Below are 72,089 nucleotides of genomic sequence, written 5' to 3' on the forward strand. Positions count from 1 at the left end.
ACGCCCGCAAATTTTCATTAAAAGGATCTATGTGTTGTAGAGTTTGTATTTTTACTGAGACTCGATCTGGCCTTCCTCGGAGACTTCTTTGTCTTTCTAGTAAGCCTATTTAGTTAACATTTAATCCAAGACATCATAATTTATAAGTGGAAGGGCCTAGATGTAAAATTTTTATAACATAAACCCTAACTTGCTTCCATCTTCCAAATTTCCGATCGGCAGCCATGGGAGGCTCTCCTCCTCGATTTCCGTGCAGGTTTCAGCCATTCTCCGGCCTCCCTAGTCTAATTCAAGGTTGGTTCTATCATCATACAACTCTTTTTCACCATTAAAACCTTTGTTGAACATGTTAGGGTTGAGTTTTGATTAAAACAGTTTCTGACAGATTCGTACTTGTTTATTGTTCGGTCTGTAACTCAATGAAAATTTATATTTGTTTGTCGATTCTTGTTTCTATGATCTTCTACATTGAGTCTGGTTTCCAGAAAGGTATAATATGTAATTTTTGGACGAGATTTGAATGGTTTTTATGATTTTATACAAACGGGTGCCAAAGCTGATGTGGGGTGATGGATTCTGGTCTGTCTTCCCGAAATCATAAATATTTTTTGACAAGTCCAAATAGGTTGGTTTCACTTCTGTAAGTTAATACTTTGAGTTAGGAACCAAACCTAATTGGAATTGTTTAATTTGGTTGGATAATGATTTTTATAAAAATAAAACCATTTTGTTGCGCACTGAAATAGCTGCACATACCTTTCTGTGTTGGAGGAATTTTTATGGTTTTTGTGTTAACTAAAAAAATATAATAAAAATATTTTTATAAACCTAAGACATTTATTAAAGTCTGGTAAAAATTTAATAATTTATTTCAAAGGTTATCCTATGTAATTAAATGCATCTTCGCATGCTAAAATCTGCACGTTTTACTTGTTATTGATCGATAAGTTCGTTTTAGGCCTAACCGGTGGATGTTCAATGGTGTTCTTGTCGGGGCTGTTTGAAGTGAGTTTTTGCTCCGTCATCTTCCTAGGTATGTCATATGTGTTATACTTTAGTATCGTGAGCTATGAAGCCGCCTTGATTGATCAATTGTCGATAAATTGAAAACTAGGATTTCGGTTGTCTAGTTTGTTGATTGTGGTGTCTAGCGCGTTGTTTGAGGGAATCAACAACTAATTCGGATTTTGTAGCCTCGGTATGAATTAAGGGCTGTGAAAAAATATTTTCGTAAGTTAATGGGGCTGAATTGGTTGTCGGTTGCTCAAACGGGTTGGTACAACGCAAATTCGCGTTTAATTGGTAGTTTATGCGTTGTACAAGCGATTTGCCGACCCATCCAACTCGTGTAGCGTCATGTGGACTTGTTGGATGTGATTTTACTAAATTTGGTCCACACGGGGCTGAGTTGATAGCTAAGCGCATAAACAACCCGTTAACGCCTGTATTCGATAAAACCAACAACTTTCGGGTGTTGTTTGGAAATCCTTTGTCTCTGGAATTAACTAAGGGTGATTTTAATAAATACATGGCCTCGGGGACTGATGTAATTGAATTTGGTAACATCAACACTCTAGGTCAATCAAATCAAGTCAGAACGTCTCATAGGATAAACGAGTCGGTACGTTTAGTTAGTAATCTTTGTGTGCAATCCGACAGGCTTGTAAACTGTGGATTGGCTTTGAAGTTCTCAAACTCTTTGGTGTTTGTGTGGCTCGTTTCAGGTGAGTTCATGATACCCTTTTTACTCTTTTTACGTTTTGGGCTAGCATATACACCGAAATGCAAATTTTATACAATTTTACTCGTTACAACGATTTGAATGGTATTACATGGTCTTACTCATGATTGTGCATTTTGAAAGCTATATTGGAATTATTTGCTACGTTTTAGGATATTTTAGACTCATTATGATCATATATTCCTTAAGGTTATATACCTGATTATGGTCTAGACTCGATGATGTTAATAGGCTTGGTAGTAATTGAATACGAGTAGACCTACTTACTTACTTCACGTTGGGATGATATATATATATATATGTATGTATGTATGTATGTATGTATGGAGGTATGTATGTATGAGTATGTGATACCTTATAGCCTACGGTTGTGTGATGATATTTAGTTCCTCGTGACTAAGAATGATGTGAGTAGGCTTATTGATGTGTGTGTGCATGGTGATTCACGGCCGGGTCAAATATATTACTCGGGTTTTCAAATCCCGTGGTGGAGAGGCCCGTGTGGCGTGATCATCATTTTGGCGGGTCAAATATATTACTCGGGTTGTACCCGTGGTGGACAGGCCCGTATCACGTGCTTGGATGTGTAAGCTGTGACCGAGTCAAATATATTACTCGGGTTTGACCCGTGGTGGAGAGGCTCGTGTCACATGCTTAGGTCTTACCGCGTCCGGGTCAAATATATTACTCGAGTCTTGACTCGTGGTGGAGAGGCCCGTGTACGTGTGTTCGACGATGAATGTATTATTTGGTGAACTATATTAATTATTTTATTATTATCCTCTCTATTGTTTAGAATTATAAGTTTTGAAATAAAGTATGAAATATTGTTTATGAAAACCTGAACTCACTCAGCTCTAGCTGACTTTGTATGTATGTTAGTTTGACTTTCAAGTTAAGGATTGGAGGTTACCGCTTCGACGTGCTGGAGGCTACTCGGAAGGTTGAAGGCATTTCTGGTCAAGGATTTCAAATAAAACGGATATTTTAATTACATTCGATTTTGGACACTTGTACCCGTGTTTGGGACTTTTAATACTTAAACTTTTTCCGCTATTATTTACTCTGAACTGGTTTTAAATACAAAGAATTGTTTGGTTTTAAATTTTTGTGAAATTGTGGATGTGATTATCAACTGTAGGATTCCCGAGATTCGAGGCCTTACATTGTCTATATCGGTTTTGTTTATGTCGGTTTGGCTTGGTTCGTTGTTCGTTGGTTATAGGAATTAAAATAGAATCGGAATGAGAAATAAAGATGAACCTTTAATGTTGAACATACCTTGAAGATTTGAATAACTAGATCTTGAATGGATAAATGGAATGTGTGCACAGGAGGTTTGTGTGTGTATGGATGTGTGTATGATGATTGGGAAATGATGGTGAGATGATGAGGGAATGATAAGGATAAGGATTAAACTAGGGTTTAGGGGTTTAAATAGGCTAGGCCCAAAGGCTTTTGGCCCAAATCACTCTTAAGTCCAATAACCTTCTATTGATGTTATCCATACTCTACATAATATTTTATAAATTGAACGACATCTCACAACACGCTGATTAAAATTAACTCGTAACACTTTTATTTATTATTTATTAGAACTAGGGCGTTACAAGTCTTTCCCCATAAAAAGGTTTCATCCCCAAAACCTATCTATTACATAAACAAATGTGGGTAGAACTTACGCATTTCTTCCTCCGTTTCCCATGTTGCATCAGATCCTTTGCGATGTTTCCAAATCACCTTTACTAATGGAATAACCTTGCGACGAAGTTGCGTGTCCTTTCGATCGAAGATTTTCAACGGTTTACTCGATGTAATTCAATCGCTCATCTACCTCTATGTCCATTAATGGCACGTGAGACGTGTTGTGAGCAAGGCACTTCCTTAAGTGAGAAGCGTGAAAGGTAGAGTGAATTCCTTCCAGTTCGACAGGTAGATCAAGCTTATACGCCACTTCTCCTACAAAAGCTATGATCTTAAACGGTCCAATATACCTTGGACTCAACTTTTCTATCTTCCAAAAACGAATTATACCTTTCTATGGCGAGACCTTAAGCATCACGTTGTTGCCAACATTAAACTCGATCGGTCGTCGTCGCTTATCGCCGTAAGACTTTTGGCGGTCTTAAGAAACTTTAATCCTTGCTTTGATTTGATCAAGCTTCGAGGAGGTTTCTTGCACAACTTCCATACTACAAATCTCTTTCTAACCAATCCCTTCCCAACAGACGGGAGTTCTACAACGTCTACCATACAACATCTCGAATGGAAGCATACCAATACTCGAATGATAGCTGTTGTTGTAAGAGAATTCCGCTAAGTGAAGATAATCATCCCAACTTCCTCCAAAATCTAACACACATTCACGTAGCGTATCCTCAAGGGTTTGGATAGTCGGCTCAGACTATCCATCTATTTGAGGATGATACGCCGTGCTGATCTTCAATCTTGTTCCCATTGCTTCATGAAACCTCTTCCAGAATCGGGAAGTAAAGCGGCTGTCTCTGTCGGATACAATCAACAATGGAACTCCATGCTTCATTACAACTTCTTTAATGAACGCATTTGCTAGCGTTTCTGACGAGATGGCCTCTTGTATAGGCAGAAAGTGAGCACTCGTAGTTAAACGGTCCACAATCACCCAGATTGTGGCATGATTCTTAGCTGTACGCGGTAGCTTCGTTATGAAATCCATAGTGATGTGTTCCTATTTCCAATCCTGTATTTCTAGCGGCTGTAGCTTCTCATATTGTTTCTGGTGTTCGGCTTTAACTTGTAAACAGGTCAAGCACTTACCGACATAATCAACCACTTCGTTCTTCATACCAGGCAACCAGTAGTCTTTCTTCAAATCGTGATACATCTTATAGATCCTGGATGAATCGAATATCGAGATTTATGAGCCTCGTCTAGGATTCGATTTCTGAGATTCCCATGGCGCGGAATCCACATTCGATCGAATCTAATCTTTACGCCTTGCGTATTATCATTCAGCTCAGTCTGTTACTCATAAATCCTCTCTTTATTCATTAACCCTTCGTCTGCCAGCACTTCTGTCTTAACCTTGTTGATTCCTGCAAAGAGATCTGTGTTGACAATCAGCTTTGTAACATCCTAAAATTTTTATAATGTTAAATAAAAGAAAGTTATGTTTAGTGATTTCACGTTTTAGTTATTTAATGTCGAGTAAGGAACGGGTCATGGGCTTAGATTACGTAAGATGGGTTAAATGAGAATGGGCCTTGGGTCCGTGGGCTTGAGAGATATAAATACCCATCCCAAGCCCAAGATATCATTTTATTTCCATCTTTCTCTTTTACACACTCAAAAACACACACATAACCGACCGAGATCCGAAGTCGAGACCCGAGATTTTGCTGGTAGATCTGAGTTGGAAAGGTAAGAACTAATCCCGCAAAGCTAATATTACTGAAAATGGTTAGGATTTGACGGGTTAATCGGACCCGAAACACAACTGCCCAAATCGGACCCCTAAAACATCGATTTTAGGCCGATTTGATGGTTGGGATTTGTAGGCGCCGATCATACGATTCCGTGGGTACCAAAATCGAGTTATTTGGCTAAGAAACGAAGGAGTTATGGGCAAACAGATCTGCAGCGCGACAACTTCGCCTTCATCTGGGCAACTTCGCCTTCAAGCGATGAACTTCGCCTGCAAGCTAAGTTCGCCTGATGAACTTCGCCTGCAAGCCAAGTTCGCCTGATGATAAGTTCGCCTGAAGCCAAGTTCGCCTGATGGCAACTTCGCTGAAATGGTAACTTCGCCTAAGATTTAACTTCGCCTAAAAGCCAAGTTCGCCTGAGGTTTAACTTCGCCTAAAAGCCAAGTTCGCCTGAGGTTTAACTTCGCCTAAAAGCCAAGTTCGCCTAAGGTTTAACTTCGCCTAAAAGCCAAGTTCGCCTGAGTTTTAACTTCGCCTAAAAGCCAAGTTCGCCTAAGGTTTAACTTCGCCTGAAGCCAAGTTCGCCTAAGGTTTAACTTCGCCTGAAGCCAAGTTCGCCTAAGGTTTAACTTCGCCTAAAGTGAAGTTCGCTTAGAAAATAAATTAAAAACCTAATGGAAAATGTGTTAAGGCAGTTATCGAAAATAAAATTTTTCCAAGCTGACCTGGCAGCTTAACCCCAGCCAGGGGCTCTGCCCCTTGGACCCCGCTAGGGGCTGCCGCCCCTAGAACCCCGCTGCCAGGGGCGCTGCCCCCGGACCCCCGTTCGTTGTGGGTCATATATAGATAGAAATACAAAACGAGAAGTAGTAGTTAATTGATATGTGTAAATATTATACAGTTAGCCGAGCCCAGTTAAAGAAAGGAATTACGATCAACGGCGAGCGTAACAGGATCCAGGTGAGTTTCTAGCCCCATTCCTTGTTATGTTTTCGGGGCTGTGTGCATACTTGATGTGTTGTTAATACATTTATCCTAAGTGATAAGTGTATGCCATATGTGATATATGTGATATGTATGAATGATTGCTTGATGGTACGTGAACGATCTTCGGATATTGCACGTACTGTCAGGTTGTAACGTTATAAATATGGTAAGTATGATATGTATGAATGATTGCTTGATGGTACGTGAACGATCTTCGGATATTGCACGTACTGTCAGGTTGTAACGTTATAAATATGGTAAGTATGATATGTATGAATGATTGCTTGATGGTACGTGAACGATCTTCGGATATTGCACGTACTGTCAGGTTGTAACGTTATAAATATGGTAAGTATGATATGTATGAACGATTGCTTGATGGTACGTGAACGATCTTCGGATATTGCACGTACTGTCAGGTTGTAACGTTATAAATATGGCAAGTATGATATGTATGTTTATGTGTATGAACGTAATAAAGTTAATAAAAGAAGGAAATGACGGTTGTATGGTTGTATGGTTACGAAAAGGGTACCGAGCCCAAATAATACTCGAGGTATGATGTATGGTTGTATGGTAATGAAGAGGGAATCGAACCCTACTAATATTCGAAAACAAGGGACCAGACCCTAATAATATCTGTGATGTTAAGGACCAGACCCTAATAATATCTGTGATGTTAGGGACCAGACCCTAATAATATCTGTGATGTTAGGGACCAGACCCTAATAATATCTATGATGTTAGGGACCAGACCCTCATAATATCTGTGATGTTAGGGACCAGACCCTTATAATATCTGTGATGTTAGGGACCAGACCCTTATAATATCTGTGAGGTTATAGGGCGAAAGGCTCTTTAAAACGTATGATTATGAATGTAAAGAAAGTATGTAAGTAAGAAAGAAAGCATGTAAGTAAGAATGAAGGCATGAGTACTTATGTGTGTATGAAAGAAAGTTATGAGGTTAAGTACGTATGTATGTAATAAGGTATTGTATGGTATTGTATGATTAACTAGAACTCACTCAGCGTAGCTGACTTTTAGTATGCACGCAGGTGAGTAGGTTGAGACAGCTGGCTTGAGTGGAGGACACATGGCAGAAGACTAAAGCCTGGCATCTGAAGATCTGATATGTTTTATAAGTTATGTTTTGATTTTGAAAGACAAGTGGAACGTTTTAAGACATGATTATGAATTGATATGTAATGTTTTATGAAAGTTTTATATTCCGCGTAAAGTTTTAATTAACTCTGATATTTAGAACTGTGTTTATGAGTAAATCCAACACGAAAGTAGGGTTACCGGTGACGGGGCCTTACAAGTTGGTATCAGAGCAAAGTTCGAGAGATTTAAGCATCCTACATGCTTAGACTCGAACAGAGAATGGGATTTAAGTAAGAAAAGAAAGAAGATGCCAGTTCAAGAATGCCATGTGTCGCTCAAGCAAGATCAGTAAAGGTGAAAGGTATGATTAAATGATATACGTTAATGAGAAAGAAAAGATATGAGAATGGTACGGATAGGAATAATTGATTGTTTGAATTGACTAACTACTTAAGTAGAACCAGCACAAATAGACTCATAAAAGGAAGTGTATAGGACACGGAAAGTAACGTGATCAGCTAATCACAACTGGCCATTACCTGTTAGCCTTACTATCCTTGTACTAGATAGTTCCTTGAGTGATGATGTTTGTGTTTTCCCCTTTAGAATACTAATGGCTGGAGCTGGAGACTTTGTTGAAACTGGGGGTCGCACTGGACGTCGTGGCAGGCCTCGTCTTGTCCGGCAACCTTCGGTAGAAGAAGCTTCCCACACCGAAGATGAAGGAAGCGCAGCTGGAGGAGACCAGAACAACAACGAAGAAGTTCAACTTAGCCCCGCAGTTCAAGCAGCCATCGTTCAGGCTGTAGTTGCTGCTGTGAAGAACCTGAATCCCGAAGGATCTGCTGGAAGCCGTGAGCGAACTGCTGAAGGGGCGGGTGGTGATGGTAGAAAGGATGGGGAAGGTGAAAGAGGGGCCTCGAGTGGGGATAAGTCTGTGAAAGTCGATGATAGGAGAGGAGGACAAGGTGGGTGCAGCTATAAGTCCTTCAAAGGTTGTGACCCGCCTAAGCTGACTGGTTTAGGAGACGCAATCGCTACTCTCCAGTGGATAACCGCTATGGACAAGGTTATCCGCATTAGCGAATGCCGTCCCGACCAAGCTGTGGGTTATGCTACTCAGTCATTCGTAGATGAGGCTATGTATTGGTGGGAGAGTGTGGAGCAGAGGAAGACCCGTGAAGAGATCAAAGAGATGAAGTGGGAAGATTTGAAAGAGTTGGTAATGAAGAAGTTCTGTGCAGATGCCGAGGTTGAAAGAACGGAGATGAAGTTCCAGAATTTAAAAGCCGGTATGATGACGCATCGTGAGTATACCACGGAGTTCAACCGACTATCTAGGTTGGTGCCTGACATGGTTGACACTGAGGTCAAGAGAATCAAATGTTATGTGAGGGGGTTGCCACAAAAGGTCCGCATGTTAGTCAGGGCGATTCAACCTGCTACTTTTGATTCGGCTGTTGGACTCGCGGAAATGGTCTATGCTGACGTGGCCGCGGATGATAGGGTGGAAAGGGACGAAGAGAAAGAGAAGAAAGGGGTCACTCCTGCTAAACGACCCGGTACTCAGTTATGGAACTCCAAGGATAAGAAACAGAAAGTGTGGGAGAAGAGATCGTGTAAGACCTGCGGGAAGAGGCATGGTGGTGAGTGCAAGTGGGGTAAAAGTTCTAATGTTTGTCTCAAATGTGGAAAGGCTCATGGTGGAGAATGCAGAATGGGGTCGAATGCCTGTTATAAGTGCGGGAAGGTAGGGCATTATGCCAATGAGTGCAGTGCGAAGCCAGCATGTTACAAATGTGGCAAGACAGGCCATATGTCAGGGAGTGCACTGAAGGTGTAGCTGGAGGTACTGGAAAGAAGGATGCCGATCAAGCTAGGCCCAGAACTAGAGCCTACATGCTGACCCAGGAACAAGCCAGGCAGATTCCGGATGTCGTCACAGGTACGTTTCTAGTGAACGATGTTTCCGCTTCTGTATTATTTGATTCTGGTGCGAATAGAAGTTTTGTAGCTACGACGTTTAGTAAACTAGCTAAAATGAAAGGCTGCCGAGTGTCTGAAACTTTTGTAGTAGAAACCGCAAGTGACACTTCGGTGAAAATAACAAAAATGGTTAAGAATTGTAAGATAGTGTTAGAGGGACATGAGTTCCCTGTTACTTTGTATGTTATGGCCTTAGGAGGGTTCGATGTAGTCTTGGGTATGGATTGGTTGTCTGAGTTTGAGGCTCAGATAGTATGTAAAAGTAAGATGATAAGGTTAAAGTCATTGGATGGTAGTGCGGTGACGGTTTATGGTGATAAGGAGAGTTATGGGCTTAATGTCATTTCGATGATAAAAGCCGAGGGTTTGTTAAGGCGAGGGTGCGGTGCCTACCTGGCGTATGTTGTCAACGCTACGGCCGAGACGAAAGAAATGAAAGATGTTCCTATTGTGCGCGACTACCCAGAAGTGTTCCCTGAGGATCTTCCGGGGTTGCCGCCGGAGCGAGAAATAGAATTTCAGATAGATTTAATACCAGGAGCCCAGCCCGTCGCGAAAGCGCCTTACCGTCTAGCACCGTCCGAGATGAAGGAATTAATGTCCCAACTGCAAGAACTCCTCGACAAGGGTTTTATCAGACCGAGTGTTTCTCCGTGGGGCGCACCGGTTTTGTTTGTGAAGAAAAAGGATGGAAGTATGAGAATGTGCATAGACTATCGTGAGTTGAATAAGCTTACGGTAAAGAATAGATACCCCTTGCCTAGGATTGACGATCTGTTTGACCAACTGCAAGGTTCGAGTTGGTTCTCACGAATAGATCTCAGATCAGGCTACCATCAGCTGAAGGTGAAAGAGGTAGACATCCCTAAAACAGCGTTCCGAACGCGGTATGGACACTACGAGTTCCTTGTAATGTCATTCGGTCTAACAAATGCTCCTGCAGCATTTATGGACATGATGAATAGGGTGTGTCGACCGATGTTGGATAAGTCGGTTATCGCCTTCATCGATGATATATTGATTTATTCAAAGAGTGAGTCTGACCATGCCGAGCATCTGAGAGAGGTATTGGAAGTTCTGAAGAAAGAAAGGTTGTACGCCAAGTTTTCGAAGTGCGCATTCTGGTTAAGAGAAGTGCAATTTTTAGGTCATGTGGTTAATCCGGAGGGGATTACCGTGGACCCAGCTAAGATTGAAGCGATAACGAATTGGAAGACTCCGCAGAATCCGACTGATATACGAAGCTTCCTAGGGTTAGCTGGCTACTATAGGAGATTCATCGAAGGTTTCTCCAAGATAGCCGCACCGCTGACCGGTATGACCCGAAAGACGATAGTATTCAATTGGGGAAAGTTTCAGGAGGAAGCCTTTGAAGAATTGAAGAAGAGACTCACGCAAGCTCCAATCCTTACTTTACCCGATGGTGATGAGGATTTTGTTGTTTGTGCTGATGCCTCGCATCAAGGGTTAGGTTGCGTGTTGATGCAACGAGGGAAGGTGATAGCCTACGCGTCTAGACAGTTGAAGGTCCATGAGAGTACTTATCCGACGCATGATTTGGAGTTAGCAGCTGTAGTGCATGCTCTTAAGATATGGAGGCATTATCTGTACGGCACTAAGTGTACTATCTATACCGATCATAAGAGTTTAAAGTACTTCTTCGAGCAGAAAGAACTGAACATGAGACAGAGAAGATGGTTAGAATTGATAAAGGATTACGACTGTGAGATTAAGTATTACCCCGGTAAGGCTAACGTGGTCGCTGATGCGTTAAGTCGTAAGAATGAGGAAGTCCTTGTAACCGTGAAGTCATATAAGTTGATCATGAACTCAAGTCTTTTTGAAGAAATCATCAAAGTGCAGTCAGAAGTGTTAGTAGACGAAGGGTTAATAAAGAAAGAAAGGATTTATGGCCAGCAAGATGAGTTGATGGAAAACACTCATGGAGTTAAAACTAGATTTGACCGTATGTGGATTCCACGCCATGGTGATCTTAGAAGTCGAATCTTAGATGAAGCTCATAAGTCAAGGTACTCAATCCATCCTGGAGCTACAAAGATGTACCAAGACTTGAAAAGAGATTACTGGTGGCCAGGAATGAAGAATGATGTAGTGGATTATGTTAGTAAGTGCTTAACTTGCTTACAAGTCAAGGCCGAGCACCAAAAGCCTTATGGGAAGATGCAACCGCTAGAGATACCTGAGTGGAAATGGGAACACATCACCATGGATTTCATAACTAAGCTACCTCGTACAGCTAAGCATCATGATACCATCTGGGTGATTGTGGACCGTTTGACCAAGAGTGCTCACTTTCTGCCCATACGAGAGGCCATCTCGTCAGAAACGTTAGCAAGCTTGTTCATCAAGGAAGTGGTAACCAAGCATGGAGTACCGTTATCGATCGTGTCTGATAGGGATACACGGTTTACTTCGAGGTTCTGGAAGAAATTTCATGAAGCTATGGGGACGAGGTTGAACATCAGTACGGCGTATCATCCTCAAACCGATGGACAGTCTGAAAGGACGATCCAAACCCTTGAGGATATGCTACGTGCTTGCGTTTTAGATTTTGGTGGAAGTTGGGATGATCATCTGCATCTGGCAGAGTTCTCCTATAACAACAGTTACCATTCGAGTATTGGTATGCCACCGTTTGAGATGCTGTACGGTAGGCGATGTAGAACCCCGGTGTGTTGGGGTGAGATTGGTCAGAAGGAAATGGGAAGTATAGAAGTGGTTCAAGAAACGTCTTCAAAGTTCGATCAGATCAAAGCAAGAATGAAAGCCGCTCAAGACAGACAAAAGTCTTATGCGGATAAGCGGCGACGACCAATTGAGTTTAACGATGGCGACTATGTGATGCTTAAGGTCTCGCCTTGGAAAGGAATTATCCGTTTTAGAAAGAGAGGGAAGCTAAGTCCGAGGTACATTGGACCATTTAAAATTTTGTATCGTGTGGGGGAAGTAGCTTATAAGCTGGATTTACCCGATGAGTTAGAAGGAATTCATTCAACCTTCCATGTTTCTCATCTGAGGAAGTGTCTAGCTGATGACACGTCTCACGTGCCATTAATGGACATCGAGGTTGATGAACAATTGAACTACATCGAGCAACCGATAAAGATCGTTGATCGCAAGGAGAAGCAGCTTCGTCACAAGATTATACCCTTGGTAAAAGTGATATGGAAACACCGCAAGGGATCAGATGCTACTTGGGAAGTCGAGGATGAGATGCGCAAGTTTTACCCTAGTTTGTTTATGTAATAGTTAGGTTTCGGGGACAAAACCTCTTTAAGGGGGGAAGACTTGTAACATCCTAAAATTTTTATAATGTTAAATAAAAGAAAGTTATGTTTAGTGATTTCACGTTTTAGTTATTTAATGTCGAGTAAGGAACGGGTCATGGGCTTAGATTACGTAAGATGGGTTAAATGAGAATGGGCCTTGGGTCCGTGGGCTTGAGAGATATAAATACCCATCCCAAGCCCAAGATATCATTTTATTTCCATCTTTCTCTTTTACACACTCAAAAACACACACATAACCGACCGAGATCCGAAGTCGAGACCCGAGATTTTGCTGGTAGATCTGAGTTGGAAAGGTAAGAACTAATCCCGCAAAGCTAATATTACTGAAAATGGTTAGGATTTGACGGGTTAATCGGACCCGAAACACAACTGCCCAAATCGGACCCCTAAAACATCGATTTTAGGCCGATTTGATGGTTGGGATTTGTAGGCGCCGATCATACGATTCCGTGGGTACCAAAATCGAGTTATTTGGCTAAGAAACGAAGGAGTTATGGGCAAACAGATCTGCAGCGCGACAACTTCGCCTTCATCTGGGCAACTTCGCCTTCAAGCGATGAACTTCGCCTGCAAGCTAAGTTCGCCTGATGAACTTCGCCTGCAAGCCAAGTTCGCCTGATGATAAGTTCGCCTGAAGCCAAGTTCGCCTGATGGCAACTTCGCTGAAATGGTAACTTCGCCTAAGATTTAACTTCGCCTAAAAGCCAAGTTCGCCTGAGGTTTAACTTCGCCTAAAAGCCAAGTTCGCCTGAGGTTTAACTTCGCCTAAAAGCCAAGTTCGCCTAAGGTTTACCTTCGCCTAAAAGCCAAGTTCGCCTGAGGTTTAACTTCGCCTAAAAGCCAAGTTCGCCTAAGGTTTAACTTCGCCTGAAGCCAAGTTCGCCTAAGGTTTAACTTCGCCTGAAGCCAAGTTCGCCTAAGGTTTAACTTCGCCTAAAGTAAAGCTCGCTTAGAAAATAAATTAAAAACCTAATGGAAAATGTGTTAAGGCAGTTATCGAAAATAAAATTTTTCCAAGCTGACCTGGCAGCTTAACCCCAGCCAGGGGCTCTGCCCCTTGGACCCCGCTAGGGGCTGCCGCCCCTAGAACCCCGCTGCCAGGGGCGCTGCCCCCGGACCCCCGTTCGTTGTGGGTCATATATAGATAGAAATACAAAACGAGAAGTAGTAGTTAATTGATATGTGTAAATATTATACAGTTAGCCGAGCCCAGTTAAAGAAAGGAATTACGATCAACGGCGAGCGTAACAGGATCCAGGTGAGTTTCTAGCCCCATTCCTTGTTATGTTTTCGGGGCTGTGTGCATACTTGATGTGTTGTTAATACATTTATCCTAAGTGATAAGTGTATGCCATATGTGATATATGTGATATGTATGAATGATTGCTTGATGGTACGTGAACGATCTTCGGATATTGCACGTACTGTCAGGTTGTAACGTTATAAATATGGTAAGTATGATATGTATGAATGATTGCTTGATGGTACGTGAACGATCTTCGGATATTGCACGTACTGTCAGGTTGTAACGTTATAAATATGGTAAGTATGATATGTATGAATGATTGCTTGATGGTACGTGAACGATCTTCGGATATTGCACGTACTGTCAGGTTGTAACGTTATAAATATGGTAAGTATGATATGTATGAACGATTGCTTGATGGTACGTGAACGATCTTCGGATATTGCACGTACTGTCAGGTTGTAACGTTATAAATATGGCAAGTATGATATGTATGTTTATGTGTATGAACGTAATAAAGTTAATAAAAGAAGGAAATGACGGTTGTATGGTTGTATGGTTACGAAAAGGGTACCGAGCCCAAATAATACTCGAGGTATGATGTATGGTTGTATGGTAACGAAGAGGGAATCGAACCCTACTAATATTCGAAAACAAGGGACCAGACCCTAATAATATCTGTGATGTTAAGGACCAGACCCTAATAATATCTGTGATGTTAGGGACCAGACCCTAATAATATCTGTGATGTTAGGGACCAGACCCTAATAATATCTGTGATGTTAGGGACCAGACCCTCATAATATCTGTGATGTTAGGGACCAGACCCTTATAATATCTGTGATGTTAGGGACCAGACCCTTATAATATCTGTGAGGTTATAGGGCGAAAGGCTCTTTAAAACGTATGATTATGAATGTAAAGAAAGTATGTAAGTAAGAAAGAAAGCATGTAAGTAAGAATGAAGGCATGAGTACTTATGTGTGTATGAAAGAAAGTTATGAGGTTAAGTACGTATGTATGTAATAAGGTATTGTATGGTATTGTATGATTAACTAGAACTCACTCAGCGTAGCTGACTTTTAGTATGCACGCAGGTGAGTAGGTTGAGACAGCTGGCTTGAGTGGAGGACACATGGCAGAAGACTAAAGCCTGGCATCTGAAGATCTGATATGTTTTATAAGTTATGTTTTGATTTTGAAAGACAAGTGGAACGTTTTAAGACATGATTATGAATTGATATGTAATGTTTTATGAAAGTTTTATATTCCGCGTAAAGTTTTAATTAACTCTGATATTTAGAACTGTGTTTATGAGTAAATCCAACACGAAAGTAGGGTTACCGGTGACGGGGCCTTACAAGCTTGTAAGACTTTACGTTCGCCTTTCCCGGGTGATACTAAATTTCACAGTTGTAATCCTAAATCAACTCTAGCCACCTTCTTTGCCTCATATTGAACTCTTTCTGCTTGAAGAAGTACCTCAAACTCTTGTGATCCGTATAGATGGTACGCTTAGTTCCGTAAAAGTAGTGTCTCCAGATCTTAAGAGCATGCACTACAGCAACTAACTCCAGATCATGCTTCGGGTACGTTTCGTGAACTTTCAACTGTCTTAGCTTCCTAGCTTACCGGATTATCCTTCTTACTCTCGATATTGCAATCACTGAGTGGTGTTCGTGTCTGTTAGCTGCTCAAGGTAGCTTGACCATGAAGCCCCCGATGATATGCTCTTGTCATGTCTTAACAAATCTCATCTCATATTGGGAGACGTTGACACATACTATTATAAAGCTACTGTTTATTTTTAACCTATCAAGTCATGCCTTACATGATTGTCATCCACGCAAGCATTCATAACGTAATTCAATCCATAACACCATATTCAACCATTAGTCTAAATTTAAATTTAAACAATATGCATAAAATCCTTAATAGTCATACATGACTTAAAACTTAAACAAAATAACTCGTTCTTCTTGAATGCTCATTCTTATAACTTTTTCGATAGAGAGGTAACTTTATGTCTGCACATTCTTGCCTGCTTCTCCCACTCCAGCTTTAGGCTTCTTTCATTCGTAGGCCTTGTGACCAACAACTCCGCAATTGAAAATTTTATGGTCGTTCTTGCATTCCCAAGAGAAGTGCCCCATCTTCTCACATCTGTAACACACTTTTGATCCCAACTTACACTCACCACCATGAGCCTTACCACAAGTCTTGCATAATCTCCTCTCCTCCGTCTTCTGCTTCTTATCCTCGGGATTCCACATTTGTGTACCCGGTCGTTTAGAAGGAGCAACCCACTACTATTTATTATTATTTGATTCGGTTTAGTCTCGTCTATATCGGTTTTGTTTATGTCGGTTTGGCTTGGTTCGTTGTTCGTTGGTTATAGGATTTAAAATAGAAACGGAATGAGAAATAAAGATGAACCTTTAATGTTGAACATACCTTGAAGATTTGAATAACTAGATCTTGAAAGGATAAATGGAATGTGTGCACAAGAGGTTTGTGTGTGTATGGATGTGTGTTTGAAGATTGGGAAATGATGGTGAGATGATGAGGGAATGATAAGAATGAGGATTAAATTAGGGTTTTTGGGGTTTAAATAGGCTAGGCCCATAGGCTTTTGACCCAAATCTCTCTTAAGTTCAATAACCTTCTATTGATGTTATCCATACTCTACATAATATTTAATAAATTGAACGACATCTCACGACACGCTAATTAAAATAAACTCGTAACAGTTTTATTTATTATTTATTGGAACTAGAGTGTTACAACTTTAATTTACTTAAAATATTTTCAGATAGAAAATATTCTCCTCCAGGAGACTTCAATATTCATGACATATCCTTGCTTTGCTCGCATAAGTCCCACGAACAAGCATGCTCTTCTTAATCTCTTCAATCCTGCCTTGTGACTTATTGTGGACAACCTTCTGCATACTCGGGTGTGAAGCTTGCTCGGGACTGAACCATGCTCGAAGTCTATACTTAGAACATTTGAGATCTTTCTTTATTGTATCCATGCTCGACCCACCAATGTGCTTGGCACACATGGTTTAAGCTGGATAGTTGAGTTGTTTGCTCGATTGGCAATCCATACTCGATGAAGAACATTCTTGCTTGATGAAGTGTAGCTTGCTCAAAGCCTTCAACACTTAGAAGAAATTCCAGAAGATAGTCTTATAGCTAAAACATCATGCTCAAGGTAGTGAAACCATGTTCGAACGTCCAAGCTTTCTCATAGTCCATACTTAGCCATTTCCTTGAGGAGGTTGAGAAGATTCCAATATTCCTTGTAACATTCCGACTCAACATATGATATAGATAGTATGCGTAGCATAAGTAGTGTATGTAGATTAAGCACTTTTCAGATATACCAGGTAGCTAACCCATTTACAAGATACTAGACGTTTGAACCGAAGCTGACTGTCTATATGCCTTCTTACCAGGTCTATCACAAAACACTGGCGATGTGTGTTTGGAAAATTTACACCTGTCCGACCTCCAGTCGAGTTATAGCAGGTGTCACACCCCAAAAATCTTAATTAAACAGCGAAAGACTTTGACTAAGTCGTTTCAGGTGATGACAGATGCTATTTCAGCCAATCACAGTCAAATTTACATATAATACATAAGTTGGACTTTATTCAACCATCAGAATTTTTACACGTATCATAATACCCGATTTTATTCTAATACAAGTCCAAAGTTTGAAAAGTCAACACTTTCCATTCAAACACACACGTCATCTTTTCCCGCGCCCTGCACGAAGCTTCCACGTTTTCATTTACCTGAAAGACACATTTAAAATATTTTGTCAACGCAAGGTTGGTGAGTTCTCAGTTTTTAAAACCATGTATTTTGAAACAAACCTTTTCTTTGTTTAATTATTTCCATGAATACCACTTCGTCCATACGGCCAAAAGTCAACTTTCGTTGAAATAGCGAAAATCACGTTAACGATTTACAGTCGTATCAATATATATATATAATCCTCTTCGAATGCTTACGAACGTAATCCATAATTCAAAATTTGTCCAACATTTTATTATTATAACAAGTGTATTAGTCATAAGTTTGTAAGAAATATGACACATGCAAGGAATTTAAACCTATAGCCCGACACATACCAAACTCAAAATATTTGCCCCCAACATTTAACCAGAGCGACTGGTCGGCAGGAAGGGCGTCATCCGATATATCTATCAATATTTCTATGTCCCAATACAAGGTTAACGGTTATAACGACCGGGTAGTTGTTTCAGTACCTTCGCGTTCATACTATATTTAGGCAGTTGTTTCTTTACCTAAGTATTTCACGCCAGTCTAATTTAACCCATTTCATTTAATACAATTGTAAAATAAAATGCTTACGAAATGTGTCTTTCCCACAAAAACATTTATAAAACATTTAATTATTAAACGAGGGGATTTGTGAGACACTCACCTTCCGTGGGTACAATGTCAGATATGTCCAAACACCTCGTGTCCTATTAATATGGTACACGTTTTTAATAATATATACATTTTAAGTTGTTCATTCAACTTAAAATATTTCACACAAATGTTTTAGTTTTCTTAAAACGTTTCTTTTTATCTTTTTATTAGTTCAAGTTCGATTGACCCGTTGACGCCTTTTAATTTGTTTAAGTCCACGTTACATTTTCACACAGGCATGCAAGATCCAAACATATATATATATATATTAAATAATTACTAGTATCAATATATGCATTTATACAAGTAATTAATAAACTAACACAATGCTATTATTATAACAATAACTTATTATTATTTAAATTTATAACTTTTTATAAATTTATAAATTAGTTGCTAGAATATTTATTACTTTATAGCTTCGTAAAAAAATATTTATAAAGTTGTTTTCACTGGTTTCGTCGGTTTGTCGGTTTCGCGATGAACGGTGAATCGGTTAACTTCTTCATGTGAAACTCTATGTTTTAAATTTTTGAAAACACTTTTGTATGAAAATATATAAGTTTTATAAGTTCTTTTATAAAAATACTTTATTTATAATTTTAGTTATTATTTTCACAAAATTAGCAACTTTAACATTTTTGTGTTGGTTCTCGCGACACGAACCGTCTAGGATCAAGTTTTACTAACTTATCCTTAATGTATACATTAGTTTGAGTAATGTATAACATTATATAGGTTTGAGGGGCTGTTCTAAAATAGTTTCTAGAAACATGTCGGTTCGCGTTAAAATGTCGAACTTTTCGACTGTTTAAGCTTCGACAAGCAAATTATGTCAAACGAAATATACCAAACACTTTAAGCATCAAATATGTTCATTTTTAACTTATAAATAACTAATATTTTCAGCTTTAACATATATCACAAAATACAAGTTTTAAAAACTTTTCAAGTTAACATGCCTAATAAGCCTTAACCAACTAGAAGTAATAGCATGCGAAATAGTTAATTTTCATGAGACAAATGTATTTCCTATACTTAAATATCCAGATTTTATCTCTAAATTATCATGTCCTAATCATTCTCACTTAATCCAAATTTTCGTCTTTTCCAAATACAAGGTATAGAACTAACATGTACCTTATGCAATATGACTTGTACATTTTCTATGTGTAACTTTCACCTAGTTGTTTAACTTTACTAATCTATGTATTATTATTACTAGCCAATTCAAGAGTTTAATAATCATCAAACAATTTTAACAATCAAGTTTTATATTCTAGCATGAACCTAGACATGATCATCATCATTCAAGTAGGCATGTAAGTTAACCAATTTGAACACCCATAATCTTATTTTCAAACTAACAATCTTACTAGTTAAATTTCATATCCTACCATTTTATCCCAACCGAAACACCATAGGCACGTATTTTGAAACAAAACTAACATCAAAAGCAACTTACAAGTATTCTATATAACCCATTTTCAACCAACCATTTTCAACCAAGACACTCATATCTTCCATTTTCTCTTTCCAAAATCTAAACCCACTTTACCATTTTTACAACTTAAGAACACCAAAAATCAACAAATAATTCAAGTATTCAATCTAACATATTTGTTTATTCTCAAGAATCAAACATCAAACAATCTATGACCAAAATGGGTTTTAAATCCATGTATGTATATATGCATATGGGTGTTCGGCTCCCAAATACATACACACACACATTCATGGCACACACATGAATCTTCCAATCTTGGTGCATTTCTTGTTTCTTTTGTCTGAAATTTCTCAAGTAGAAAAAATCAAAAATCAAGACTTAAGCATTAAGTTTTACCTTAGATTTTTAGGTGAAAACGACAAAGAAAATATATTGAATCTCTAAATGGGTGCCTAGAATCTTGTTTCCCTAAACCTCCTTACAATCTCCCAATTCTTTAGTTCATCCTAGACCACCTTTAAACCTCCATTTCGTGCTTAATTTGGGGTGAGAAAGTGGGGTTGTAGGTGGGTGATGGTTACCAACGGGTTGGGTAAGGAAGAAAGAGAGTGAGAAAGGGTGTTGATTTAAGATTATGATGTAAGATCTTGATTTTTCTTGTATCTTGATGTCAATCTAATGGAGTGAAAATGATGATGATGATGAAGGGAAGTGGTGGTGGCCGATGATGTAATAAAGAGGAAGAGAGAATAGATTGTTGAGTTGGTTTTGTAGGTTGTGAAGGTGGAAGCAAATGGTGTGAGTAGTGTGACATAGTGGTGTGTGCATCTTCCAACAATGAAGTCTAGTTCTAGGTAATGATGGTAAAAGTAAAAATAAATGGTTTCATGTATACAAGGGGCTAAAGAAGCAGGTTTTGGTGAGGTAAGGAAAAAGTATTGTGAAAAAGTGTATTAATTAAACAAAGTCTTAAGATTTCTAATTAACGTTTATCAAACATTAACTAATCAATCGATTTCCGATCCTAATAATTTCTATCAGACTTTATCCGATATTGAATTCCTGACAATATGGACTAAAGAAATCAAATTTTGTTTGTGGTTGGTTTCGGGTTCATACAGTGTCCGACATCGGCTCTTGAACCGCTAACTTTTTAAATATTTCGAACCGAACCTTCTAAAAATAAGTTTATAACTTATTACTAATGTTTTTATTATAATAATAATTTTTCGAGTTATTCCAGATACTTTGGACATTTAACTTTTATTTTTAAGTTGTCGCCGGTGTTCGTTTCGTGTAGTGTCCGCTACGCGACAAAATTGAACTTTTCGAACGTAAATAAATATATAATACATATTTAGTGTTTTCGGACTAAAATAATGTCAATTTATTTATTATATTATTTTATTTACATAAGCAAGGTTACATTAGTCACGGGATTAGGCTAATTTTTAGCCAGGTTTCACATTCTCCCCTCCTTTAAGAATTTTCGTCCCGAAAATTTAGGAGTCGGTACTGGTTTCGGATTAAAAAGGGAATAGGTGATGGTATATCTGTTTCATCTTGTCTTGACATTCCTAGGTGAACTCGGATCCAAACCTTGAATTCTAACAAACCTTGACTAACTTGATTTGGTTTCGCCTAAGTTTCTTAATGTTCTAATCCTTAACTGATAATTCTTTTACGAATTGAAGCTTGATGTCCATACGAACTTTGTTAATAGGAATGTTTAGTGATTCATCGGATAGACATTTCTTTATATTAGATGCGTGGAACGTGCTAAATATTCTACTAAATATTGAAGGTAATTCGAGTCTGCATACTACTAGACCAATCCGATTTGCGATTTCGAAAGGTCCAATATAATGAAGACTCAACTTTCCCCTTTTGTCAAATATGATTAACTATTTTCAAAGTGAGACTTTCTAGCAAATTCTGATCTCTAACTTGGAACTGTAACGGTTTTATTCGGTTATCAACATAACTTTTCTGTTGAACAAACAGTTGCTTTCAACCTTTACTTGATCCGGGCACCCTTGTCGGTGGTTTCCTGAACAATTTAGATTCTAACAACTACTTTTCTCCAACTTCAACTCAAAAAAGTGGCAATCGATATTTCTTTCTGTATAAAGTCTCGAACTAAGCGACCTTAATAATGGAGTGACAATTGCTATTATTGGAAAACTTAGCCAGTAGTAGGCGGATACTCCAAAGATTCATGAAGATATTGCCAAAAACTTTAATTTGAAAAATCATATAAAAGTTCAAATGCACCTGTAAATTCACAATTACGTTCTAGAACCGCAGTTGTCAATTTACCTTACAAGATTACTCTAACATTCTTTCCATCATGAATTAGTCAATTCCTCCATCTTGTCTCTTTCCTAAGTGGATAGGGAATGAGTGGATCGATTCAAAATTATCAAGATATGCGTTTTTTGTAATTTGGTCGTATAGTTTATAGTAGTAGGCTCTCATTTCTACTGAGAAAATTTCAGGTTAATGCAGAGTTCAAATGGCTTCTGATGTGCCGCAATAACCTTGGATCAAGTTAGATACTTGTTGACATAGGTTACAATACCTCCCTTTGTATTGGACTATCAATAACAGTCTTGGAGATCTTTGTATGACTTAGTAAAACCTGGATGGATTGAGTATCTAGACTTATGCGTTCGTCTAGTACCAATCTACACAAGTTCCCTAAACTTAGGCACCTAGGATCTAATAAATACAGTCTTATTAGTTTTAAGAATCCATTTGCATTCTAAATCGCTTAGGTTTTCAGCCTTTAGGTTGTTCTCTTTTCAAAACCTCACATTATGCATTTCACCTTCGAGTTGTAAGACTCGCTTGAATTATTAATCCCAATGCATATATACGTAGTCATTTTCGTTTTCTTTTCTACTCATGTATTAGCTACAATATTAACTTTACCTGCGTGGTAATGAATATCGTAGTCATAATCATTAAGTAGCTCTACTAAACGTGGTTGTCACTTGTTGAGAATAAGTTAAAGATTACTATGATTGGTGTAGTCTTTACGCTTCATACCATAAAGGTAATGTCTTCGTATTTTAAGAGGAAATATACTAGCTCCTAGCTCCAAATCATGAGTTGTGTAATTTTTTTATACACTTTGGGTTGTTGTCATGCATCGACTATAACCTTTGTCATTTTGTATGAGCATGAACCTAAGGCTTAAGCGTGAAGCATCATATTAACTACAATCCATCAGTTCCTTCTTTGATTTTTCTTAGAGGAACAAGATATATGCACTATACAACGTTTGTTTAGCAATTGAGAAGTCTTTATTTTTTTTGTTTTTTTTTCCTAATATTTCTTATCTTTATGAGCTAACTGAGTCGAGGGAAAATTTTCAATGCACCGTTCATAGCATCTAGTTAATCCCAAAAACTGTCGCACTTTAGAAGGTGACCTAGTGTCTCCCAGTTCTTAATTGCTTCAATTTTTTTATTTTATTTTTGAGAGCTCAACATGGTTGCCCTTCTTATGACCAGGAAAATGGACCTCTCTGATCTATAATTTAACTTAAAGAATTTTTCATACATTTCTCCCTTAACAACTTCAAGTATCATCTTCGAGTAGAAATTAGGGCCTCATAATTGCTTAAACAGATCATCAATTCTCGGTAATGGTACCAATTTTAATGATCAGTTTATCTAGTTCTCAGAATTTATTGGATAATTTCTGCTTTTTCGTTGCGCATATTTGTACGGAGATTTAGCTCTCGGTGCCAGATATTGTGCATTCTCAAGTCTAAACTCAATCTATCTTAACTGGATTTACCTAGGCAAGTTTTTAAGGAAACTTCCAAATAATCATGAATTATAGAATATCTCTATAATATTGATCAAGATGCAGGGCATCCTTTACGCAATAGCTTGTGTGTCCTAGTAGCGAGTCCTAACTTGGTATTACACCGATCACTATGCATTGCTAGTGTTTCACCAATTGCGAGTGGTAAACATACTAGATTTTCTGAACCTACAAATTCAACGTGATTTTTGGAAAACTAATCTATACATATGCCAATATCAAGATTGTCCTAATTCGACGGGTACATAGATCACTACAACAATTATGGTTTTCAAGGCAAGTAAGAGTTCAAATTGTTTAAAGACGAAACTTAAATCAATTTAAGTACCAAAAAGAATATGGGCATAGTGGTCATTTATCAAGAGCGTACCCGTGACAATCGAGGAATCCTTCCGGGCCTTCCTTGCATTTATTTCAAAAGCTCTACCCCTTGCATACCAATTCTTGAATTTCAGACAATCTTTCTTGTAATGCCCTACAATTCCACATTCATAACATCCAGCGTTTCGGTTATTGGCAATCGTTGGTAGTGTCTCCATGTAGCATTCTTGGGTCAAATGCCCATAACGATTGCACATGGTGCATCTCCTGTAGGTACCAGTATGGCTTTTTCCACAAAACTCACATTTAGGAACCTGGTTACCCTTTACAACAAATATTCGTCCTAAGCCTTGACTAGAGTTTCTCTTAGGTTGTACTTCATAATTCCCAACCAATTTCCTCTTTTGATCTGCAATCTTCGGATTTGCCCCGGTATCCTTCTTCTTAGAACTGGATTCCATAGTTTTCTTCCCGACCGACTTAAGGATTCCCTTACGAACACAATCATCGGTTAAAGACTTAGCTAGTGATCTAGCAGACTGTATCGTGTCTGGTTAAGAGGAGGTGACCATGCCTCGGATCTCTGGTGCCAATTCCCAGATGTACCTCTTGATTCTGACATATTCGGGAGTGACTAGTCATGGTACTGGTCTTGCTAATGCGTTGAATCGAGAAATGTAGGTTCTGATGTCCGCACCTTCCATTGAAAAATGCCAAAACTCAAACTCAATCTTTTGTAGTTCATTCCTGGGGCAATACTCTTTAAGCAACAAATCTTTCAACTCATCCCAGGAGAGACCGTAAGTGTCACACCCCAACCTAAGGCGGAAATGCTGAGGCGTGATCCGATTACTCATAGCTCGAAGATACTCTCATAAATATAAATGACAATATCTAATTAATTATTTAGTTCAAATAATACACACAATAATCAAATACAACCAAACAATTCAAATAAATAAATACAACAAGTCTAAATCCATGTATGTCTTCATTATAATCCTAAGGTATTTCTAAGTATCCATCCTTCAACTCAGGCAACCTGTATATGCGTAGAAAATAGAGTTTTGTCAACAAACATGTTGAGTGAGTTTATCACCAAGTTTTGACACCAAAAATAATGTTAATATAATAAATAAGCAAAACGTAATAAATGCGGTAATGAAATCAAACCATAAGCAAATAGATTGTCGACTAAACCATTGCCAAGCGACTCGGGCGCCGGTAAATCAACCATGAGAAAATAATGAGAATAAGACCGTTGCCAAGCGAATCGGGCGGTGGTCAATAGAATGAGAACCCTCTCCAAGGGGATATGTCAAGCGATTGCATACAAAGACAAATAAGCACATAACAAGTAGATTTTATTAATCACAATTAATTACATGTTTGCTATTTTTGATATGTATGTGTATATATATATATATATATGTATGTATAGTATGATATACACATATGTCCCCAAAAAGTTTGTGAAAATTGAGTAAAATAGGGGAATGATTAAACTCCCCTTAGATTAAAGGCAAGTGATTAATAAATACGATAAACGAGTTAACGAATAAGTGAATCGTCCGCTACGCGTCAAACGAGATTAATGATCATAACCTGAAATTTGAGATACGAAACTATAAATAAAAATGAACTTAATGCCACTGGAATCAATCCAAACGGATGAGTAAAACTCTAGTTATGTTGAATTAAACGTTTAAGCGAGCCGGTACAGACCAGAATCCAAACGGCGAGTCGAAAGTCGGGTTTTGGTCAGTAAATTTAAAATCACGTTACGAGAATAAAAGTCTTCTGGACCGAACGTTGAATCCGATAAGAAATGTGAGAAAGCGATAAGTCAAAGGTGTTGAGTGTTTTGCTCTTTAACGGGTTTTAAAGCAATTGACCAGTTAACAACCTTCAACCACCGAAATTGATTGAAGGTTATTGAATAGGGAATATGTATGAACGATTTTACAGTTTACAATTTACCCGGAAAGTGAAAGGATTGATGAGAAACGGAAGTCAAAGGTCCTAAAGCAAGCAAAGTCAACGATCAAGTCTTGTATCTTTAACGAATATGAAAAAACCGAAGGGTTTACAAGATGGAAGAGACTAGTGATGGATGGAGGAGGTGTATTAGGGTTCTATTAAAGTTTACAGCAGGGAATTATGATGGGTTTATATAGGAAAACATAAACCGAACTAATTATGGCTTTTTGGCCCGTTGAAGCAAGTAAATATTGTTTAAGGGAAAGAATCAATGAAATATACTAAAAGATATGATCTTGATCAGGGGAAAATGAATTAGGAGTTGTATTTTAGTTATATTATGTTTACTTGGACCTTACCTCTCTCAAACATGCCGAAAATACATGATTTTATACCTTAAACGAGTTATAAAACGAAATCGAGTCATGATTCTGGTGCAGGTCATCCCAGGCGCCGCGCGGCGGGGACATGGAGGCTGCCCACGCGGCGCTCCGGTGGTGAGGAGGGTGATGTTTCAGTTATTGTCATGTTTGGTCCTTGTACTTTGGTTTTTGGTTATTATACGAACTTGTTATGATATAAATAAGAAATAAAGGATATATAAATTGAAGGGTTTAAAGTGAACTTATGAAAACTTAATTACATATAGCTACTTGGTTTTGATTAATATTAATGATCCAAAATATTTCCGGGTCAGTTTATACGCAACGAATACGGTTTCGAAAAATCTAAGATGTTACAATCTCCCCTACTTTAGAGAATTTCGTCCCGAAATTAAGGAAAACCAAAACATCATCATTTTTAAAACAATTTAAACTTTTAAGAAAAATATCATAACATAGAACTTTTAACAACCGAAGCAACGCTCCAAATGACAATCAGATAAGGGCACTTATATATAGGATGTACCAGCGGCGTATCCACCATGTCCTTATCATCTCATCATTCGTACCGTTACCCAAGCTACCTTAGGTTCTAAATCATGATAAACAATTTTACGTATTATGATTTCCATGCGAGGACTTTGGTAATTACGTGTCGACCCATAATTACTTAGATCGTCGGATGGTCCGCATAATCCATTCCATCATGTGGGTTATATAACGTTTTATATAAAATTTTTAAGAGAAAACAATTATTTTGATAATTCTAAATATAATTTCAAATTAATAAATGTTCGAGTTGAATTAATAAAACCGTGAGATTTCGAAAACCTCTTTTGCTTTTAAAAGTAAAATTTTGAAAATTGAAGAAAATAGATTTGGTGAAATATATGTTATTGTGATAATTGAGATTAAGGAAATTAGATGGAGATACAAAATCCTAATAGATTATCTTTGATAAAGGAATTTTATTCAGGGGATGAATTATGCAAAGGTTTAATTTATAACAAATAGTTAATGGCATACGGGGTCCTTAAATATCGTATTCTTTAGGAATGAAGTTCTTAAGATCAAGAATATAAGTTTAAACATCGTTAACGAAAATTTTGGTGAGTCGAGCTTAGTTAATTTAAGTACTTATGAGTTTAAAGAGAAGTTAATATAAGGTCATAGCTTTTCAAGTTGATGATTTTGAGATTTAGATTAATTCGGTTAAAATATTCTAAAATATTATAATAGTTAATAATTTAAATATTAGTGATAATGCGAAAAATATACGTATTGAATTAAATTGTTAATAGATTAAACTGTGAAACGGATATTCCTGAACCACCGAGATAGTCATATTGCAATTAAATCTTTAAAATTAGATAAAAATATAAAATAGGTAATTAAATTAGATTAAATTGGGAATTCGTGGATTTTTCCTTTTTCATAAAATCGTTATAAATATTAGGAAGTAAGTAATTTGAATTATCAATAATGGAAATTTGAGTAAATAAGAATTCTAAATTAAAGTGGAGCATATAATAAACTGAGATAAATGCGAGGCTAGAAATGCATAAACCACCATGACTATTCTAACAACTACGAATTTAACATTTAAAACGTTCAAAATTTTCAAAAATCAAAGTAGGGAGTTAAAATATTTACGATGAAGGTTCAATCAAAAAGTCAATTTAATAATAAAAGTTAAATTAATTAATGGATTTTTTTTAAATGGAAATTAAATTTAGAGAATACATAATTTAGTTTAATAATAATAAAATTTTCAATAATTGAATTTTAATAATAAAGATTTATGAAGTAGAAAATAAGTTGCGAAAACCATCATGATATTGAGGAAAACAAAAGATAATAAAATATTTATAGTTTAAAATTGAGGGTAATTATTGAAATATACTTGATAATTTATAGTTTGAGAATATGAAAATAAATAAGAAAAGATTATTTAAATAATATTTTAACGGATATGAGTTAGTGTAATATTTCTTGTTCGGTGTATTTTAGTTTTGTCGAGGTTGACGGTCGTTTGGTCGGTTAATGGCTTACAGTAGCAACTCCTTGTTGATTCTAGTAGTCAAACGGCGATCGTGAGAAGCAAATGAACGACGTTGATTATGACGATGGATTCTTAGGGAAAGACATTCTATGAGGATCAAAGATGAAACCCTATAAGATGATGGGTAAGTTATGGAAATGAGTTGATATGAAATAATGGGGATGCGTATATATATGAATTAGTACTAGTGAAGACTCGAGTACGATTCGGGATTTAAAATAATATGTATGAGTTTGAACCATTTAAGTAGATAATGTTTTATTAAATTTTCCAAAAATAAAATAACCAAGTATATCAAACGAGTTGACCTTCCATGAGCTTTCCATGGCAATTTGAACGGCCCGAATAAATAAACAACATAAAGTTTGTGAATTGGCCTCCCATGAGCGTTCCATGGCAATTTGTTGGCCCAATTCAAATATCGAGTAATAAACAATTGAGTTGTTCAGCCCATGAGCGTGTACATGGCATTTAACTAACCCAACTAATTAACGAATTATCGAATCAATGGAGTTGTTCGGACCATGAGCGTTACATGGCATTTAACCGACCCAACTAATATCGAATCAAATATAAGTAGTTGGTGTATCTCGGGAACCACCCTGGACGACACGTTTCAACCAAAAATCAAATCGAAAATGGTTTAAGAAATGAATAGTTGGAGTGCCCATGGAATTCCATGGATTTTTCACCCAACTAAGCATTTAAAATAATTTAAAAAACACAATTTGGAAGTATAATCATTTAGCCGGTTATGTTTACCACGTAACCGTTTAGCCGATTACGGGTACCACTTGAAGTTATGGTTGTACGACATTGGTCATACCACCATGCTTCAAGGTGAAGAAACAAAACAAAACACGGGAATTCTTAAGGAATTTCCCACAATAAAAGATATTCTACCAAAATAAAAGATTTAGAAAAAAAAAATATTTTGAATGTGAGGCATAGCTTCGGAATTTGTGTGTGTGTGCAATAAATAAATAAGATAAATAAAATAATTAATCTAAGCAAGTTGTAAACAATTTTTTTAATAGCACATAAGGCAGTTCAGATAAGCACGTATAGGATTCCTAACATATGTCTAGGACCATTTCTAACGACCTATCTTATAACCTTTGGCTCTTATACCAATCTGTCACACCCTAACCTAAGGCGTAAATCTCGGCGCGATCCGATTGCTCACAGCTCGAAGATACTATCTTAAATATAAATGACAATATCTAATTAATTATTTTGTTCAAATAATACACACAATAATCAAATATGTAAGACCCCGAATCCCGGGAATCCTACAGCTGGTGATCATACCATAGACTTACAAAATTCTTAAACTCAAGACAGTTCATTTCATTTCATAAATCAATTCAGAGTATAAGTTCAGCGTAAAAAATCATAAGTATTAAAAAAAGTTCGCAAAACCAAGTTTAAAAATATGTTTAGTAAAAGTAAAAATAAACAATCTTCATTATTAACTTTCCCGACTAGCTATGCCTTCAACCGACCGAGTAGTCTCGAGCACGTCCACGCGGTAAGCATCCTCCTCCTAACCTGAAACTCACACTAACATACACACAAAGTCAGCTTGAGCTGAGTGAGTTCAAGTTTTAATAAATGACATTTATATAAATCATTTGTTGGGTCGGATTTATGATAAGGAAGATTGGAATCTTCTCAACCTCCTCAGAAAACGGCTAAGTATGGAATTCGAGCAAGCCTAGACGATCGAGCATGGTTTTAATACTTCGAGAAAGGTCTTCAGAACCTTAAATGGTTAATTCTTCTAAGTGTTAAGGCTTCGAGCAAGCTACACTTCAACGAGCAAGAGTATTCTTCTATCGAGCATGGATTGCCAATCAAGCAAACAGCTTGATCATACAAGTTTTAACCAAGTGTTACGAGCACAGGATGATCGAGCACATGGGGACAAGCATGGATGCAATAAGAAGATGTCATGTGATCAAAGCAAGGACTTTGAGCACAGTTCAGTTCCCGAGCAAGATTTACATCCGAGCATGGTAAAGATTGCTGAATAAGAAAAGCTAAAGACATCAAGAAGAATGAGCTTGCTCGATGGATTGTTTCGAGCAAAGCATGGACTAGTCAAGAAGAATGAAGTCTACTAGAAGGGAATAACTTCAATGAAGATATTCTAAGTAAAGTATGCTCGAGGACAGTCAACGAGCATACCTAGCATAGTGAGCTTGCTCGAGCAAGATTGTTATCTTGCTCGAGCAAGATTGTTATCTTGCTCGAGCAAGATTGTTATCTTGCTCAAGGACTCAACACTTGTATTATTTTGTATTTTATTATGTAATGATTAGGAACTTCTAGAAAGAATGTCAGGGTCTATAAATAGGGGTCCTAGAATACCTTTTAGGACACGGATTTCCAGACGGAATACAGGCTGGCACACACTGAATACGGAAAACAATCTAAAGAATATTCTCTTTGTTTTCTCGTACAATCGCTGCCGCCGTCACACAAAACCCTAGACATTCCTTTCACTGTTCCATTAATTATGTATTTATACAGTGAATCTTTGTCTATTGAATGAGCTTTTATTGACCATTTATTACTGTTTTGTGTTCATTATTCACACCCCTTCATTCCCACTCGTTTGTAAGGCCCCGAACCCGGTAGCCTTACTTTAGCGTCGGATTTACTCATAAACACAGTTCTTGCAATCAGAGTTAATTAAAACTTTCGCGGAAACGTTTACTTGAAGCATTCGTTACAAAACATTCAATCTCTTCTCTGATACTATAAAACAAATCATTATATTTAAAACATCTTTTCTTCCATCTTAAGATGTCAGCCGTTTAATCCATGCCATGTGCCATCCTCATGCTAGTTCTTTGGTCTGATCACCTGCGTGCATACTAAAAGTCAGCTACGCTGAGTGAGTTCTAGTTAATCAAGCAACTTATCATACAACCACTACATGCATCATATACGTATCCGCAGACACGTAGTCCACTATCTAACCTGCTCACATTACCACTTAGCCTCTTATTTACGCCTACCACTTTGCCACCTTGCCGCTTTAATAACGTAAAACGTTATGCCACTTTGCCACTTTAATAACGTATAACGTTATGCCACTTTGCCACTTTAATAACGTAAAACGTTATGCCACTTTGCCACTTTAATAACGTATAACGTTATGCCACTTTACCACTTTAATAACGTATAACGTTATGCCACTTTGCCACTTTAATAACGTAAAACGTTATGCCACTTTGCCACTTTAATAACGAAGGCACGTATAGGCTTACCCTACCACGTACTATCGTTATGCCACTAACACTCTTACTAGACTCTTGCCACTTCTAACATGCTCTACCTCTACTTGTCTACAACACGCTTCATATCATTTACATAATAAGCAAGTCACATCAACAATCATACACACATAATAACGATGGCACGTACAGGCTTTCCCTATCACGCGCTCACGTTATACCACTAACACCCTTACTAGATTCTTGCCACTCCTAACACACTCTACCTCTACCTGCCTATATCACACTTCATATCAGTTCAGTATTTACGTAATAAACAAGTCACATCATAACATTCATACACACTATCAACCACTTGGAATTTACTATCCTTGGCGATACGTGCAATATCCGAAGATCGTTCACGTACCGACAAGCATTATAAAATATATACCTCGTATAACATCTATAGCATACACTTACCACTTAAGGTAAGTGTATTCACACTTCACATCGAGTATGCACACAGCCCCGAAAACATAACAAGGAAATGGGGCTAGAAACTCACCTGAACAAGGTTACGTTCACCGTTAATCGTAATCCCTTTCTTCAGTTGTGCACGGCTGACTATATAACAAGTATACATATCAATTAACTATCACTACTCATATCATCTTTCTAGTCTTAATTACTACCCACAACGAACGGGGGTCCGGGGGCAGCGCCCCTGGCAGCGGGGTCTAGGGGCGGCAGCCCCTAGCAGGGTCCAAGGGGCAGAGCCCCTGGCTCAGGCGAACTTAGCTTTAGGCGAAGTTGTCATCAGGCGAACTTAGCTTTAGGCGAAGTTGTCATCAGGCGAACTTAGCTTTAGGCGAAGTTAACCTTAGGCGAACTTAGCTTTAGGCGAAGTTGTCATCAGGCGAACTTAGCTTTAGGCGAAGTTGTCATCAGGCGAACTTAGCTTTGCAGGCGAAGTTCATCAGGCGAACTTAGCTTGCAGACGAAGTTGTCGGCTGCAGCTACTGTTCGTTCTTAAATCCTTCGTTTCTTAACCAAATAACTCGATTTAGGTATCCACGGAATCGTCTGACCAGCGCCTACAAACCCCAACCATCAAATCGACCTAACATCGATGTTTAAAGGGTGCGATTTAGGCGTATAGGTTACGGGTTCTTTTATCAATCGATTAACCCATCAAATCATAACCATTTTCAGTAAGTTTAGCTTTGTTGGATTCGTTTTTACCATACAAAGACAGATCTATCATTTCTATACTAATCCAAACCTAAACGAACAAGTTCTCGATATAAACGTACCGTAAATGAGTCGAACTACGAACACGAGCTGGTCTTGTTGCTTTGGTTCGTCACGACGATCTAGCACCAACAAGCTCGGGTCCTCGCCTTTGGATCTTGGTTCGGGTCGTGTGTGTTTTGGGCGTGTAGAGATTAGGATGGATAAATGGATGGAATGGAAATGATTGGGGTTTAAGGGGGTATTTATACTCCCTTAAGCCCATGGACCGAAGGCCCATATTTCCTTTTGGTCCCTATCTAATCCCATCTAACTATCCTACTAAGTCTTCATATTTTTCTATTATTATTATCGTTCCACTAACTCGTTTATTTCACCCGACAAAATAATATATTAAATATTACTTTAGAAATTTCGGGATGTTACATCGTTGGATATCCTGATTCTGCCGGGATATTCAACAGGCCTTTTGGGTAATCGAGTCGGTGTGTTCTTGTCAACCTTTCTAAGGTTTCACCCGACTCACGGTCCTAACATCATTCCAAGAGTATAAAAATAGAACAGGATATGAACAGTTAGGCCATCATAAACGACAAGTAGTCATACTTATAAATATATATATATATATATATATATATATATATATATATATATATAATCACATCCATATGAATAACATCCAAGTAATAACATCAGGGTCGAGCACACGTACAACCCAAACACGTAACATCACATCCAACTTATGCAAACACAAAGTAGGCATACGTAAACATCCTTAGTCGATAACGACTAAATAACATCGCCAATTATTGGTCATAAAATAATACATGTATAGTCATACGTATAAACATACATAAATATCATCCCAAGGCATATTCTATACAAATAAGCCCATGCAAAATAATTTAAACGGTTCATCAAGCAAAATCGTTTAGGTGTGTATGCTAGCCCAAAACTTGAAAGAGTGAAAGGGGGTATCATGAACTCACCTGACATGAAGCACCAAATCCCCAGGAGCTAGAGGGTCCCTAAGTAATTCCACAACTCAAGCACCTGTCGGATTGTATACAATAGTTACTAACGACACCGAAGGGACTCGTTTACCCTACGAGGCGTTCTAATAAGGTTCAAGTTACCTAAAGCCTCCACCTCACCAAGTTCGATTAAAATAGCCCCCGGGCCCTATGTTTACCAAAACGACCCATAGTTACTCCCGAGAACAAAGAATTCCCAAATTGCCCTCGGAAGCACTAGGTGAGACTAATACGCACATTTAAGAGTTGTTTAGGCAATTAACATCCAACTCAGCCCCATGTGGACCTAATATGATAAATTCGCAGCCAACAAGTCCACACGACGCTACACGAGTCGAATGGGTCGGTAACTCGCAAGCACAACGCACCAACTATTAAATAAACACGAATACGAGTTGTACCGACCCGTTTGAGTAACCGACAACCAATTCAGCCCCATGACCTTCAAAAATCAGTTTCTTACAGGCCACAACTCATACCGAGGCTACAACATTTGAATTAGTAAATAAGGCATTCTACAAAATATATGATGGTATAAAAAGAAACAAATCAAAAACTAGCAAAGTAAGATGTATTATAACAAATATTATGTCAAATCTGTAACAAATCCATAGCTAACAATCAATTACATTGTCGAAATTGGAGTTCCAACGATTGGCAGAGAGATGAAGGTCGAACAAGTACCACCAACAAGATGAAGGTCGAAATGTCGAACCGGTACCACCATTGACTACCAGCGAGATGAACTGATGAAGGTCAAACTGGTTACTAGCGATGTGGAAGAAACGGCCGAAGACGAAGGGTAGTCCCATAGTAGGATAGAGGCGTGAATGAATGGACTGACGATGTTACGGTTTTCTTATCTGGTTATACACCTATAAGTTTTATATCTAATAAGTAATTTTAAAAAGAAAATTTATGTTTTCCAATATCGGTTATCCGAAAATTTTCAAAATCACTATCTAAATCCAAAAATTTAGATATCCGAATTTTCGGATATTTTGAATTCAGAGTTTTTTTAAACACCCCTAACCACCATTCCACTAGACCATTAATTTATGTGTTATACTAGATTAGATAACCGTGTTACACACTGGTGGAAAATAAAAAAACGTAATATATATCTATAATATATATAAACGAAAACCCTAAAATCCTACGTGTCGCGATGTGGTCGCTCCCCTCTTTTATGGAAGCTACCAGATTGTTTTATTTTTAAATAGAGGCCTCTCATTGGTTTAACCCAAATTCATGGGTATGGGTCTTACCAAACCTAGATAGCTCTTAAACGGGTTATAACATCTCATTAAATTAAAAATTAACATTTCCAATTATTTGATATGAAAATCTTATAAAATAGGGATATACTAAAATTTAATATCCAATTTGAAAAGAAAAAGATATTATTTATAATTAATAAACAATTTTATAGTAAAAAGCATAAGCGGGTCATGGGTCACCAAATCCAGATAGCCTTTAAACGGGTTATAACATATCATTTATTTATGAAACCCTTTCATCATCAAACCCTAAGTATATTATTAACTTTCTTACAATAAAGAAAATTAAAATTCAAAAAATAAATATTAAAAAACGAAAAATGTAAAACAATCATTATTTCAAGCCATAAAATTGCTTTATTGGTAAATGAAGGTTTCTCACGCATTTGACATGAATTCACAAGTAAAGGTCTCACCAAACATAGATAGCTCTTAAACGGGTTATAACATCTCATTATATTAAAAATTAATCTCATAAAATATTTGATATGAATATCCTATAAAATAGGTATATACTAAAAATTAATATCCTAGTTTATTTAAGAAAAAAAGATATTATTTGTAATTAAGAAACAATTTTATAATAAAGAAAATAAACGGGTAATGGTGTCACCAAACCCATATAGCTTTTAAACCTGATTATAACATATCATTTATTTGTGAAACCATTTTATTATCAAACCTCAAGTATATTAATTATTAACTTTCTTACAATAAATAAAATTAAAATCCAAATATGCATATATAAATATTATAAACGAATAATGTAAAACAACCCTCGTAATACGGGGGATAAAATCTAGTATATATATATGTGTGTGTGTGTGTGTTATATATTTTAACGAATTGTAAACTACCATATTTATAAGAACGGATAATTTTACATAATTAAATTTAATTAAAATATAATAATTATTTGATTTTGGTAAATAAGAATAAGAAAAAAATATATTATACAATTTGTATATTATGAAACATGAAAAGATCAATAATTAAATATAACTGGTTTTATATAATAAAGAATAATTAAATATAACTGGTTTTATATATAAAGGAAGAAGACATATTTATATAAGTTAAGTAAAAGATTTAACAAAGTTGCCCAAGTATAGTCGGTAAGAATGAGGCCTTAGAAAATTGCGTCATGGTTCACTAAAGTTAGATTAGATGTTATGTGTTGTACTTAAGAAAATTGGAGTCTTGTTTCGATATTTATGACGTCATGTAAAGAAATAAACATAATCTCAATCTCAAATCTATAGTATACTTTTGCTGATGATACATACAGATTTGATTTTTTAATCAATTAAAAAATATAAGAAAATACTTGAGTTGAAGTAACGTTTGACTTGGAATCTTGGATGAACCTGGAAAAATACCATTTTCAGTTTTGCCGGAGATTCCAAATTAAGTCAGTGAGACTCTTGCTTGGAGTTCTAAAGGTATATATATATATATATATATATATATATATATATATATATATTTGTTTTCTTTTTGATGAATTTAAGTTAGGACAATTCCAGATCTGGGTGTTTTTGATCTTCATTTTGTGGGCACAAGTTGACTGCTAATATTATATTAATAATATTTAGGTTTGTGTGTTTATTGGGTTGCTGTATGTATGTATAATGGAGCAATCAAAATCCGACAACCATATTCAATACAATCCAGAATCCTTCCAAACTGCAAACAAACCACAGGTTCTGAATTATTCCGTAAGGACCGGTGAAGAGTTTGCCCTTGAGTTTATGCGGGACCGAGTAAACTCTAGGATATCAGGCGATCCCAGCCGTACACCTGGCTACCTGGAACTTAAGGCCATTTTAGGCATCAGCCATACCGGATCTGAAATCGGCTCAGATGTTGTGGAACGGCGTTCAACTCGTTCTGAAAACAACCATCGATGTGGTGGGGATGAACGTTCAACGAAGATTAAAATTTTGTGTAGTTTCGGTGGGAAAGTATTGCCTCGCCCGAGTGATGGGAAGTTGAGATATGTTGGAGGCTGTACGCGGATTATCCGGATAAGGAAAGATATATTTTGGCATGAGTTACGCCAAAAGGCGTTGGAAATTTATATTGAAACTTACGGGATTAAATATCAGCTTCCCGGTGAGGATCTTGATGCTTTGGTTTCCGTGTCGTGTGATGAAGATTTACAGAATATGTTGGAGGAGTGCAATGCGTTAGGCATAGGTGAAGGGTCACAAAAACTTAGATTGTTTCTTTTTTCTTTTAGTGATTTAGATGATAGTAGTTTTGGTCACGTTAATTCTGGTGGTGATAATGAGCTTCAATTTGTGGTTGCTGTAAATGGAATGGACTCTGGTATTCACGGTTTGATTGCATCATCAGCTAATAATACGAGTGATTTTGATGGCCAAATTGTTGAGAGGAGCAATGTTGCACCAAATGCTTATGTAGAGCCCGGTCCCGATGCTTCTGTTCTACAAAAGGAGGAGAAACCAATGGGCGATAGTTTTGTTAAACAAGAAGTTAAGCAAATGAACATTAAATCCCCAAGAGACGGCACGGTTGTTCTACTTGGTGAGGGAAAGCTTCCTCCAAAACCGAAAATAAATGAAGACAGGAATCAAGCCCAGATACATGCAAAAGTTGTTCCATCTAATGACAATGATTCTGGTGCAGGTATGGGTCCTGATAACTCGGGGTCTGATCTTATTGATTTGAGTTACCTTGAACCACCTTCCCGGGTTTATCACTCCGAGAGAATTCCACGTGGGCAGATGGAGAAAAATAGGTTGACCAAGTCAGACGATTCCCTCCGGTCTCATTTGCTTGCTACACATTTACAGTCGGATGCGGACGAAGATTTATCAGTCAACAAAGAAAAGTCAAGCAAGGTCAACGCGAGTTTGGTTTTGGACTCCGGAAACGTATCGGAAAGTAGCATGATTGAGAAGAAAGTTAAGTTTGATAAACCATCATCACAAGTGGTGGCTAGTGGCGGTGGCAGGAGGCAAGAACATGGATCTATTTTGATTGATATCAATGATCGATTTCCGAGTGATTTTTTGTCTGAAGTATTTGCAAGAGCGATATCCGAAGAGTCGCGTGGTCTACCACAGGATGGTGTGGCAGTGGGATTGAGTATGAACATTGCAAATCATGAACCTCAACACTGGTCGTTTTTTCAGAAGTTAGCACAAAATGAGTTTGAAGGTAAGGATGTTTCTCTTATTGACCAAGATCATCATGTGTTTTTATCTAAACCTCAAGAAGAAATCTCTGTGGGTACCGAATCCACATCTATGCAACCGCATTCACCAGTGAGATACAATGTGGGCATGCAATTTGATAATCTGGCAGAGAACTCGAGGATTCCAGACTCAGAGTATGAGACAAGGAACGTGGGGTTACCTTCTATTGATCTTTCTCTAGGTGATCTTGATATCGAGTCTTTACAGGTATAACCGAAAACCAAAGTGGCTAAATAATACGAGATTAGTAATATCAAGGCTAAGGCGTTTGTTTGTATGCGCAGATTATAAGAAATGAAGATCTTGAAGAATTAAGGGAACTAGGTGCTGGTACGTTTGGAACCATTTACCATGGAAAATGGAGGGGAACAGACGTTGCAATTAAACGCATTAAGAAAAGCTGCTTCGCCGGTCGCTCATCTGAACAAGAAAGATTAGTAAGCTTCATTTACATCTTATCTATTAATCTTTGAGGGTCAGGATCGCGTACGGGTGGGATTTAACGTGCAAAGTGAAGAGAAAAAAACACATCTCGTCATCGTACTCAGTTGACAAGTAGCATAGTAAGTTACGCCCCTACTTGAATTGTTTTGTAGAGCAATAATAACCACGCTACAGTTTACTAGTATAATTATCATTGCCCTACTCGTATTTTGTTGCAGTTTAATTACTCTATTTAGAGTAAGACGATTTTGCCACCGCGCGGAGTTTTTCTCACTTTGCACGTGAATTTTCAGTTGTATTTGATCCAAATACTAATCTTTGATAAAAAAAAAAAAGGTTATGCATCTGATCATTTATGTCCCTTTTTTTTCTCTAATTGAAGACATTTGAGTTCTGGCGAGAAGCTGTTATTCTGTCAAAGCTTCATCATCCAAATGTAATGGCATTTTATGGTGTAGTACAAGACGGGCCTGATGGGACATTAGCTACTGTGACAGAGTTCATGGTTGATGGCTCACTAAGGCATGTATTACTTCGAAAAGATAGGTAATATTACTTTCTCTTTTGCAATACAAATATTATGGTTGCATATGATCTAGCATATATTTTGTGTTTAGGCATCTTGATCACCGGAAGAGGCTTATAATTGCAATGGATGCAGCCTTTGGAATGGAGTATTTGCACTCCAAAAACATCGTGCATTTTGATTTGAAATGCGACAATCTTCTTATGAATATGAAGGATTCTTCACGCCCTATATGCAAGGTTATTAATTATCACCTCACATGAAACGTTTTATTGTTAAATGTTGTTTTAAGCTTATGGTGGGTATGCAGGTAGGTGATTTTGGACTGTCGAAAATCAAGAGAAACACTCTGGTTTCCGGTGGAGTTCGAGGAACCCTGCCATGGATGGCTCCCGAGCTACTGAATGGTGGCAGCAATAAAGTTTCTGAAAAGGCAAAATTGCATTTCATTTGTGTATTTTTATGACACTTGAACTATTTTGTTTGTTTTTTAAATGTTTTGTCTGTCTGTAACAGGTTGATGTTTTCTCGTTTGGGATTGTGTTATGGGAGATCATTACTCGTGAGGAGCCGTATGCCAACATGCACTATGGTGCAATTATAGGTAAGATTTGTGTGTCTTATCTTTTTATGGCATTGAAACAACCATAAGGCATAATTTTATTTGTTACTTATAACAGGAGGTATGGTGAATAACACACTTAGACCTACAATTCCTAGTGACTGTGTTCCGGATTGGAGAAGGCTGATGGAGCAGTGCTGGGCCCCGGACCCTGCGGTGAGGCCGTCTTTCACTGAAATAACAAATCAGTTGCGTGTGATGTCATCAGCCTACCAAAATAAACAACATGCTCACAGGACATCTTAGCTTGCTTGTTATTTATACACAAACCACCCAAATTGTTATTGTAACTTTTTTGATTGAAAATATGAGAGTATTTATTTTAAGAGGTTGGGAGAAATGTAAAATGGATATGCTCAGCTTGTTTGAATTTCTATACATACCATACCATACGATACATACATTTGCATTAATTTTGGATAACTGCCCTTTTAAGTAACTTTTAATCTTTATCACACGCATACCCTTTGTGATCATACTCCCTACATTGACGGTGTATAACCTCGATTCACACGTCAACCATAAATTATTCCCCGTGGTACCGATTCACATGTATAAACTAAAAATCTATTTAAGCGATTCACATGTATAAACTAAAAATCTATTTAATTTGATCTATGAAATGTAGAGAGCATTTAAAAATGACAAGACTACAATTCATACAACAAATGAGTCGAATGAACTCAAGACCTCCCGCTTACTAAGCAGGTGCTCTAACCAAATGAGCTACGAGAGCTGCTTGCATTAATGCTCATTTTCATTCTATGAATATATGTTAGGCTGAATCTCATTCAGTATCATGATTTGAATAGTTTGAAAACTGGATCATTGCAAAATTTGTTTTTTCCTGTATGGATTTCCCTTGCCATAGTTTGTTCTTGTGTGGATTAATTGTAAAAATAAAAATAAAAAATTAATAATAATAATTTAGAGTCAGAGCCATAGTTAGAGTAATAGTAACCCCTTTATCATTTGGTATAGAGGACCCACAATCCATAGAATAGCTTTGCTTTTTTTTTTCCGAACGGCTTTGCTATGAGTGAGCTTTTTACCAGACAGGTTAGTTTCTTAAAGGTTGAAAACGTTACAGCGATTACATGATTAGAGCAGAAAGTGTCCAATATTTTTAAGCGAAACATACTATCGCTAGAGTCCAAGTTACTTTTAAACTATGATTTAGGGTTGTTCACAAGCCAAGCCAATCGAACATCAACTCGAGAGAGATAATAATACGAGTTGAGCCGCCTCTACTTGATATTTCATTTTAATAAAACCAAAAACTAAAATTTCACCAGTGATTACCAATAGTCACCACATGACTATTGGCCTCACTAAAATGATGATACCAAAAGGATGATCCCTAAAAGGATCTCTCAAAACAAATCTCCGCCTTTCGATCTTGTTTATAAAGTTGAAAAGCATTTGATTACCTGCTTCAGGTAAGGTGTCAAAACATGAAAAGGCGTGTCTTGACAACCAACATGTATTTATTCATTTTGTTTTTGACACTTTTGGTTTCCTCGCGTCTGAAGCTGTGGAGCTACTTACCCGTGTTCAACGGGTCATGCATAGTAATGTTATGACTCCAAGATCAACAAATATAGTTTTTAAAAGATTGGGTTTTGCGATTCAAAAAGGGGTAGCGGCGCAGCTTGTTGCCCGCTTGCCTTCTGTTTCGATGCAATCCAATGAACATGATTGTTTTAACATATATTAACATATATAAAATGAAAAAAAAAATTATATTATTTTAACTAACGATGAAAAATGGCAATCCTGATGTCAAATAGGTTACAATTAAAAATTTTAGCAGTTGATGTGCCGTAAAAGAACAAAAAAGTGTTTGTGGTTTCTTTTCCTCTCACCCTACAAAAAGTAATAATTTTGTTTGAACTCCACCTCTTTTCAATGAAACTGGACTCGCTTATGCTCTGATAGGAAGATTAGAATACGACAAAAAGAAACGAAATTAAGAGAGAGAAAATATATTATTTAACTTTGTGTTTTGGAATTCGAAAAAAAAAGGAGAAAGAGTTAAAAGAATTTTGAAGACGGTTAGACTTTAGAGCATTCTTAACCTATTCCCTAAATATTTTCGTGGGAGGAATTTATAAATTATAGGATATAGTTATGAGCGGTTGTGAGTAGTATTTTAAAAGCCGGATTTCAAGACCGACCAGTCGGCTCTCGAACTCATACCTTGGAGACTTTCTTCAAGTTTGTCTGGATTAGTCGGGCGGCCAAAATCGGTAAAAAATCATGCTGGGCGGGCTAGTCGAGCTAGGATTCTCTAAAAGTCAGTTAAAACTTGGTTAAAAATCGGTTAAAAGTCGGGGTAGGCGGTCAAAAGTCGGCTCAGCTACCTTTTTGACCGGAATTATGCTTATTTTAACATATATAATATCAAAAAGTTAATTTTCTTTATATTTATCATGTCCGAGTACTCTTCGAGTACTCCAACTAATCCTAACTCCCCAGTCGAGCCTAGGGTCCGCTTACCGACTTTTGCAACCTTGGTTATGAGTAAAGTAGAGGTAAAAGTTAGTGATATTTTGTAACAAGTTTGTTTGTCCCTTTTTATTTTTTTAATATTTGTTGAATGAGTTGTGAGTATTGGAGATAGACACTATAATAATAAATCAGGCATAAAATATTATTATTTAATTGAACATAGTACTCTTCGAGTACTCCAACTACACCAATTCCCCAGTCAGGCTTAGGATCCGCTTACCGACTTTTGCAACCTTGGTTATGAGTAAAGAAGAGATAAAAGTTAGTGATATTTTGTACCAAGTTTGTTTGTCCGTTTTTATTTTTTTAATATTTGTTGAATGAGTTGTGAGTAGAGGAGATAGACACTATAATAATAAATGCATAAAATATTATTATTTAATTGGCATGAGAGAGAGAAATATAATGATTTTTAATGTAATTATAGAGATAAAAAAACTTTTATTCATGAGTAATTTGAAGAAACACTGTTCAACTTCTAGAATGTTTAATGTTTTTCTAAAGTGAGTGTGAGTGGAAAAGAGATAAAATATAAAACATAAAATTATATAAAAGTATTATTTAATTAAAAAGAAGAGAGAAATTATAGGGTTTTTAATTTAATTATAAAAATGAATATATGGGTAAAGTTAAAATATAAATTACAACAATATTGAGAAGGGTTGGAAGGAATTTAATCCATTGATCTTAGATTTGAATAGTGGAGATTAATTTAAGTAAATAAATTAATGGGAAGTGCATAAAGGTAATAAACCACTTTTGTTGACTTTCTCTTTCTACATGCAAGACGCATGTCAATTCCCCAATCATTTTAAAACGTCCGTAACTTTTTCATGCAACATTCTTAAAAAAAACGTTTTTTATCTTTAATATGAGTATCATATTGTTATATAAAAATAAAAAAAATCAGTGGGTTTTTGTATTGTGTTATTGGTTGTTCATTGTGCTTTTTAATTGGGTTTTTCTATGCATTGTGTGATTTTGGTCATTGTGTTATCAATTGGTACTCATATTAATATAAAAATTAAACAAATATTACACCATTGTGTCTTTTTGTTTGTCATTGTATCTTTGTGCTCATCATTTGTCTTTCTTCTTATCGTTTGTGTTTTAGTTATTATGTAATACATTTATTGTCTGTTGTTCAGGGTTGACATGTGACATTCACTTAATTTGAGAAAAAAAAAGTATTACATTGATTGTGTATTACGTTCACGTCATTGTCTAATATGTAGTTTTCATTGTGTTTTACGTTTCAGGTCATTGTGTTATATGTATTCACCATTGTGTTTTACGTTTCAGGTCATTGTTTTATATGTATTAATCATTGTGTTTTACGATTCTTTTTATTATGTAATATGTATTCATCATTGTGTTTTATGTATGAGATAATTTGTTGTTATTTTATCATTATATTTACGTATTATTATTATACAACAGTGTTATTAACATTTAAAATGTAAAAACACAATGATGATTTGAAATACACAATGATGAAAAAAAAAAACAATGACAAAATAGACATAATGACAAACAAAAAGACACAATGATGTAATTTTAGTTTTAATTTTTATATAACAAAGTCATACTCATATTAAAGATAAAAAAACGCTTGTTATTATGGTGATTTTTTTAAATATCATATGAAAAGGTTATAGACGTTTTAAAATGATGGAAGAATTGACATGCAACTTGCATGTGAAGAGAGAAAATATATACTATTACTTTTATACCATTTTTCCTTGGAAAATTGGATATTAATAATCCCAACTATTCACTCTTGGCCAATAATAATCCCAAATAACAATATGATCGGTAACAATCCCTAGTTTCAATTATGTTGCCAACAATAATCCTAATCTAACAAATCATTAACTCCGTTAACTATGTTCATTTTAATCAAAAGTTATAATTTATATAATTTATACATACATAATTTATATGTATATACATCTTCATCTCCTATTTTATCACCTGCATCTTCATCCAAAAGACCACCATCGTCTCTGGCACGTCGACAACCATCACCACCATCTCCGGCTGACAACTACTGCCACCATATTTCACAACCCACCGACGGCGGAAACACGGGGGCGTGATGACGTCATGGATCGTAGTCACTGTTTACATCGCACAAACTCTAATGGTTTGTTTTAATAAAAGTTTTAATATACATCGCAAATCTTGTCCCAAAAGATTACATCGCAGTTGTTTCAAAATATTTTACAAACCATAAGTCTTAGATAACCGATGAGTTTCACAAATAAAGAGTTTTTAAAATATGGCCAACATCCTAGAGGCTATAAGATGAAAACTCTCAAAATGCATCCTAGTGCGTGTGACTCCATGGGCGTTTCCAATACTTCAATTACCCGAGAATGCATGTATAAAAGTCAACAAAATTTTTGGTGAGTTTCACAGGTTTATATAGCATCTAAAATATGTGCTTCAACGAGTCGACCGACAATGTCCTATGTAGACAATTCCTCAAATAGTTACCATGAGCTATATGATCAAGAACTAACAGTGTTTCTATGAGCGCCCCTCTTGATGTTCTAATGCGAAAACATCGAAGCCATCTGTTGGACAAATATCACCCGCTAGACCTCCAATCTAAGTTAGTGCGACTAACCACGGGTGGGGTGTGTTAATCCCGAATAGTACTATTCACATTAGCCACGTCTACAATAGTTAATGATCATAGATTCCATGGGACTTTAGGTGTATTATTGTTTCCAACCCATGTAACAAAATGGGACCGCGTTTCTGCTCGTTTCCGAACATGTGTTTCTCCATGCATTCCCCCCCCCCCAGAAAAAAAGTTTAAAAAAGTTTAATTAAAAAGGGGCCGTGAGACTCATCTGATTCTCAGATGTGCGCTAGATGATATATAAGTCCGTGTCTCGACCTACAAGTGCCCTATAACATGAAACGGCAATATGGTTCTAATGTTTCATTTTCGATACTTAAGCGTTTCATGGCCGCGTTTCACCCAACTAGTTCAACGTGTTTCATTTGTGTGCCATTTTACTAGACGTGATTTGACGACATGTTTGGTGATAACTTTTGTGATTCTATTATACACACACACACACACACACACACATATATATATATATATATATATATATTAAAGTATCTTTGTTGTCTCATAACTCTATGTCGAGTTGTCATATCCTAACATGTTTACGAGTGACGTTAAAATATATACATCATATATCATTGTTACTAGAGATTCACTTAACCCACAAGTCTCAGAAAATATAATACAAAGTTATATTTTATGCTTTCCAAAATAAATTTCCCGTGCATTAAAGTTTCAAAACCTTAGCATCTTCTTTATATATAAATTTTTTTATTAACAACCTAACGTATTTTAAAATGTCTGTTACTATGTTTTTTACATGATTATGCTTTATAATTTTGTTTACGCATCCAAATGAACATTTTTATAAGACCATCTTCTTAAATGGGTTTATATAATTTTCAAAACACACATGTATTCTTATTCTTTTACAAAGTTATACATTTTTAAAGGTATTTCATAATTTCCTACACGTTTTTATTCAAGTTTTCATATCTAAAACTTGTAACCAAGTGTCTACACATTTATAAAATGTGTTATAGCAAGTATATATGTATTTCAAGTTTACTACACAATGATTTGAGGTCTTGTTTAACATGACTACTTGGGTGATTAGGGCCATGAACAAGATATAAGGTACATAAAAATATAGAGATTATAGTAGGTTATGCTTACTAGGATTAAAAAGGAAGTAGATGATGATCTTGGCTTTAAAATAACTTCAAACTCTTCCAAATACTTTTAACAAATTGTTTGTACTTGAAGTTTACTTATAGGATGAAGTATGGCATGTGGGTGGGTGGGTGGGTGGGTGGTGAGATGATAATAAAGGTTTAAGGAAACTTAGTTTTGACCTTGAGGGGTGTAGGCCGAGAGAGATATGAGATGAGAGAAAAAAATGATTTGAGTGAGTTGGTTCTTGAAATCCTATACAATATTATATAGAAAGGTGAATCATGGTTTTAACTCTTATAATACTTCAAATATAATGGACATTGAGTGTGTTACAAGAACTAGATCAAAATAATGTTAAGGTAGGGCATAGGCTTCGGCCTTAATTTAAGAAAAGGTGTCTGTGGATTGATTAATCAAATCTTGACTCAAAATTTCTAGTACTATGGAACAAATATTATATCAAGTTTATAAATACTAAATGAATGGTGATGATGTTAAATGTTGAAATTGGATTGAGGGGTTGGGTAGCAAGCACTGTAGCCGTAAATTGTGGGAAAGGATTGGGGTGTAGCTTGTGTTAACCATATCCAATCTTTGACTTATAACTAGTGACTATTAAAATGAGTAGTAGGAATGGTGATGGTGGATGATATTATCGGCCAAAGGAATGTGGTATTAGTTTGTTTAATTTTATGCATAACATATTTAGGTCTATATATTTTAGTATTTAGATATTTAGTCACCTAGATCTCCTTCGGTTACTAAAATTATTTAATCTGGTATAGTTAGACGTTTAGTTATCTAGGTGTCATAGAAACAAACTCGCACATTCCTTTCGGGTAATAGTGCATACTCATATGTACATATATCTGTTATTCGGACGTAATTATTTTGATTTTGTTAACGAATACATAAATATAACTTTATGTATTGTTGTCTTGTGTTCTATTATAAATTATTTGTCACTGTAAGTATATTTATAGCCCATCCCTTACGGACAATTGTGATTCGTGTTTCTGATTCGAATTATTTTGTCACCAATGTTCGTGTGTGTCGGACAAACTAATGTGGGACCGGGTAATCCTTTAACGATCACCAATACTAGACATAACAGTGTGAACCTCTAAATGTGCACGCCGACCTAATTACTTATAATTAAGTCTATCATAGATGTTTTCAATTTAATTACTATTTTATGTCTTACAAATAATATCCCTGTTTCACGAGGTGTCACATTCTCCCCTCGTTAAAGAAATTTCGTCCCAAAATTTAAATTGAGCTAGCAGTAGTAGGTGTCTTTGGTAATAAATGAGGGTATTGCGTTTCGCTTGGTCTTCTTGTTTCCCAGTAACTCAGAATACGTTTCATATTCCAAGGCACCTTAGCCAGTTTAATACGACTTCTACGGGGCTTCAATTTTTTTGTATTACTTTATTTATTTATTTTATTATTATTATTATTATTATTAAAGTTTTGCAGGTAGAAGATCTTTTCTAAAGAATGATTGCAATACACCATGTATACCCTTGAATAACCTCTCCATCCTCAATTAACTTGGTTCATCTTATTCCAACTATGAGTTTAAAGTTAGTAGACGTGTAACTTCGATTCGCACTCATGTCGAATAACATAGGATCATAATGATCGTTAGTGAGGAACTTGCCTGTAACAACATTCGGATCTTGGCGGGCAACGCCAGCCCCTAAATAAAACGCTCTTCCACGGGCTGGCCCAATAATTTGATTCTTAAATTTTGGGCAATCCTTTTTGAAATGTCCAGTTGCTCCGCACTCATAGCATCCTCGATTGTTTGCTAGTGGGGTAGTGGTATTGTTCCGAGCAGATCTGCAGTTCTTGGCCAGGTGTCCGGCTTGATTACAAACGTGGCATGACAAACTTTCACATGTGCCCTTGTGGTAAAAATTACACTTGTTGCACTTTGGATTTGGACCTGCATACGGTTTCTTTGCTGGTTGACCGACAGCATAAGCTTTCACTATTTCTTGTTCCTTTCTACCCGACTTATTCTCCCATTTTCTCTTATTTCCTAAGTTCTTATCTGGGTACCTTTTATAACCAATTCCCCAATACGAACCGCCTCATCAGTAAGGCTATGGGTTAAAGTAACAGCACTGTGGATGGTAGTCGGTCATGCAGATGTCACCGTCCCATGGATTTCAGGTGCTAAACCCCATATGTATCGTTCAATCTGTTTATACTCAGGGGTTACCATGTGTGGCAGGAGCTTAGCAAACTCATCATGGCGGGTTCAATCCATTTATACTCAGGGGCCAACATCCATATTATTATAATTATTATTATTATTATTAAAGTTTTGCAGGTAGAAGATCTTTTCTAAAGAATGATTGCAATACACCATGTGTACCCTTGAATAACCTCTCCATCCTCAATTAACTTGGTTCATCTTATTCCAACTATGAGTTTAAACTTAGTCGACGTGTAACTTCTATTCGCACTCCTGTCGAATAACATAGGATCATAAGGATCGGTAGTGAGGAACTTGCTTGTAATAACATTCGATCTTGGCGGGCAACGCCAGCCCCTAAACAAAACGCTCTTCCATGGGCTGGCCCAATAATTTGATTCTTAAATTTTGGGCAATCCTTTTTGAAATGACCAGTTGCTCCGCACTCATAGCATCCCCGATTGTTTTCTAGTGGGGTAGTGGTATTGTTCCGAGAATATTTGCAGTTCTTGGCCAGGTGTCCGGCTTGATTACAAACGTGGCATGAAAAACTTTCACATGTGCCCTTGTGGTGAAAATTACACTTGTTGCACTTTGGATTTGGACCTGTATACGGTTTCTTTGTTGGTTGACCGACAGCATAAGCTTTCACTATTTCTTGTTCCTTTCTACCCGACTTATTCTCCCATTTTCTCTTATTTCCTAAGTTCTTATCTGGGTACCTTTTACAACCAATGCCCCAATACGAACCGCCTCATCAGTAAGGCTATGGTTTAAAGTAACAGCACTATGGATGGTAGTGGGTCTTGCAGATTTCACCGTCCCACGGATTTCAGGTGCTAAACCCCATATGTATCGTTCAATCCGTTTATACTCAGGGGTTACCATGTCTGGCACAAGCCTAGCAAGCTCGTCATGGCGGGTGGTTTAAGCTCGTCAACGTGTTTCATTTGTGTGCCATTTTACTAGACGTGATTTGACGACATGTTTAGTGATAACTTTTGTGATTCTTTTATATATATATATACACATTTATGTATATATATATATATATATTAAAGTGTCTTTGTTGTCTCATAACTCTATGTCGAGTTGTCATATCCGAACATGTTTATGAGTGACGTTAAAATATATACATCATATATCATTGTCACTAGAGATTCACTTAATCCACAAGTCTCAGAAAATATAATACAAAGTTATATTTTATGCTTTCCAAAATAAATTTCCCGTGCGTTAAAGTTTCAAAACCTTAGCATCTTCTTTATATATAAATCTTTTTATTAACAAACTAACGTATTTTAAAATGTCTGTTACTATTTTTTTTTTCATTATTATGCTTTATAATTATGTTTACGCATCCAAATGAACATTTTTATAAGACCATCTTCTTAAATGGGTTTATATAATTTTCAAAACACACATGTATTCTTATTCTTTTACAAAGTTATACATTTTTTAAGGTATTTCATAATTTCCTACACGTTTTTATTCAAGTTTTCATATCTATAACTTGTAACCAAGTGTCTACACATTTATAAAATGTGTTATAGCAAGTATATATGTATTTCAAGTTTACTACACAATGATTTGAGGTTCTTGTTTAACATGACTACTTAGGTGACTAGGGCCATGAACAAGATATAAGGTTCATAAAAATATAGAGATTATAGTAGGTTATGCTTACTAGGATTAAAAAGGAAGTAGATGATGATCTTGGCTTTAAAATAACTTCAAACTCTTCCAAATACTTTTAACAAATTGTTTGTACTTGAAGTTTACTTATAGGATGAAGTATGGCATGTGGGTGGGTGGGTGGGTGGTGAGATGATAATAAAGGTTTAAGGAAACTTAGTTTTGACCTTGAGGGGTGTAGGCCGAGAGAGATATGAGATGAGAGAAAAAAAATGATTTGAGTGAGTTGGTTCTTGAAATCCTATACAATATTATATAGAAAGGTGAATCATGGTTTTAACTCTTATAATACTTCAAATATAATGGACATTGAGTGTGTTACAAGAACTAGATCAAAATAATGTTAAGGTAGGGCATAGGCTTCGGCCTTAATTTAAGAAAAGGTGTCTGTGGATTGATTAATCAAATCTTGACTCAAAATTTCTAGTACTATGGAACAAATATTATATCAAGTTTTTAAATACTAAATGAATGGTGATGATGTTAAATGTTGAAATTGGATTGAGGGGTTGGGTAGCAAGCACTGTAGCCGTAAATTGTGGGAAAGGATTGGGGTGTAGCTTGTGTTAACCATATCCAATCTTTGACTTATAACTAGTGACTATTAAAATGAGTAGTAGGAATGGTGATGGTGGATGACATTATCGGCCAAAGGAATGTGGTATTAGTTTGTTTAATTTTATGCATAACATATTTAGGTCTATATATTTTAGTATTTAGATATTTAGTCACCTAGATCTCCTTCAGTTACTAAAATTATTTAATCTGGTATAGTTAGACGAATTATTTTGTCACCAATGTTCGTGTGTGTCGGATAAACTAATGTGTGACCGGGTAATCCTTTAACGATCACCAATACTAGACATAACAGTGTGAACCTCTAAATGCGCACGCTGACCTAATTACTCATAATTAAGTCTATCATAGATGTTTTCAATTTAATTACTATTTTATGTCGTACGAATAATATCCCTGTTTCACGGGGTGTCACACCATATAAGTTCGTCATCCTCTGTTTCTGTCTCAAACAGTCCCGCGACAACTCTTCTGCTAACAACCATCACCGCAATCGTAGTCGGCCTGAGACGGTGGCGGTGGTTGTTGGCGAGCTGGAGATGGTGGCGGTGTTTTGGATGAAGATGTAGGTGGTAACATGGGATGAGAGATGAAGACAATGGTGGATCTAGAACATAATTTTAGGGATAACACAATTTATTTTAACGTACGTTAAGAAAAAGACGATACTAACTGACGTTAAGAAAAACACGATAATAAATAAAGTTATACATGTTTAAAAGCTTGAAAATCAAGTCATTACAACGTCTTCTATTACTTAATCAAATGTTTCTCATTCGACCGCACAAACTAGAGTATTGTTAACATACTTTTTCACCAATTCGTCTTGATAAGCTTCATTTAAAAAAAACATGTTTCAACGGCTGTGGTTTCAACCAGTAAACCAATGCTAGCTTCAATTTCCGATAAATCAAAGGAAAATACCGATCTTTTCTGGTTTCCACCATCAGACGGACAAGGTCATGTTTGGACCAATATAATCATATTGCATATCATTAGCAATATTTAGACTTGGACCAATATTATCATTTTCTTGGAATTTTTTTTTAAAAGATTGCTAATAAGAACTTGTTTACAATGCGGTTCATCTTCCGAATTTCAATTTCCCTAATTTTAGATGAAACAAAATTTAAACCATAATCAAATACACACTAACTACTAAAATTATAATATAATATACTCCAACTAAAATTGTAAACAATTAAGGGAAAGAACAATGCATCTCTCTATATATAAAATTTTTATATATACAGAATGCTTATAACGTAGACTTGTAGAAATTTTAAATATGATTGGCAAAAAACAATCTTTGAATTCATATCAAATTGATCATTAGAACAAGTAATTGTGATTAACAAGTTGTAGGTATTGCCACAAATTAATTGTAATTAACAAGTTGTAGGTATTGCCATACGGAGAAATTTTTGAATGCCATAATTTGATACAAAGTAAGTCAAACTCATAGTCACACCTTTGTATTAGAACAATATATTCTTAGTAAATATATTCGATTATTGTATTTAATTTTTATTAATTTGTGAGTTGTATTTCATAATATATTGGATAGGTTGTTATGTATTTTGTAATGTTTTCATAACCGGACCGGACATCGAATCGGACAGCCAACTGGTTCACCGGTTCAACCGGTCGAACCGGTCGGACGGCTGAACATTTGGTCAAAAAAGACGGGTCATGCTGGAAATATAATTTTTCCATTGAAAACCGGTTCAACCGGTCCGGTTTTCCGGTTCGACCAGGCAAACTGGTTTGGACCGGTCGGTTCTCTTGCAGCCAAGCGAGTATATAGAACCGGACCGGTCGGTGGACCGAATCCCGGTCGGTGGACCGGTTTAGGTCATTTAGGTCATAAAAGGGTATTTAGGTCATTTTGGCCTTTCAAAAGAAAATAAAAAGTTATGTACGTATAGATTATAAATTTTCTTTTAAAATGAAAAGGGTATTTGAGTCATTTCACACTAATTTAAATGAACATAGTTAACGGAGTTAATGATTTGTCAGACTAGGATTGTTATTGGCAACATAACTAAAAGTTAAGATTGCTACCGGTCATATCGTTAGTTGGGATTATTATTGGTCAAGAGTGAATAGTTGGGATTATTACTATCCAATTTTCCTTTTTCCTTTGGTCAACATTTGACACATGTCAATTAATTATGTCTTCTCACAGTTCTCATTTTTGTTGGCTTTTTTAGAATAACTCAACCATGAAAATAGAGATGCTGCTAGTTAAAACTATTAGTTAAATTGGAACGACAATTGTTGACACACCCGAACACGACACAGAAAAAAAGTTTTGGGTTGACTAACACGAAACGGGTTGGGTCAGGTCGGTTCGAGTCGACTAACACAACACGTTTCAAAATCAGGTTGTGTTAGGGTTGATGAATGTGAAAATGGGTTGACCCATAATGAAGGTTTTGTAAGGGGACTGGAGCAGGCTACCATGAGACAAAAGATATTCCTTCTAAAGAGATTCGATTCAGAACTATTATATGTCCAAGGTTCAATATTGAAAAATTTTCAAAGGCTTTCTCTAACTTAGTCCGTGTCATCAAACAATTCGAAATACCTCGACTTTTTAGAACATGCCCGGGTCAAATAGCAATGATTTGAAGCCCTTCTTTTTACACTATTTTGGAAAACCAATGTGTCAGACCCCGCCAAAACGAAAGCGCGGGTGCGTGACGTCATGCATACCTTAAGCATATGATTATTTCCAACATAAATGTATTAGGATACCAATAGTTTTAAAAGTATTTACAAACCATAATTTGTTTTTTTAAGCAAAAGTTGTTAAACATCAAAATGGTATCCTAATTGTACAATGAGGTCTCGTCTTCATGATTCCTTACGTGCATTGTTAATTCCCTGAAAAACATACGATTTAAAATGTCAACACAATTGTTGGTGACTTCACAGGTTATGAGATTCGATATGAAATCACGTTATTCATAAATCATTTAATCAGTTCGCAAACAAGTATATGATAATCTGTTGAAACAAATACAACGATCCTCCGTAGACTAGCTAAATCTACGAATTAATATGACGAGCTCTGAGCCTATAACCAAACCACGACTTATATCATTTTGCCCTGTTCAAATCTCACAGATGGAATATACGCACCCTGTTTCGATGCAATATCGGAGGTTAGAGCGACTAACCCAAAACAGGGGAAATGTCAACATCAATAGTAATATCCGTATATTCCTGTGGCTAACTCAGTTAGCTTATGGTTATAGTATGTAAGCAAGGGACTTATTGTAACACCCCGACCAAAGGCGGATTATACATCGGGGCGCCACATATTGTTTCATTACTCGTGACACTATTGAGTGTCAATATTTAATAAACATATTCATTCGCGCACGCGCAGCGTAAGCACAAAGGTAACATAAGTCAACATAAATCAATATATTATAAGACAAAATATTCGAACAACAATAACTTGTCTTGATACATTTTAATCTAGGTCCAAAAGTAAAAACGTCCTACGTGTCCACAAGCTCCAAATGTAGCTACAGCAAACCTGAACATGTGTTAAAATAAAACGTCAAACACTTGCGTGTTGGTGAGAAATCAAGTTTAATAGATAATAGATAACAATAATCACTGCGCGCAACACGTGTATGTCTGGTGTTTAACAAGGGTGTAATCAGATTGTGATCAAGCCTAAATAGATCATAGTTCATAGTTCAATCCGTGCTCCCAAATGAGCATAAAAACAAGAAAACATCTGTGCAAGTGTAAACAAAGAAAACCGTAAACGATAGGTCTCCCGTGTTCATCTAATGGATCCATGAAAACTTCGGAATAGGCCGAACAAAGCGGTTAATGATACACACATACAAATAAACAGCCAAGTAAACGTCCTCAACACATGGGATACTGCGCGACTAAAGTTCATAAACAAGTTTAAGACTCTAATTTTGTATGAACACATGAACATCCCAAACCATTAAAAATAAAAAGGGATTAGGTACGAGATTACTCACTTGATAAACGGTGCGGTGAAAGATAAAGCAAGAACCAACTTTAAACAAGCACAAGTTAACCTATAAATAAGATTATTGTTTTAACGATTGGTTTTAAGTCTTGACTATAAGTTAGCATAATTAATAAGTAACTTAAACAAATTATTATATATATATTATATATTACCGGGAATCTGGGCAGAACAGAAGAGAGGACGAAGGCAGAGAGAGGAGACGGCAGAGGATCAACGGCAGAGAGCAAAGGAAGAGAAAGATAATAAGTATTTGTGTGTGTAGTGTTAAGAAAATAGCATTATTATTTATAGGGAAACCCTAGGGAACACAATCCCTAGAAAAGAGGAAAAGATCTAAACAAATCAAGCAAAAGATATCAAAAAGCATAAGAAAACAAAAGCAAAAGATATGGAAAGATATGGCAGCTGCAGGGGATAAGGAAAAGCTGACAGGTAACAGTAAACAGGCATGGGCGATACTGGTCAAGCATGGAAAAGCAGATCTCCAAAAGATAATGTCAGTCACTTTTTCTGCCAACCAATGGGGTTGGTGCGCATGCTGCGCCGAAAGTAACTTTTCAGACATAAGATAGGTCAGGTCAACAGCACAGAAGATAAGACATCACAAAAGTAAACGGCTAGATTAAACAGAAGAAGACTCAAAGGGGTTTAGCGCGAGAAGGCATCGAGCGCGCGAAGGCAGACAGAACCAACCTTAACGCGTCGCGGGAAGAACTACATTTCTAAGCGCGCCGCGGGAAGAACTTCAGTTCTAAGCGCGTCGCGAGAAGAACTATATTCCTTAGCGCGTCGCGGGAAGAACGGTATCCATAGCGCGCCGCGGGAAGAACTAAAATCCTTAGGGCGCTGCGGGGACAGTTCGTCTCGCGTATCGCAGTAACAGGTGGTCTTCACGCAGGCTTCCTTGTAAGGGGTCTGGCGCGTGGAGCTGCGCAGACAACCTTAGGCGGGAAGAAACAAAGGACAAACAAAGAGAAGGGGTTCAAGGCTTAAGGGCGGAACGACTACAAGAGAGAGAAAGAGGCGGGACGGCAACAAGAGGGAAAAGAAGGCGGAGAGAAGAAGAGGGACGGGACGGCGGAAAGGAAAATATATTATTATTATTAAAAGTAAAGTATAAGTATAAATAAATATTAAATCATAAAAGAAAGAGATCGGATCGGAGAAACGGGTACCTGGGTCGGGTCGGATCGGGGCAGATGTCACAGTCTCCCCTACTTTAAGAAATTTAGTCCCGAAATTTATCTCGAAGTAGGTTGCGCAGAGAACAGGTGCGGGTACTTGATCTTCATTTGATCTTCCCTTTCCCATGTAAACTCGGCTCCGCGCTTGGACTCCCAGCGGACTTTCACGATAGGAATGCGACTGCGCTTGGTTTGCTTAACCTCGCGATCCATAATCTCAACAGGCTTCTCAACGAAATGCATGGATTTATCAACTTGAACTTCATCAAGTGGAATGTGAAGGTTCTCGTCTGCTAAACATTTCTTGAGATTGGAAACATGGAACGTTGGATGCACATTGCAGAGCGCGGGCGGCAGGTCAAGTCTGTAGGCAACTTTTCCCACACGCGCGAGAATCTTGAATGGACCAACATACCGAGGAGCAAGCTTACCTTTCTTCCCAAAGCGGACAACACCCTTCCAGGGCGACACTTTGAGGAGGACAAGATCACCAACTTGAAATTCGAGAGGCTTTCGCCTACGATCTGCGTAACTCTTCTGTCGGCTTCTGGCAGTCAGCAGATGATCACGGATCTTGGCGATTTTATCGGTTGTCTCTTGAACAAGTTCGGGTCCTGTGATTTGAACTTCACCCACTTCGCTCCAACAAATCGGGGAGCGGCACTTACGACCGTAAAGTGCCTCAAATGGGGCCATACCAATACTGGAATGATAGCTGTTATTATAAGAGAACTCGATCAAAGGCAGGTGCGAATCCCAATTACCTCCAAAATCAAGAACACTAGATCGGAACATATCCTCAAGAGTTTGAATAGTTCGCTCAGACTGTCCGTCAGTCTGAGGATGATATGCAGTACTCATGTCCAAGCGAGTTCCTAGCGCAGATTGGAGAGATTTCCAAAAGCGGGATATAAAACGGCCATCGCGATCGGATATGATGCTCAAAGGAGTACCATGGCGGCAGACAATCTCTTTGACATAAAGCTGCGCGAGTTGCTCAACACGGTAGTTTTCACGAATGGGCAGAAAGTGAGCAGACTTAGTTAAACGATCCACTATTACCCAAATGCTATCATGTTTGCTTGCTGTCAAAGGTAACTTGGTAATGAAATCCATCGCTATACCTTCCCATTTCCACGTAGGAATTTCTGGTTGTTCGAGCAAACCAGATGGGCGTTGGTGTTCAGCTTTTACCTTAGAACAAGTCAGGCATTTAGCTACGAACACAGCAATATCCTTTTTCATACCGGGCCACCAATAAGTAATGCGCAAATCCTTGTACATCTTATCAGCGCCGGGATGAATAGAATACCGAGATTTATGCGCTTCACTCAGGATATCAGCGCGAAGATTCTCATCAAAGGGAATCCAGATGCGATTGAGATAGCAGAGAATTCCACTCAGATTAGGGACAAAGTGTGCTTCCGCGCCACACGCTAATTCGGCGCGAAGGTTACCATTACGGATGGATGCGCGCTGCGCGTCACGGATGCGCGATTCAAGGTTGCTTTGGATCGGCGCGAAGTGAAGCTGGGTGCGCGGCAAGATACAGTTAAGCTGGCAGGGTTTTCGGCTGAGCGCATCGGCTACCACATTAGCCTTACCAGGATGATACCGGATCTCACAATCGTAATCGCTGATGAGTTCGTTCCATCGGCGTTGTCTCATGTTAAGTTCCTTTTGATCAAAGATATGCTGAAGGCTTTTATGGTCGGTGTAGAGAATACACTTAGTACCATAAAGGTAGTGTCTCCAGATCTTCAAGGCAAAAACAACTGCGCCTAGTTCGAGGTCGTGAGTTGTATAATTCTTCTCGTGAACCTTGAGTTGCCTTGATGCGTAAGCGATAACCTTGCCTCGTTGCATAAGAACACAACCGAGACCTTGGTTGGATGCATCGCAATACACGACAAAATCTTCATTACCCTCAGGTAGCGCAAGAACAGGAGCTTCACACAACAAACGCTTGAGCGTCAGAAAGGCTTCTTCTTGCTTCGAGCCCCAAATATACGGTTTACCTTTGTGCGTTAGAGCTGTTAAAGGCATAGCGATCTTCGAGAAGTTCGAAATGAAGCGCCGGTAATAACCAGCTAAGCCCAGAAAGGAACGGATTTCGGTAGGAGTGGATGGCGTAATCCAGTTCTTGATTGCTTCAATCTTGGATGGGTCGACATGAATACCCATCTTGTTTACAACATGACCAAGAAACTGTACTTCATCAGACCAGAATTCACACTTGGAGAGCTTGGCAAAGAGCTGCTCGGCTCTAAGCTTTTGCAATACCAATCGAAGATGTTGCTCATGCTCGGCCTTGGTCTTAGAATACACCAGAACATCATCGATAAACACAATCACGAATTTATCCAAGAAAGGCCTACACACCCGATTCATTAGATCCATGAAAATGGCGGGTGCGTTGGTTAAACCGAAGGACATGACCAAGAATTCAAAATGGCCATAGCGAGTACGAAAAGCAGTCTTGGGAATATCTTCATCGCGGATGCGCAACTGGTGATAGCCAGAGCGGAGATCGATCTTGGAGAAACAAGAGGCACCTTGGAGTTGATCAAAGAGGTCGTCAATACGCGGTAAGGGATACCGGTTCTTAATGGTGAGTTTGTTCAACTCGCGGTAATCGATACACATGCGAAACGTACCATCTTTCTTTTTAACGAACAACACCGGAGCACCCCAGGGCGAAGAGCTAGGGCGAATGAATCCTTTAGCGGTCAACTCTTGAAGTTGGCTTGCCAATTCTTGCATTTCAGCGGGTGCAAGACGATAAGGAGATTTGGCTACGGGGGAAGCACCAGGGACAAGATCAACACGAAACTCGACTTCACGAGCGGGAGGGATACCAGGAAGATCATCAGGAAAAACTTCAGGGAAATCACGCACAACAGGGATATCGCGAAGCTTCTTTCCTTCATCGGGTTTAACCACATGGGCTAAAAATGCAATACACTTCTTCCGCATGAGTCTTTGGGCTTCGGCGCAAGACATAAGCTTAAGACCACTGGAGGGTTTCTCGCCGTAGATGTGAAGATCACCGTTTTCTCGAGGAATGCGAATCAACTTCTTGGCGCAAATAACTTCGGCGCGATTAATCGAGAGCCAGTCCATACCAATAATAACATCAAAGCTTCCAAGAGGCATGGGGATGAGGTCGATCAGAAAATCGTTTTCGTTAAGGTTAAGCGTGCAATCCTTAATCACGGAGTTAATTAAAACAGTTTCACCATTAGCCAATTCAACTGAAAAATTTTCTTTTAAGTTATCGCGCGGTCGCGCAAGCTTCTGTTCAAACGCGCGGGAAATAAAACTTCTATCGGCGCCAGTATCAAAAAGTATAGATGCATAATGTCCGTTAAGCAAAAATGTACCATTAACTACGTCATTATTCGCTTGCGCTTGGTGCGCGGTTATATTAAAAGCTCGTCCGCGCGTCACTTGGTTCGAGATTTGGTTAACCGGATTTGCTTGCGTAATTTGTACTTGTAGCCTTGGGCACGCGTTCCGGAAATGACTGGGATCACCGCAGTTAAAGCACGACCTGGGTCGTGGATTAAGGTAAGTTGGTTGTGGGTTTTGCGGGTAGGTTGGTGGTGTTTGTGCGATTGGGTTGGCGGAAGGGACTCTACAGAACTCGGCAGAGTGACCAATACGGCCACATCGGTTACATTGTCGGCACGGGACTTGAGGTGGGTGGTGAAATCTACAGGTTGGGCAGAAGGGTTGGGTTCCTGTGTAAGGTTTCTTAGTTGGCGGGGCAGGGAGTGCGGGATTGGTTAGGGCATAGTTGTGGACTACAGGGGGAGTTGGGTAGGCTGACAGGGGTTGAGGGGCGTATACTAGAGGTTGGTAGGTGGGTTGCTGGACAATGGGTGGGTTGGTAAGCGCATAGGCTTTGCGCCTGCGCTTGAGGTTGTTACGGTTTGAGGGTTCTGGTTTGGTTTCTATTGGTTCTGGGACAGTCTTGGTGAGTTTGGTCTTCTCAGCTCCTCGCAGGAACAGGGTTCCTGCTCTGACATGGTTGTCGCTGAGCACAGCGGCCAATTCGATGGCGTCAGAGAGGGTTACTGGGTTTCTGGCCCATACAGAATCTTGAATTTCCATGGGGAGACCCCCAAGGAATTTCTCGATGGCTCGGCGAGAAGGGGTAACAAGGTGAGGGACAAGCAGGCTTAGTTCATGGAAGCGCGTCGCGTACTCGCGCGCTTCACCACTGTATTGCTTCAAGTTCCAAAATTCTTCCTCCAGGCGCTTAACTTCGTTGGGAGGGCAGAATTCTCGCGTCAAGAGATCCTTAAATTCCTCCCAGAGCATGCTGGAAGCAGCCTCTGCGCCACGCGCATGAGCTACTCCATTCCACCATGTAAGCGCTCTAGATTCCAGGACACTGGAAGCATATAGGGTTCGTCTGTCTGAGGGGCATTGGGTGTGGAGGAAAGTGTTTTCTATTTTCTCAAGCCACTGGAGCATCATGGTGGCTCCTTCAAGACCTGTGAACTTTGGAGGGTTACCCGTGTTAAAGGACTTAATGTTATAACCGGAGGGGTTGGTATTGTTTTGGCTCAAGGCTTGGGCTATTGCGGCGGCCATTTCCTGGGAACGTTGCATCGAACGTCTGCGCGAGGCTTCTCTTCTCTGAAATCGGCGAGATAGCGGAGGCATTCTATAAAAGTTTTAGTTTTGTTAATATCTTAGCGCAAAGTATAATCTTATAAAGCTTGGTTTCACGGAGTTAGATACCATCAATAGTTAAAGTAAAACATGAATTTGAATGCAAACTTAATACAGATAACAAATTCGAATCGAGAATCGACAACTCATGTATCACCATGACTTTCCGAATTCTCAATTTAAAATGACGAGTAAACGAGTATTGGAGATTGACGATTCATGTATCACCATAACTTTTCAATCCTCAATATAAAATATACAAGAAAATGAGTATTGGAGGTTGACAATTCACGTATCACCATGACTTTTCAAGTCTCCAACCTCAGAACATAATCGTAAATGGAATTTGAAAATCAACTATTCATGTATCACCATGACTTTTCGGATTTTCAATCCCAACAAACGAATATGTAAGTAAAATCAATAAAAATCGAAATTCAGCAAAAATCGAAATATCGCGAAATAAAACATAAAACCATACGCTGCGTCTACACAAGCATATTTATAAATAACGAGTAATTTACAATAAGCGCGCAAACATGAGATTTCTCTCATGCGCGAGAAGGGACTCTTAGGTATTCTAGGCCGTTACGTCTAACCACCTATCCTAAAGTCACGGAGCTCTGATACCAATCTGTAACACCCCGACCAAAGGCGGATTATACATCGGGGCGCCACATATTGTTTCATTACTCGTGACACTATTGGGTGTCAATATTTAATAAACATATTCATTCGCGCACGCGCAGCGTAAGCACAAAGGTAACATAAGTCAACATAAATCAATATATTATAAGACAAAATATTCGAACAACAATAACTTGTCTTGATACATTTTAATCTAGGTCCAAAAGTAAAAACGTCCTACGTGTCCACAAGCTCCAAATGTAGCTACAGCAAACCTGAACATGTGTTAAAATAAAACGTCAAACACTTGCGTGTTGGTGAGAAATCAAGTTTAATAGATAAAAGATAACAATAATCACTGCGCGCAACACGTGTATGTCTGGTGTTTAACAAGGGTGTAATCAGATTGTGATCAAGCCTAAATAGATCATAGTTCATAGTTCAATCCGTGCTCCCAAATGAGCATAAAAACAAGAAAACATCTGTGCAAGTGTAAACAAAGAAAACCGTAAACGATAGGTCTCCCGTGTTCATCTAATGGATCCATGAAAACTTCGGAATAGGCCGAACAAAGCGGTTAATGATACACACATACAAATAAACAGCCAAGTAAACGTCCTCAACACATGGGATACTGCGCGACTAAAGTTCATAAACAAGTTTAAGACTCTAATTTTGTATGAACACATGAACATCCCAAACCATTAAAAATAAAAAGGGATTAGGTACGAGATTACTCACTTGATAAACGGTGCGGTGAAAGATAAAGCAAGAACCAACTTTAAACAAGCACAAGTTAACCTATAAATAAGATTATTGTTTTAACGATTGGTTTTAAGTCTTGATTATAAGTTAGCATAATTAATAAGTAACTTAAACAAATTATTATATATATATTATATATTACCGGGAATCTGGGCAGAACAGAAGAGAGGACGAAGGCAGAGAGAGGAGACGGCAGAGGATCAACGGCAGAGAGCAAAGGAAGAGAAAGATAATAAGTATTTGTGTGTGTAGTGTTAAGAAAATACCATTATTATTTATAGGGAAACCCTAGGGAACACAATCCCTAGAAAAGAGGAAAAGATCTAAACAAATCAAGCAAAAGATATCAAAAAGCATAAGAAAACAAAAGCAAAAGATATGGAAAGATATGGCAGCTGCAGGGGATAAGGAAAAGCTGACAGGTAACAGTAAACAGGCATGGGCGGTACTGGTCAAGCATGGAAAAGCAGATCTCCAAAAGATAATGTCAGTCACTTTTTCTGCCAACCAATGGGGTTGGTGCGCATGCTGCGCCGAAAGTAACTTTTCAGACATAAGATAGGTCAGGTCAACAGCACAGAAGATAAGACATCACAAAAGTAAACGGCTAGATTAAACAGAAGAAGACTCAAAGGGGTTTAGCGCGAGAAGGCATCGAGCGCGCGAAGGCAGACAGAACCAACCTTAACGCGTCGCGGGAAGAACTACATTTCTAAGCGCGCCGCGGGAAGAACTTCAGTTCTAAGCGCGTCGCGAGAAGAACTATATTCCTTAGCGCGTCGCGGGAAGAACGGTATCCATAGCGCGCCGCGGGAAGAACTAAAATCCTTAGCGCGCTGCGGGGACAGTTCGTCTCGCGTATCGCAGTAACAGGTGGTCTTCACGCAGGCTTCCTTGTAAGGGGTCTGGCGCGTGGAGCTGCGCAGACAACCTTAGGCGGGAAGAAACAAAGGACAAACAAAGAGAAGGGGTTCAAGGCTTAAGGGCGGAACAACTACAAGAGAGAGAAAGAGGCGGGACGGCAACAAGAGGGAAAAGAAGGCGGATAGAAGAAGAGGGACGGGACGGCGGAAAGGAAAATATATTATTATTATTATTAAAAGTAAAGTATAAGTATAAATAAATATTAAATCATAAAAGAAAGAGATCGGATCGGAGAAACGGGTACCTGGGTCGGGTCGGATCGGGGCAGATGTCACACTTATAGCACTACATAGTTCAACTCATGTTCCCATAAGGATTGGTGTTTTGTTTCTAGTTATCGTATTTAAAAGCAATTGTGTATGTCCCCCCCCCCCCCCCCCCCGGATTTATAAAACAATAAAACAGTAAAAGGGGGCAGTGAAACTCACCTCGTACGTTCAGTGTTCAATTCGTTAGCAGTTTCAGTTTGGACCTGGGTCCGCTGCCTTCACACGTCCTAAACGCGTAAGGTCACTTAGTTACTATTATCGACTCGCAAGTCGGTTTATGCTAGTCGCTTTCACCCAACTAGCCGTTTCGTTTATTATATTTGTGTCGATTGCTATCACCAACTAGACGTTTCGTTTATTACATTTGTGTCGGTTGCTTTCACCAACCAGACGTTTCGTTTATTACATTTGTGTCGGTTGCTTTCACCAACCTGACGTTTCGTTTATTAAATTTGTGTCGGTTGCTTTCATCAACCAGACGTTTCGTTTATTATATTATGTCGGTTGCTTTCACTAACAGACGTTTCGTTTATTATACTGTGTCGGTTGCTATCACCAACCAAACGTTTCGTTTGATTTCGAGATGATCCGTTGGCGATAAGGTTTTGTATTTCTTTTTGAAAGTAAATATGTATATACTTAGATAAATATTAAGAATATAATTCTTCTTGGTTTTTTTTATTTAGACATAACTGATTTGTTCGATCGAGTAATAAATATATACTAAAACTATATATTTATTTAAAAGAAATATTTCTTTAAGTTATGGTTAGAAAATATACGCCTTCTCATCGACTCTTAACAAACTTGTATACAGTGTCGTTCGTATAACTCGTAAAGATGGTAATATTTATGTCTGACATGTATATATTTCTTTGAGATATATATTTATATAAAAATAACCGATTTGACACAAAGTGTCGCTATTACAAATAATATTCATTATTTGTCGTTTTAAAATATAAAACCTAGTTTTATTCAAGAATCATATTTTATGTTTTGTAAAAATATATAAATGTATTTTCAATATTTAGAAAGCTCTGTTTTGTGTATTTAAGATTTATGAAACACCTTTTATAAGGTTTAAAACACGTATATATTTTTATATTAAAACCAAATATTTTCTAACCAAATATTCTCACTTTTGAAATCATAGAACTACATTTTTGTACCTAACTTTATATATTTTCTACCAAAACCATTCGCCTATTTCACACAATTGTTCAAATAACCACCTTATTAAACCAGTAACGCCCGCTTTAGTCATTTTATCTTTTTACATTCAAATTCTTATACTTTTGTGTTTCATATAAGAACTCCACTTAAATCTAGATAAAACTAGCTTATGGTTTTTATACATTAGTTCATCACATCTACTTTGCTAATATATTTTCCTTGCTTTTACGCATGTTTAACAACACTAAGCATTTTCTTGTTTATAACACATGTTTGGACATAACTCCAACCCGTCTTTTGTAAGCCTTTATTTATTTATTTATTTTACCAAAACATATATTTATTAAGTGAATCTTATGTTTTATCACCACTAACACATTGTGTATTTTGATTGTTGGGTGTTAGAGCTAACATAAACACATGCTAAACGTAATTATAAAGATAGACTTAAGAGGTTTAGCTCATTTAGTTTTAGGATTAATGTTTAGAGATAGATTAGAGAGTCTTCGGCTTGTGTCTTTACGTGAAGCTCGTTTAACTCCTCGGAAGTGATCTTGTACACCATCTTGATTCTTGAAGCAAGGAATAATATGGTTAGATGAATGCTCTTGTGTGTTTAAATATAAAATGGGAGAGAGAGAGAGAGAGAGAGAGAGAGAGAGGTAGAGAGAGAGATTACGTGAGTGTACATGTATACATGTAGAGATTTTTTAGAGAAAGAATGCGATGGCTTATGGCGGTGGTCCTGGTGTGGTGGTTTACGGTGGCCGTTGGAGGTTGAGGTGGCCTCGGGTGGTGACTGTTAGTGGCGATGGGTTGGTGATGGTGTTGCGGTGACGTCGCGGTGGCGTTACGAGATGGAGATGGAGCGAGAGAGAGTTTAGTGGCTGGTGGTGGTGCGCTGGGTTAGTGTTATAGTGGCATTACGGTTGCGTTAAGGTGGACGAAAATAAGGTGATCGCTGTTGGTGTTGCTCAGTTGCTGTGAGGAGGAGGGCAGTGGCGGTGATGGTTTTGTGGGTTGTCGTGAACACCGAAGATGGTGATGGCAGGTTGGTGTTTGGGTACGGTGGTACTGATGGTGTTAACACATAGAGGGTGAAAGAGTTTCATGTGATTGGTAGTGGTTGTTGTGAACTCCTCTTTGCAACAAGAGTTTGTATTATATGGAATTTGTAATATAATGAATTTAAAATATTTAGATAGATGGAGTGTAATGTTGGTTAATAACCAAAGCAAGGATATGGTGAGTGTGTACTGATGGATCGGCTTTAGATGAACGAAAAGAGAAGACAGGGGGTAGGTTGGGTTGGTAAACAATTTGATATATGAGATGTGAAGTATCTTTGACCAATATCTTGTACCAAATTTTATATAAAAGAATGATTATGGAAGGGGTAACAATGATTTTGTGTATGGTAATTATAAGAGTTTGGTTTCTTGTTTGACCTTGCAAGATCACGCGTAGCATTTGTTCATTTGTTCTTATTATTTTACTTTTATTTATCATTTAAATTCACTACCCACATTAGGCTAATTAAAATGTAATAGAGATAGATTAGTTAACTTGATGATAATCTATAATGCTTAGATATTAAACGTATGACAAATAACTCTATACATACATGTATTTTTACCAATATATGAGTTTACAAGCACATGCGCCAATCTATAATAATTCGAAAAGCTAATAATAATAAACACTAATTGTTTCGTATTCGTCGTCCATATTTAATAAAAATATTTATAAAATAAAATTGTATCAGACTGAACCTCCTAGCTCGTTTAAATATACTTTCGAGTCGTTAAAAACAAAATATCACCAGCATCCATCCGTGGGACAAGTTCCGTAAGTTCAAGTAATTAAAAAAATAAATTACTTATATGCAATGTATCACGCATATGTGGGCTTATGCTAGACTCATTGTGATTGAACTTGAAAAGTTTTAATCTAGAGGGAATTAACGTAAAGAAATCATGTTTAGTGATTCTACGGGAAATGACTCAATTTACGGGGTGTCACATTCTCCCCATGTTAATAGAATTTCGTCTCGAAATTCAGTTCATGTTAACTGGTTAAACGAGCTATGAGGATGCTTTTTTTTTGAAATAACTGGTCATTAGAGTAGACTGAAGATTTATATGCCTACCAAGAATAAATCACATAATTTTAAAAACAAAATATCACCAGCATCCATCCGTCGGACAAGTTCCGTAAGTTCAAGTAATTAAAAAAATAAATTACATATATGCAATGCATTGCACATATGTGGGCTTATGCTAAACTCATTGTGATTAAACTTGAAAAGTTTTAATCTTAGGGGAATTAACGTAAAGAAATCATGTTTAGTGAATGTACGGGAAATGACTCAATTTACGGGGTGTCACACAATGACTCAATCGTATGGATATATAAAATACAAGATTTCCAATCCTAACGGGAAAATGAGGGAAACGGATAATTTAAATTGAGTAAACAGAATTCCATACTCGATCTCTTAGATGCATATAGAATTTTGCGGAAAACTGTATTCGATGAAAGTCTTGTGTACGGCTTGAAGGGAGATCTTTCATATCTTACAAGATCCACCCTACAATATCGGGTAAAAAAGCCAAAATAAGTGATTTTAGCCCTTATAAAAAGAAAACTGATTCTTGAACTCCTTTCACTTTCATGTCACATCGAGGTACCGCAGAAGAAAAAACTTCAAAATCCGATCTAATTTATCGTAATCGATTAGTTAACATGTTGGTTAACCGTATTCTGAAACACAAAAAAAAAATCGTTGGCTTATCAAATTATCTATCGAGCCGTGAAAAAGATTCAATAAAAGACAGAAACAAATCCACTATCTATTTTACGTTAAGGAATACATGACTAACTCCGGGTACAGCAGTAAATTTTGACTATTTAAAAAACCCTTTTATAATGATATATTTTAATTTACTTTTTTCGTTTTCCATTTTTTTGAAAATACACTTGTAATTTCTATTTCTAATGCATTTTCAAGGCTTTAATAAGTTTCATAAAGATATTCATGTTACTCATTTACTACACCGACCCTAAGTTATATCAATTTTGTTTAATTATATTTTTAGTAAATACGTTAAATGGGCCGAGTATAATGTTTTAAAAACCGGTATTTTACCCATACCGGATTTGGTTAACAATGGTACAACCGGTTGAACCGAAATGCACCGGGAGGTTCAACCGGGTTAAACAATTTACCTTGTAATTCCATATACATACACTTTCAACTTAAAAGATTACCCAAAAGTACATTAATTAACATCACACTTGAACCAAATATCACACATGAACAATGGTCGAGTCAAAAACAAAGTTTATATACTTTGTATACGAAATTAGTCAATTACAAAAGATGTAAATAAACCAACATTGATTTGTATGATACAAAATTGGTTGATTAACTAATCGTCTTTGATTGTGTTTACTCGTTTCAACTTTATCCGCTATGTTAAAGGTCATCTTTAAAAATATGGGCCGCAAAATATATCAAAAATCTTTTGGATTTAAAACCGGTTTGCCGGTTTAAACCGGTATTTTTAAAAAAACCGGCAGTAAGATGTTCTAGCAAACCGCCCAAAAATACCGGACTCTAAATACCGGTGACCTTACGAAAATCCGGTATAACCGGTTCAACCGGCCGGTATGTACCGGTTTTTAAAACACTGGCCGTGTATATGGTTTAGGATTGAAATTTTTGACATGAATAACAATACGGGTCAGATCGGTTACACCACATGCTTAAGAAGACAGCGTCAAAAGGTAGCGTTTAGTTTGGACGAACTAAACGAGTGACTGAATGGGAAGCGATCTGAAGTCGAAAAAGAAGAGATCTCCGGCTCCAGAAGAAGGTTGTTGTTCTTTCTCATACATATTCAATTCAAATATTAATCTAATTAACTCTCTCTCTCTCTCTAGATGAACAAGAGATGAACAAAAGGCGTAAAACAACTTCTTCCACCGAAACAAACAAGATTCATCATCACCGTAATAAACACAAAGACAAGAAGCACCAAGCATCCACTACTCAAGGTAAGTAAAGATATTCCTTTTTATACATCCGACTAGGTTTAGGTTTAGGTTTAGGTAGGTATACAATATGTTACCTTAATCTTAACTAGTGGTTAGGGTTTGAATGGCCCGATTTGGGAAACTGTTAAATTTGGTTCCGTTCAGAACGGGTTTCGGGTTCTGGTTGAAACAGGTTTTGGGTCAGCAACATGATTTTTAAACGTGTTCAGAACGGCTACTTCCATTTTGGTACTGGTTTCGCGTCATTTGACAAATATTACAAACCCATTCTGATTTGTTTCATTAGAAATTAAGGGTTGTCTTAGTCAATTACCTCGGACCCTTTGATGAGACCATATCAACCCAATTTGAGGTGAGGTGGTGGTCTAAAATTTCCAGGCCTACTTCTTTGGGTACTAACAATGGTTGAGGAGGATTTGGTAAAAACTCTGTATTGATCAGATATTCATATTACTGTTTCATAAGTTATAACCTTGAGTGGATTGTAGCAGAAGCATCAAGAACAATCTCCCACTATTTGGTATAATTTTAGACTATTCTTTATGTCCAGTCCATTACATGAATGCCTTTACATTTTGCATATATATACGAACTCGATAACTTGGTTTGTATGAGGCGATTTGGAAACGCCACAGGGCCTTGAGGCAGCGGCTCATGCACATCTGGGCAAACTTAGCTTCTGTAGGAGGCTCATATATAAATACACATCACGCCTTGGCTTTTGAGACCTAACGCCCCCTGCTTTTTTGAAAACCAAGATCCATAGCTAAGAATTACAAGCTGATTCGTGTTTCTTAAATGCAATAATATTTTTTCAGAAGGGAAGCCAGAGGAAAAGCACAAGCACAGACGTAAACACCATAAGCGTGACCGTCGTGAGGTTAGTCTTGTTCAAAGTTTTGATTTCAAGATTCTGTTTATCATCGCAAGAATGGGTAATTTCTATATGGGTCGGGCAACGGTTCACAGGTATTTTTTGGTCATGTCTAACCTAACCAGGTCTGAAATATATTTTTTTTTCCAGTTTTTAAAGCCTTTTTTCATAAATAATTGTGTTAAGTATAATTGTTACAAACTTTGAACTACTTTCGAATTCGACCCATTTGACATGTTTTTTCCTTTTCGATTAATATTTAGTTTTACCGATTTGACCTTTTATAAGTAATGGGAAATATATCATTTTGTATGTTTGTTCAGATATCTAATTTTAAGGAGCTTTCGGATGCCGATTATTTCTTAAAGAACAATGAATTTGCTACTTGGCTAAAAGATGAGAGGGGCACTTTCTTCTCTGATCTGTCTTCAGTGTCTTCACATAAACTTTTTACAAAATTTGTGAAATATTGGAATAACAAAAAGCTCGATTCCAAATACTATGATGGCATTGTGGCCGGACCAAGATCATCTCATAATTGGAAAATTAAATCAGATACAAAAGAAGGAGATCCTCTGAATCAGAGAGGGAAATATAATCAAATGACATCATAGTTTGAATCCTGATATTATTGATGGATTGGTACTGAAACTGGGTGGACGCATTCTGGTGATCTTTAATATGTGGAATTGAGTATCCATGCTTACTTTTTAATCTTTTTTTGGCTTTTGAGAAAAAAGAAAAATAACTTATGGATTAATATTTGAGGCATTGGGTTTGGGAGTTGGGTGGGAGTTGTTTTTACACAGCGATGAGAACTTACATAATAATTTTTTTTGACAAGGAAAAGTGCTGTATATTGTTGCAAGGTTGTTCAAGAATCAGTTTAAAATTGTGAATTCATATAAACTGATCGATCGGTTTCTTTTGTGGTTAGTTGTTTTTATGTTTCGATCAGTCTGAAACTTTTTCAAATAGTCAACCTATACGAGTTGATTTGGTTCGTGGTTTGGACTCAAAACCGGCTATAAAAAACCAAACCAGACTATGAGAGTATGGGTTGGTCGCAGTTATTTTAGGTTGAGTTGTAGTCTATAGCTTTTGCTACATGCCTACAAGTCTAGACAAAGGGTGGCAAAATAAAGCAAAATGGGTTATTTTGGGTCAATTTGGATAACTTTTAAAATTGAAATGGTTCAAGATAGATGAAAAGAATTTTGCAAGAAGATCAAGATGGATTGGAAAAATGCTAGTGACTTTTGGTTATAGGTTAGAATGTGTTTGTTTTTGGGTTAGAATGGACTAAGGGTGTGTTTGGGATTCCTTATTTTCATCAACTTATAACTTATAAACTTTTTGAAAAGTTAATAAGGTGTATAAAGTGTTTGGCAAACTATAAGGCCTTATGGATTTTAACTTATGGAGAAGGCAAAATAAAAGGGTTTTGAAAAGTTAGGAATTTGTAACTTATTGACTTAATGGGTTTGATTTACCTATACCCTTCTAACCCTCAAACCTATTATATTCCTTTTAAAAAATAGTGTCATTTTTAGTCATTTTGACTTTCCCCAACAGATAAGATAATCCAAACATTTTTTCAAAACTTCTTTTAAAATATTCATAAGTTAATAAGTCCTTTTTGTTAAAAGTCCCTTTTCTTTTAAATAAGCAATCCCAAACACACCCTAAAACAAGCTTTATTCAATTTTATTTCAAACAAAGTCACGGAACCGAATAGAAGCCAAGAAATCGAAATTGAAATCATTGAAACCGAACATATACCGAAACCGATCGAAATGAAAAAAAGCAAAACCGAAGCGAAAAAAAACTGAAAAAACCGAACCAGAACCGAGACAAAACCATTTTTTTAATGTTCGAAGAAGACAGGGGAAACATTTTAGTTATTTTACTTTTTGCGTTTTTGATTTATATTTTGAGTTATTATTTTTTTATTAATTTTTTTGAATATTTTTTGAAGGGGTTTTTTAAACCCTTTGTATTTTAACCTTTTACTTAGTTCAAGATGTGTTAACTTTACCCATCTTGACCCATGCCCATCCTAAACCAAATAACACAGAGATATCAAAACCGAAAACATTGAAATCGAATAGATACCGAAACGAAAGAAAAACAAAAATGAACCCAAAAAACCGAACTTGTACGGGGACAAAACCGAGTTTTTTTTAATGAACAAGGATGACAAAGGATACATTTTAGTTATTTTACTTTTTGTGTTTGTGATTTATATTTTGAGTTATTAGTTTTTTATTAATTTTTTGAATATTTTTTTCAGGGGTTTTTGAAATCTTTTGCATTTTAACCGTAAGTCAAGATGGATTAATTTTACTTATCTTAACTTATACACATCCTAACCCTCTATTTAAAAAACCAATCCTGAGTCAAACTTATTTTAACCCATTACCTAAATCCAACTCAATATCTAGTTTGTCTAGTTGTTTTCTTTTTGGATTTGTTGTGTGTATCATATTTGTTTCATCGTTTAATTGTTCACATGCCAAGAAAGAAAGGAATGAGAAAATATTATTGGTCTTGCACACCAAACATGCTTGAAAGAGGAATTATCAAATAGTATACCCAGGATGACCACACTAGTAAGCTATTTATTTATGCAAAAACAGAATTACCGTTAGCCTCGTCATTAGAAGAAGATTCTTCCTTTACCGTCAATCAGTGTGAGAATAAGTATTGGTTATTTGAGAAGAGACGTAATAGCATTCAGAAAAGCAGAGGCTGATTCAGGGTATGACGATGGTGGGCCGGTGCCCACCGTCCGGCTGCCGGAATACCACGTTTACATGTACACTTTAGTATATTATGAATCAACAATCAGTCTGTGCCCACCGTCCGTTAACTTCAGCGGA

The 72,089-nt window shown here is 37.2% G+C and overlaps 1 protein-coding gene across 1 annotated transcript; it reads left to right on the forward strand.

Moving 5' to 3' along the window:
* Positions 1–36,683: 36,683 nt before the first annotated feature.
* Positions 36,684–40,132, forward strand: LOC143629092 (RAF-like serine/threonine-protein kinase 20). Its single transcript, XM_077098455.1, has 7 exons — positions 36,684–38,483; positions 38,561–38,713; positions 39,103–39,266; positions 39,338–39,485; positions 39,557–39,679; positions 39,763–39,850; positions 39,927–40,132. The coding sequence occupies exons 1-7, from the start codon at positions 36,684–36,686 to the stop codon at positions 40,112–40,114; spliced, it is 2,664 nt and encodes an 887-aa protein (XP_076954570.1). The 3' UTR covers positions 40,115–40,132.
* Positions 40,133–72,089: the final 31,957 nt, after the last annotated feature.

The sequence above is a fragment of the Bidens hawaiensis genome, unplaced genomic scaffold, assembly GCF_021521415.1.
Source record: "Bidens hawaiensis isolate Kalapana, Puna unplaced genomic scaffold, B.hawaiensis_p1.1 tig00005152_1, whole genome shotgun sequence".
Lineage (NCBI taxonomy): Eukaryota > Viridiplantae > Streptophyta > Magnoliopsida > Asterales > Asteraceae > Bidens > Bidens hawaiensis.

What these genes read in the sequence shown, in the direction of transcription:
- LOC143629092 (XM_077098455.1), top strand. Translation starts at nt 36,684, where the DNA reads ATGGAGCAATCAAAATCCGACAACCATATTCAATACAATCCAGAATCC. An exon ending in TTGATATCGAGTCTTTACAG is followed by an intron (nt 38,484 to 38,560) that starts GTATAACCGAAA and finishes TTGTATGCGCAG; the next exon opens with ATTATAAGAAATGAAGATCT. An exon ending in GTATTACTTCGAAAAGATAG is followed by an intron (nt 39,267 to 39,337) that starts GTAATATTACTT and finishes TTTTGTGTTTAG; the next exon opens with GCATCTTGATCACCGGAAGA.